Source organism: Perissodus microlepis, chromosome 15 (genome assembly GCF_051167445.1).
Source record: "Perissodus microlepis isolate ML-2025 ecotype Zambia chromosome 15, ASM5116744v1, whole genome shotgun sequence".
Lineage (NCBI taxonomy): Eukaryota > Metazoa > Chordata > Actinopteri > Cichliformes > Cichlidae > Perissodus > Perissodus microlepis.
In genome coordinates this window covers 31,369,304-31,439,553 of record NC_140475.1, presented here as the reverse complement: position 1 = coordinate 31,439,553, position 70,250 = coordinate 31,369,304, and the positions used below count along the sequence as shown (strand labels likewise).

Here is a 70,250-nt window from a genome sequence, read left to right as displayed (position 1 = left end):
CTTCAAGGTGTGGGTTCTGTTAATAATTGTGCATTTAAGACCAGAGAGATGTTATCAAATTATACATGAAGCTGCTACTGTTTATCAGAAGCAGCAACTGTTACTGTGTACTATAATGTGATTTATTACAACAGGCAAAGAATGTCATTCATTCAAAGTACTTTTTTTATATGCATCCAGTATCATATCGCTTCAAAAAATAAACAATATAAAAAATAAACATATTTTCGACTTGCTATAAGAAGATCGAAGGCTTTATATATGTTGCTCAGAATGATTTACAATCCTGTAACTTTTTTCCCATAATAAAAGCCTTCCCCTCAGTGTGACTGGGTAAACTAATCGAGGTTCCTGTAACACATTTAATATCTAATTGCAGACAGATGCTAATAATGGTGTTTTGTATCTCAGTGCCTATGAGGTGATCAGGCTGAAGGGATACACCAACTGGGCCATCGGCCTGAGCGTTGCTGACCTCACCGAGAGCATTGTCAAGAATCTGAGCCGTGTCCATCCCGTCTCCACCATGGTCAAGGTCAGACACACACGCAGACACTCTGTCTCGTACAATTGGGGTATAATGTCTTACTTTGGCATGCACCGTGCATCAAACCACCAACCTTCTGACCTGCTCTGCCTCTTGAGCCACAGTCACCCCATGAAAACCATTTTTCACGTGGCGGCTGTTACACAGAACAGCACTTTGGCTCTTTAGGCCAAAGCTACATTTGCTGTAAATCACGAGTTAATTCTGTAGTTAATTCTCAACATTAGTCATATGATTTATGAATCCCCTTTGGGGTTTTGAATCAGAAAGGGCAGGTGGTGTGTCTCTTCATTTTGTGTTTGTCTTTTCCAGAACATGTACGGTATCGCTGAGGAGGTCTTCCTGTCCCTGCCCTGCATTCTGAACAGCAACGGTGTGAACAGTGTGGTCAACATGACCCTCACTGATGACGAGGTTGCCCAGCTGAAGAAGAGCGCTGACACGCTGTGGGGGATCCAGAAAGACCTCAAGGACCTGTGAACACACCACGTACCACTCCCATGATGCAGTGAGGCCTGTCCTCGCACACGCAGTCCTTTCATAATCTTGCCCATTCTTCTAGCTTTGTGTTGCCTTATTTTGAAGAACAGTACCAGTGTTTTTAAGACTGTCAGGGAACTTTTCAGTTTTACATCATGTTTCTGCTCACTCCATGCCAATCATCAGATTATTTGTAGGTCTAAAAAAACACTGGTATGCTTTTTTTTTTTTTTTTTTAAAAAAGGGCACATTTGCTTTCCGTCGTGCGTTAGGCCTAAGTTACTGTCGCGGTGATTGTGTTAGCACATCTATGCTCACCTTTGTTCCTGTACTGTCTTTGGATCCAGAGTGTCAGCCAACATATGCTCTTAGAAGTCCACACAAAACCCCCAAGAAAAACACACAAAGTGTCACTGACTGCATTTTCACGTGTTGTTTTAATTTAGAGCAGGGAGTCACTGAGCAAAATAATCAACAAAGCCAAAGGACAGCCTTCCTCTGAAGTTGCTTCTTTGAAGCAGACAAATCATCACATACTTGGGTCTAGATGGGAAATCTTTCTTTCTCTGGGCTGTCAAAGTGAGGTGCAGTAGCAGTGGAAGCATGTGGGTATCCAGCTAGGACTGATTTACGGATACGAGTTGTGATTTTTCTGGCCTTGTGTTGTAAACAGCAGTGTGTGACTTAATAAAACTAAACCTCCTGAATGTGTGTCTTTGATGTTTGTAAAATGTATAAATTTTCATTCATGTTAATGTTACAGCCTGTAGCAAAATAATGAATCTGTTCTATCATCTGGTGGAAAAGTACAAATAACTTTTGATTGTGTTTGATCTAAAAGACAAAATGCAATATTTTAGAAGTCATTTGAAGGCTTTTTTGGCAAATTTTGATGGAAACAACATGTCAAAGTTAAAAGTGAAATAATTTTCATTTTCTGAAATATTCATCCTAAATCTTGTGTCAGAAGCACATTTCAAAAAAGTTGGCAGGGGAGCAGTTTTGTATTACCTGTTCATTTAGCTCCAAGGAGACACAAAATGTTTACTATGAACAAAGTTCAACACAGCCAGCTTTCTTTGTCTTAGCTGGCTCGGGGGGAAAAAATCCCTAAATCTCCTTTTGAAGATGACGGACATCATAACCACTTTCTGTTAACCATGGCTCTCTGCTTTAGACTGTGTGTGCGCTGACTTAAAAAGAGGGGTTTCATAGGTCGTGATTTTTCTGCACTGCAGAGATATTATCAGACGATCTGCAAAGAAAATACAGCAAAGCACAATACTGTGACAAGTATGAGACAAATGCTGCAGAAACGGGTTCATCTGATGATTTGTCAAACGGGGAAAAGAAACCTCTTAATTCAAGCTAATTTTTTGTAATTACTGGGTGTCCTCTCAGTGTTGCTGTTTAGTTAATGCGATTGCTTGTACATCTATTTTTGGTGTGTGTTCTGTTTTATTAGCTGCAGTTCCAGCAGAGTAAGATATTTGATATGCATTCCTTCTTCAAAATAGTTTATCATTTGGAATGATAACCTAAAAATAATACTGCAATATCTCAAATCGAGCTGATCAACATGTAGATAGATCTATAAAATCTTAGGCATTCCAATGACTTGTTTATCTGTACTGATAAAACTTTACTTTAAAGACTTGGAAAGGTAGCCTAAATTTGTTGAGTTAAATCTGAAATATTTAGTATGACTGAAAGTTTCAGTGTGTCTAAAATTGTACTACCACACATACACAGTACATTTGCACAATAACTGAAACTAGCACCACTGAATGAAGAACTACACATGGGTGTGCCATGGGTTCTCCAGTTTCACCCACTGTGGCCGACTTGTACATGGAAGAAATGAAAAAGAGGGCCATGTTATCCTACCCTGGAACACAACCACACCATCTGTGAATTGTGGTACATCCTGAGATTTGATTTTCACCCAGGTGTCATCCACATACCTGAACCAATGACTTTATGGGGATGTGTTTTTATAGTTATTAAGTAGGTTTTAAGCACATGTAGAGAATCCCTTTAACAATGTGTTTTATTTACATTGTTAAATAGTGTAAGGATAACTCTTGTGAAGCAAAAAAAGAAAATAAGCTGTAATAATAATAACCAGTATTCTGCCAAAAAATGGTCTCATGTTCTGTAGTGCTATAGTGGACAATTACAACATTGCAAAATTTTATTATTACTATTATTGTTATTAGTAAGAGGAAATAATAAAAACAAACTACCACTGAAGCCTAGAGAAACTAAACTAAAACTGTCAATTATTGACTTGAAATGCAGAAAAGAAAAAACAAGTACAACAAGTATATAACCATGGAACAAATGACAAGAGGGTTACCTCAATGTTTTTAATAGCTTTTTTTTTTTAAGGTATTATTTAATATTGGTACCTTTCCATGTTTGTTATTGTTTTTAGCGTCTTGGAGTGACTGTGACCACCTAATTTGCTCTGGTGTAAATAAAATATTCTGATTCTGATTCCCAATAGACACTAAATGGATGTTCCGGTAATAAGAATATATTGAATAGAGTCACAGAAGCGCTTTGATTTGGCTTGATTCAGCTTTTTTTTTTTTTTACAATTCTACTAAACACATTTGACTATTTTCCCTGTTATTATTTAGTTTGCAGTGCCCTCTTGTGACTGCAGTCAATTACAAGACGGCACTACTACACTACTACTAAGGATCTCCTCGTATAACTCATCAGATTATTAAGACGAGACACAGGACAAGACATGCTCTCTAAAAGTATTTTATTTACATAGTTCTCCTCTCCATTGTAGCATCTGAAAATAATTTTACATTAAAGATAGGTGCAAAAGTTTTAATCAGGGAAACCTTTTTTTCTGGAAATAAAGAGTTTTAAGAACACTGCTGTCACCGTTTGACTTTCCACCACAAATAACATAATTCCCCAGATCATGTCCTCTGTTTCAGGTGGGCACCTCCAGTTCTCGCAAGAACAGAGAAAAGGGTGAAACCTTTTTCGTTCTGGCTCTTTTAACAGCTCTTCTGTAAATGTAGCCGTTGTAGCGTTTTCCAAAGCGAAGGCTGAGAGGGTTGTAGTTGAAATTACTTCTGCGATCATTGCAAAGGAGCTGCCTCTGGTCCTCGTTCTCTCTCAGGGAAAAGCAGAGGCTCGGATCCTCTGCCAGGAAGTCGCCTGCTGTTCTCCTGAATGCAGAGGACACTGCTCCTGAAGGCAAACCCCAGACACATCAGTCCACAACTGGAAATACACAAACACAGCAGAGTACGTGCAGCTGCAACCTGCTACACAATCTATTGAATCAGTCATCACCACTCTGCATTTTAGGAGAAACACACACACACAGTGTTTGATGAGGTAACTCATGTATTTTTTTTCTTTTTTAGATTATTTTAGTTTGACATGTACTTATGTTTTTAAAAAGAGGATTTTATGACCATGAAATATCTATGTGTCAATTATGTTTATACCAAATTATGGGTTTATTGTTTTGTTTTTTTAGCTTCATATCAAAATTAAGACAGTCAATTACAACATCATAATTTTCATTTAAAACATTAAAGCAGCCACAGGAGTTAACAAAGCCTTCATGGTTGATGCAAATATTTCATATGGATACCCTGTCTATTACTGATTATGTCCAAATCCTCTGCTAATCCATGAATCATAAGGAAAATACAGTCCTAATGATAGTAAGACTGTATATTGCTTTCAGAATGATGAGAGAACAGGAGGCTCAGCGCTTCATCCTACAGCTACAGTTACTCAAACTTTTCTGCCCCACTTCAAAAGATAGAAACAGTTCAGATCTCACAATTTTTAATATCAGCATTTTGAACAAGCCTCAACATGTTCCTTTAAGTCTATTTTGTCTGCAAAAGTCAGATTCATTTGATTTAGTTTTACTCCACATTGTTCTGGTCATCGGTGCAGTGGGGCCTGCAACACTGTTTGAGAAGAACTGTATTACAACAAGATAGTGTGCCAAAGTATTACGAGAAGGAAACAGGCACAAACTGCAGACATAAACCCCATCAAGCTGCTTTGGCATGAAGTAGACAGAAGACTGAATGCAAGACAACCTAAAAGTGCAGCAGATTAGTAGGAACAAAAAGTATATACATTAGAATTAGTATACCTATAGCAGGCTCAGCTTCTGAATGATTCAAACATTTTAATTCAATTTAGGGCTGAGAATTTCATGATTTTTGCACCCCTCTAGCCTGTGTTCTGAGACGTGAAACTACATTTTTTTCAAACCCTTTATTTTTAGTGTAAATTCCAAATTCACAAAGCCCATAAAAACCTAACTGGCTGCAACTCTTGAGGCGACACGTTTCCTGTCTGTACTGATAGTGCTAAATGAATAGCATAATGCTGTAATAAATAACAAATAAAAAAATATTAGACTTCAGTAGCCACCTGTTGCATGTGTTCTCTGTGCAGGGTCGACTCCTGGCAGAGCTGCTCCCACACTCCGTCCATCCTGGATAGCAATGAGAGCGCAAACCACAGCCAAAGCCAGTAATCTCATCTTTCAGCACCAGATCCAAAAATTGTTTGTCTACTCAGCCTCCCCTCCATTCAAACCTATTTTATGTCTCCACCAGGTGACCGCCTGCGCCGCTTGGCTGCCAGCCAATCACAGTGCGCGCATCTCTGTCCTGTAAATTGTAGAGCTGATTGATGCTGCTTAAGTCATTTATCAGCGCTTCTACGAAATGCTGAGAACATCATTCAATACAAAACACTATGCTGCATAAAAAAACCAAACACTTAAATGAAAAAAGCGATGAAGCTGTGGAGTAATGTTGCAGTGCAGTTTTTAATTCCATCTGCAGTCAATCAAAAAGCTGGAGCGGGAATGTGGAATGGAATGAAAAAAATATTCTAGTTTTTTCATTCTTCTACAGTGCAAAAGTCTTTAGACACCCATCATTTCTTTATATTTTGCTTCAAGTGAATCTTTTGTAATTTTTTCAAAGTGATCTTGATCACTAGCAGCTTCGTGAAGGTGCTAGTGAAAAGTGCTTCGTAAAAAGTGTGTATTTGCTACTTTGCTACTCATTTTTTTGTCCAGCTCTTGTATGTCATCCTTCTTTCTTTCGTTAAACACTTAACGGGGACCCGAGTGATTTAAACATAAAAAACCACACATAACTGTATGGATGACTGTAGAAAATAGGGACGACCTAACAGCTCCCCCAAAATGAAGCCAAAACATCTCTATCGCCCCCTGGTGTCTGGCTGCAGGATAGGTCAACCCCCCCCCCAAGTCGGAGGGTCTGGGTTTGAGGTAAAACCCTCCATGCATACTCCAAAAAGTACTGACTTTATCATCACCCACCTACTTTCTTTTAAATAAATAAATAAATAATTTTTTTTCATTATTTACAATACCAGAAAAGAGAGGGGGAGCCCCCCAATAAATATGAATAATAATAATAATAATAATAATAATAATTCAACAATAAATAAAATAAAATGTATAAGGGACATTTGCAACACTCAGAAACAGCGCACGTAACATCTTCAAGGACCACACACACCCACAGCACACACTGTTCACACTCCTGTCATCTGCTACAGGTGTGTGAAAGCAAGGACAATCCACAGGCTATCAGGCTACTGAATCACTGACTTACGCTTGAACTGTGATTATCTTTGACCTGTTAAATTGCAATTTTTTTTATATCTATATCCAACATAACACAACTTCATACAGTCTAAACATTTTAATATAGCACATTCTGTATATATTACCACTGTGACAGTGTTGCAACTACTGGCACTTTAGATTCTGACTACACCCACACATAAGCTACATAAGCACTTGTTTTACTTTATTTATTATTTTCTATGCTCAGACTTAAACTTATTCTTTATTTTAGTTATTTGTTATTTAGTTGTGTGAAGGGAACCTGCAAAGTAAGAATTTCATTGCTCTGCATAACCACTTGTGTTTTGTGGTGTATATGACAATAATCTTCTTGAATCTTGACAGTAAATAACATCTGAACTAGATCATTTTGAACAAAACATCTGAAAATGAGCTGTGAACTATGAAGTAGAAACATGAACTATGAGCTGTGAAAACCAAAGGGGCTGTAAATCGTCATAGCAGGAGCTAGAGAGACAACTCAGGGAGAGGATTGTGGCTCAGGTGAGGGTCAGTGGCACTGGAACACACAGAGATAACTGTAAGTGATGGCAGCGATTGGTCAGGTAAGAAGAGTAAGTAACCTAGAAGTGTCTCACAGATTTTGTAGGTGGAGGCTGGCGTGAGGGGAAGGCAGTCGAAGTGATCCAGGTGTCCAGAATCCGAGGGTCCAGAGGGAGTGTTTATCGTGAATCCTTTGAGAATGGAGCAGGGAGGAAGGCAGGCGGGTAAATGGATATCTAACAGAGCTTGGGCTGTGACCATGATTACTGAGCAGACAAGCGTTCAGAAGTGGTGAGTAATGTTGAGAGTGAAAAGATGTACCAGACGATTCCTGAAAACCACAGAAAAACACCAGGTAAGCATACACCAAATACGATGATGCACAGGAATAACTTGTTGGTCTGGCGAAGACTTATTGAGAATCAGAATCAGAATACTTAATTGATCCCTAGGGGAAATTATGTTGGTTACAGTGCTCCAGTCCAAACAGTAACAAAAACAGACAATACAAGAAGTAAGAAATAGCACAATATATACAATATATACATACATATAACTCACTTACTAATAAATATCTGAATAAGAATGAAGAACATGTGTTAAAAGGGTGTTGCTATAGCAGGATGTGTTTGAGTGTGTGTTGAGAGTGCTGGTCTTATATGCAGGCAGCCCCAAATTGCCAACAGGCGCAGATCACTATTGGAATGAGGAAGCTCCGCCCAGAGGTGGGAACTCCAGCTCTGCGGAAAAACACACAGCCACTCACACGGACCATGACAGTAACATGTTTAATACCTAATTATCACATCAAAAATTGTATATACACTCCACACCAGTTGGTAGCGGTAGTGCACCATTTATCTGTTTGCCAACCGCTAAAAAACAATATAAGGAGGAAGAAGAACATTGTATATTTAGATGGAGTTTTATTGACACATGCATTCTTCTTATAACCAGGACAGAGGAAAGAAGAGGAAAAGTGAGGAGAGGAGATGGGAATGTGGCAGAAAGGTGAAGAAGAGGTGAGAGCAGACAGAGGGCATGCAGTTTAAAAGGACCCACTATGACACAAGAAGAGCAGATTTTATAAGACCTGTTTAAACACTGTCAGTATACTCTCTCTCTCTCTCTCTCTCTCTCTCTCTCTCACACACACACACACACACACACACACACACACACACAAATGTCATCAACATTTTTACTTTTTTCTTTTTGAAGCTTTTATTAAAAGCTGATTAAAAAAAATCACTGATTGTTTATTTCAGTCATTTGTGACATCAGCCTTTAGGTAGCACACACTTTTATATTAATGTTCCTATAAAATAAAGTCAATGAAAATCTACAAGATTTCAAGGCTGGGCTAAGACCCCAATGTTTCAAGATCCTAGCAACGTTTGTACTTGCTTCAAACTTTAGACACAACTTACTGGGAAAACCAGCGTCATTTGCCACACTCCTTGAAAGAGCTGTCCATTCTTTAGGCTTCAGGTTTATATTTTTACTGAAATGAGACCAGGTAAAAGTTTCCGCAACATTTACTTAGTCAATATAAAGTCATGAGTTGTCACTGAACCTCAGTTCTATGCAATCAACTACAGTGTGTGCAACAGAATTCAATTTTCAATTCAGTTTTGCTTATATAGTGCTAAATCACAACAACAGTTCCCTCAAGGTGCTCTATATTGTAGGGTAAAGACCTACAATAATATTGAGAAAAACAATCAGATGAACCCCTATGAACAAGCACTTTGGCGACAGTGGGAAGGAAAAACTCAATTTTAACAGGAAGAAACCTCCAGCAGAACAAGGCTCGGGGAGGGACAGCCAGAAGAGAGCCAGAGATGAATAATAATTAATGATTAAATGCAGAGGTGAGTGAAAAGGAAACAGTAACTGCATCATGGGAAGCCCCTAGCAGCCTAGGCCTATTACAGCTTAACTAACAGAGTATTCAGGGTTACCTGATCCAGTCCCAACTGTGTGCTTTGTCACAGTTTTTTTTTTTCCATAGAGGCGCCTAAAAGCCGAAGGCTCTGCCTATCTTTGTACATGGAAGAGGAAAGAAGTTGTACAGAGGTGTGTAAGACTGCAGCTCTGCTTCATGGTCCCAACTCTGGATAGTTATATATTGGGTGGAAATGAAAGCACTCCATTCAAAGTGGGATGGATGCTGTCTCACCTAACAACACCAGACTTTTCCCAGAAAGTTTCCCAGTTATCTGTAAAGCACATAGCTTTTTGCAGTGCAGTGATTAGCAGTTTCCCTCATAAGAAGAATATTCCACGCTCTAATCAAAACCTAGGGGTCCTAGCAGTCCTAGCCTGTTTGGTGCTAGGACCGCTTGTTGTAGGGCTGCCAACTTTAACGCGTTAATGCCGTCATCAAGATTAAAATTTTAACCCAATCAAACCATCTGGAGCGCAGAATGGACAAACTTTGGACAAAGTGCCCGAAATGCATTGACAGAGACATTTCAGGGATTTTGAGTCATTCTGCGCTCCAAATGGATTAATTGCGTTAAAATTTTTTAATCGCATTAAACGTGATGATGGCGTTTACATTGAAAGCCCTAGTTTGTTGGTTTGTTTTTATTTTGTTTTATTTTGCAAGCTGGTCATTAGATGCCGCTCCAGCCAGCCAGAGAATCCCCCGCCGGCCCGCCCCTCTCCTCCTGTAAGCAGCAGGCGCACCTTGCAAACAGAGGGCGCCTTTACTCCCCGAAAATGGGCAACAGGAAACAGATCGGTGCCCATGCAATCCCCAAAATGCGATGGCATGATGTCGGGGCAGCATGGGTGCGAGCAACTTTTTTTTTTTTTTGCAGATGCCATGATGCTGCCCGGGGCAACCGCCCATGTTGCCCATATCAAAAACTGCTGCTGCCTAGGGGTATGTTCTCACCAGGAAATCCGCATAGATGTATGGTTAAATGTGGCTGGTAGACTAAAGCACTTTGACTGGTCACAAAGATGAAAAAAAGAGCTACATAAATCAGTCAGCCAGTGTAAGAGCTCATTGAGGTCTGCAAAGAGTCTCAGTTAGATACAAATTATTTTGCAAATTTTGATTTTTGCTTTTATTGGTTTTAGAAATTCAGATTACAAAATTATTCCTTAGTACAAACTATTACAAAAATAGTCTTAATTAGATAAAAGTAGTTGGGGTGAGTTTTTTTGGTAAGGTTTAAGGAGAGAAGTGTCAGATTGGCACAAGCTGCTGCACCTTTGCTAATCAACTCTGCCGTGTTAAGCAGCAGCAGGGTGGTTCCTCACGGAGCACATGTGCATGCTAGCTAATATAGTTGACCCAGGAGTGAACAGCTTCCGCTGATATAATCTCTGACTTTTCTGGAGTTTGACACTACTAAGGGGCGAAAACAGGCCTTATGCTGTTTTTTGTTTTTTGCGTGAGCAAGGAAATTTCTCTGTAGATGACCAGAAGTTTGTAGAATCCTTATTTGGTTGTGTTGAGTGGAATGTAAAGGTGGTTTTTAGTATCTGCTCTAAAAACAACACTTTTAAGCTAACATGCAGTCAGCCTAAAGCGGATTGATCACTTTAGGCCTTCACTCCTCAGAGAGATAAATAAATAAATAGTAAGACTGAGCACACAGCTGCAGTTTGTTTTTATCACACACAACCCCAAAACCAAACCTTTCACCCTGACATGATTATGGAAGGTAGGCGGGGTGGAAGTGCTTTGCCCTCGTGACTTTTTTTTTTTTTTTTTTTAATAAGTCTCATCTTTGCCTTCGGAGAGGAAAGTTCTTTCTGGCCTCTAGCCACAACAGGTTCGAAGGTCCTACATTCAGATTAAGCGGAGCTTCTTCCCAACAGTGACGTTTGTTGGATCCCCAGAAACTGTAAGATGCCTCTGTCCCGTTCGCTTTCCATGACATCCCTGACCGGGGTGCTGCCGGCCTGGGAGGAGGACGAGCTGCCTGTGGAGGACCTGCTGCTCTTCGAAGTATCCTGGGAGGTCACCAACAAAGGTCAGTTTCATCAGAACTGTATTACTTATATTTCCAGTTCATACAGTGAAACACTGCATGTGTCTTTGTAGTATTTATTTCATTTGAATCAGTTAGCTCATATTAATGTGTTTGAGTCAATATATTTCAGTGTGCGTGTGTGTGTGTATATATATATATATATATTTTTTATTTTTTTTTAATGACTCTTGTGGCTAGAAAAACAATATACAGAATGTATAAATATCTATGAATCAAAGGAATTAAAAAAAAAAACCTTATGAAACCATAATGAACAGTAACAAATGTGTATCTTTAAAGTATCAGTATTTCAGTTTAAACATCACTTTAATTTGTATCTCTAATACCATGCCATTTGACAATTTCCTGTTTAAAAAAACCCCCGTCTGTCTGTTAATATTAGTAATATTTTATGAAAGAGTCACTCTTTGCCCCTTGAAGAGCAAATATTGAAATGCACGGAGTGTGCTCCCTCTGAAGAGTTAAACATTAAGCTGATGCTCATGTAGTGTCCTAAACACGAAAAAGATAAAATGACTGAATAGTGAATTGGTTTGCATGTGGACAGCAGGTGTCGTGTTACAGTACTAATTGTGGCTTTAGCCTCGAATCACTGAGAACATTTTATGCATAGTGAAGATTTCTGCTGCCTGTTTATTCACTCTTACTGGCAGTTTGGATTGAAGTTGGATATGGAAACTGCAACTTTTTTTTTTTTTTTTTTTTTTAAGATGTGACAATAGCACATTGTTTTATGTTGTGTTTAATTACCTTTAATTTCAAATTAATGAATCTAAAAAATGTAAATATTAATTTGAACAGTAAGGTTCAGAGGTTATCAGGCACTCTGCTGTTTTCTCTGGCTTTACTGTTTATATGATCCCTGCTCTCTGATGCAGCTCAGACGTCATTCTCCACTGAATGTTTTGGTGATAATATCAGTATTTGTCTTTATGCTGCCTAGTGAGACTGAAAAACATTACCACATGTGCTTTGACCCCTACAAACCAGAAATTTTGTGTCTGCTACAAATGGCACCAGTGCAATATCAGCTCCTGGTCAAAATGGGTTTGTATAAAAGATCTGTTAAAGCATTTGATGGCCCCTGACTATTTTCAGTGATTTAGTGTTTGACTAAATGACTGAACAGCTGATGATAATGTATGTAGGTATGTTTTGTCTCTTTCTTTCCATTTTTGTGGATTTTTAAATGACAATCTGGATTATGTCTCAGCACATAATAAAACGTAATTTAACAAAAGTAAACCAAAAGGCAGAAACACTGTATAGAAAAACTAGGAACATCTTTCCTACTTCCATAGGAATTAGGAGACTAAAAAGCAGCCAGTTGCTGCTACTAAATGCATTTCATTAACTGATCAGGAAATGTGAACAGCTATAGAAGTAGCAGTAGTTTAGTTATGATTCAGATGTCTGTTCACCTAATGCCAATGAAGATGGAAATCAAAATTATGAGGAAGCAATTTTTGTTGCCCTTCAGTCTGGAACCAGTTATAAGGCTGCTTCTTGAGCAATTTGAAATCAGTCATTCTGCAGAGAGAGCATTCACAAGTCAGAAAGCATTCAAAACAGTTTTCAGTGTTAACCAGGAGTTGGTACTCCAACAAATTCACCCCAATGATACTCAAAAACTTAACCCTCTGGGGTTTAATTGGCCGTTTTTCAGTACTTTTGATTTTACCTTGTATATTTCACATTTTAAAACTGTTTACCTTGCCTCGTTTAAAATAATTCTTGTCAGCACTCCTGTCTAATTTGGGATTTTTTCTTTTTTAATTTTGACGTACTGTATTACCACAAAAATCTAAAATAACATACAAATAATATAATCAGGTTAGGAAAAGCTTTGTCTTTTTTTTGTTTTGTTTTGTTTTAACTGCAAAAACTGCGAACATGTTCAACAAATCATTTTAACTTGAAATGCAAAATAAATTGTAAATTTTAAAAAAATTATGCACAAGTTTTGCAAATAAAGTTATTTGGAACTACTTTCCTAAAAATGTAGCCAAGGCCTCGGGCGTTTTTATATAACCATTTAAAACTATTTACAGAATAATCAGGTGTTCTGCATCAAATAGTTAAAAATAAATAACTGGATTAAGAATTAACGTAAAAATGGCGTTGACCCCGACAGATCGCTTTTTACGTCACGTAGCTGCGCAATGAACGCAGTTTTTGTGGGTGCCAGAAAAAGCGGCGTTCAAACACCGGGAAAACTGAGTTTTTTCCGCCACTCAGAAGGGCCGTTCAAGGCCCCCCCCCCCCATTTTCTGACTAATTAAACGGCGATTTTTAATGCCATTTCTTAACCAGACGGGTTAGGAAAAGTGGCAAATTGCAGCACTATTGGCTTGCAACAGTTAAAAGTTTTTACCCTTTTCTTTCGGGACTAAACGTGCCGATAGTATTCAGAAAACGTATTATAACTCTGGTTTTACGTGGCCTATCACACAATTTAAAAACTGGTATATAGATTGAAGTCCGCACTTTCAAAAGAAGTTGAAGGAGACTCTTGGCTGCATCTTCTTGCTATAGGTATAGTCTTAAATCGGTCATGTGATTTGGACCCCAGAGAGTTAACCCTCCACCAGGCCTCAGCATGTTAAATGTTAAAATTCATGACAGTCCAATTATAGAAAAAGTCATCAGGTATGGCTTGTTTGGAAGGGCTGCATGATCAAACTGTTGCTACTGTTACCACTACTATTGTTGTTTCCTTGTGGACATCTAGTTTTCCAAAACACCATAATACTCAGACTACTGAGAATACTGTGAGTATTCTCTTGTGAGTAATCAAAAGACTCAGGCTTTAATAACGTCAAGCTGTAACAGAAGTCATTCTTTACATGCATTTTTTTTTTTTTTTATTCAATTGTAATTCGAATGTGGAGGCCATGATGCCACCAAACACTGACAGTCTTTTTTTTTTTTTTTTTTTTTTTCCCTCCACAGATTACTGTAGTAGTGTGTTAGGAGTCTGTGAACATACAGACTGATTCCTATTGGACCTTTTACAAGAATTTTAAAAGAAAAGTCAAGTCAAAAGTTTTAAACCTTTTGCAGTGACTTCAGGTCTTTTCACTTGCCCTGTGTGTCACTATAGTTGGGGGAATCTACACAGTCATCCAGACCAAGGCTAAGATCACTGTGGATGAATGGGGAGACAACTACTACATGATGGGGCCGTACTTCGAGCACAACTTCAAGACTCAGGTGGAGAGCTGTGAGCCACCAAATCCTGCCATCAGGAAGGCCATGGATGCCCTCATCCACAACGGCTGCCAGGTGAGGGATGGGAGAGGAAAAGATTATCTGTGTACCAGTTGACACACCAAAACCTACTGAGTTGACAGGCATACAATTTGCTTAACCATAAAGGGGACTAGTGGGTCTGGGGGTTCTCACCCATGAAATTAGTTTTTCATCATTGTGAAATGATGAATATCACTGTCATACAGTTTGGGCTGCCCTGGATGTACGCTGTGTATGATGGGAATGATGTGATTGCATTGTGATTGCTGGATGAGGATGGTCACTGACTGGTATTTACGCAGGTGGCTCAGATGCCAAATGCGTGTTTGACCACTAGAGGGTGCACATATGCTGATGAGGCAGTTGCAGATCATACTGTCAGAATACATTTCTTAAGGAAATAACAATTAGCATGACTTTAGTAAAAAGCTGCACTAAAGCTGCAAGGCTCCTTGGAGATGTTTAAAATGATCCCTAAGTTATATTGTCTAACTTTAAGAGCAGATAGAAAATGTGTTTGTAAGAACACAGCCTGGCTGTATATTGCTGTCATGCAAAAAACAACACAATATAGTGATTACTTTATACTTCAAATGCATGCATCCAAAATTTCTCTTAGCAAAGTGGATATAACCAGAATCTTCATACTGCCTATGCCCTGGTTAGGGTTAGGCTAACCTCAGGCTAAAACTGTTGCCACGAAACTGAATGCATATCCTGGGATAGAAGCACAGAGGCACTTAAATCTGAAAGTGTCCCTAATAAAACTGAACTTGTTCTTAATGCAGGTTCATTTTGGTCGCTGGCTGATTGAGGGCAGCCCCTACGTAATCCTGTTTGACATAGGCTCAGCAGCCTGGAACCTGGACCGCTGGAAAGGGGACCTTTGGGACACCTGCAACATTGGTCTGCCCTACCATGACCGAGAAGCCAATGACTCGCTCATTTTGGGCTCCCTTATTGCATGGTTCTTCAAAGAGGTGCATTATAAGTGAACGTAATTGTCTTGTTAGCTCCTATGCTGAGTTTTGGATTTATAAAAATAAATAAATCTCAATATGCATCACTGAGATGGTTAGCATAAGTAAACATGGCAGCTTTCTTTTGTGTTTTTAGTTGACAGACCACCTTGGAGACAAACCTAATGTCATCAGTCACTTCCATGAATGGCAGGCAGGTCCCGGACTTATTCTCTCTCGCTCACGCAAAATTCCCATGGCGACAGTATTCACAACACATGCCACCCTGCTGGGAAGATACCTTTGTGCTGGGAACACTGACTTTTACAACAACCTGGACAAGGTGAGAGAACAAGGGAACTGCCTTACAGCAAACAGACACATAGTAACACTGTTTGTAGTTGGCCTATAACTGTCATGGACACCAAGCCATTCCCTTCTTATGACTCTAGTTAATAATATAGGCAGGGAAATTTGTCAATGTTTTATTGTGAATCAGAGCTTGATCTTTACAGCTGATATGTTGCCTACAATGTGCATAATAGATTGATTATAAATCTATCTCAGATAGTTGAATTGGGTAGTACTTAAATCCTTTTGACCCTAATAGAAGGGGAAAAAACATCAGTGTTTGTAAACATAGGGGCACTACAGTAGGCATGTTAATTATATTATCAAATCACAATAGCAATCACTTTTATATTTCATATTGCAGGGCCTTTACACTACAATATGAAATGCAAAAAGTGAGTGAAGAAGAGAAGCCCACAGCATGCTGAGGCCTATTGCAGTGTACCTATGAAAAAAGAACAAAAAGCAAAGTTCTTAAGAGAGTCTGTCTCCTGACACCCCATGTCCATCACAAAATACGCGTGCAACTCACACTCGCGCCTCTCTGCCTACAATGACCAGCCATAAGATTTATGCTCATATTTAAAGGTTTAGCTCTTTTAGGACTACTTAGAGCATCATTAGTAATGTTGAGCTACATTTGGAGATGTCAATGCAATGTTTGTAATTGGCCACACAAGCTAAAGGTCAATGTGGAGCTAAAGGTTACTCCTTGACCGAATGGATAATTGACAGATGATTCTTAGGACCATCACTTATTCTGTCGATGGAATCTTGTTAACTGAGAGTCAGAAAATGCAGCCAATATGGTAAAACAAAGCAGGATCATTTCTGTAAATGAACTTTAAAAGAGATTTTTTTTTTATTCATTTAATTGAATAAATGAAATGCAATATTTTATTATGCTCTTGTTTATGCTCACAACTATGCCTGAAATTGATAATTATAAATGCTGTTATAACCAAAACTTTTTGTGGTCCCAAGAGGGTAGTCGAGATCTTGCTTTGTAGAATTAATGAGGATGCGGTGAACTAAACTGGTGCAGTCTCATCCTCATTTTTCCAGTATGTTTCATGACAAACGCTCATACTCGGACACTCGTGTCCTCTCTTGCTCATTTAAACATGTATGCACGCTCGCATCCACACACAGCATAACTCTGTGTTTGTTTATGTACCTCCCTCTGTTTTGTCTTTTAGGTGTTGTATCGTTAGTGTACTTTGTTACAGAGGAAGCATGTCTGTTTGCCTCTATCTCACCCTCATTCTTTTCTCCCTCTTTTTTGTCTCTTCTATTCTTCCACTTCTCCTTTCTTTTGCCTAGTCTTCACCCTCTGTCCACCCCAGCATTATATCCACAAACGATAATATGAATAATATTTTCTTTTTTTAAATAATTGCAACAAAAACATTCCCATGAGGAAAGTAGACCCTCTGTAGGCTCCTCTTGTTAAAGCAAATATATTTGGTAAAAAAAGGCATTCAGAAAAATATATTCTGCTGCTCTGGGCAGGTTTAAAAAAATGCTTGATAATTAAACATGTTTCGTCCCCTAAAGTAAAATGAATGTTTTTGGTTTTTTCTGTTTTTAAAAATTGTGTGTGGTAGTTTAACATTGACAAGGAGGCTGGTGAGAGGCAGATCTACCACCGATACTGCCTAGAGAGAGCAGCAGTTCACTGTGCTCACGTCTTCACGACAGTCTCTCAGATCACTGCTGTGGAGGCCAACCACATGCTGCACAGGAAACCAGGTGGAAATTTTTCACTATACTATCTCCACAAGAACATAGTTTTACGTTGTCTATTGGTTTTCTGACGATCCATGCAACACAGTCATGCAAGAAATGTTTTTACAAATCACACTACAGTCCTGTAGATAAATACATATCATGATTGACTCATTTGTAGCGATAACTAGCAACAGTAACTTGAAGTAATCAGTTCACACAGTCACACAATTTGCTCAAAGTGAAAAATTGGGTAATCCATCACATCTGTCTCTAAAATACCTGGAGATACAACTGCAAGGTTCCTAGGACTTGACTATAAAACAAGCCCTTCATCACCATACTGGTATAAGATGGGAGGAGGGGGGGGGGGCTCTGAACTTGGAACACAACTGTATTCCAGGGATTGATGGCAAAAATACCTTCCAGTTTGAAATAAAAGTTTGAAGCTAAACACAAAGTAATTTCTATACCGCTGTCAACAGAAAATGAATAAAACCATCTTTTCCTTTGGTGGTACAGATGTGGTCACCCCAAATGGGCTGAATGTGAAGAAGTTCTCAGCCATGCACGAGTTTCAAAACCTGCACTCCACCAACAAGGCCCAAATCCAGGAGTTTATCAGGGGACACTTCTATGGGTTTGTTGCTTTATTAAAAAGTAGTTCTGGCAGCTCTCGAAGTTTGTTGTACTTCATAAAATGAATGGACAATTTCATTTTATTAATCTTTATTATCTTGGTAGTCACCTGGACTTCAACTTGGATAAAACCCTCATCTTCTTCATTGCTGGGCGCTATGAGTTCTCAAACAAGGGAGCAGATATTTTCCTTGAATCACTGTCCAGACTGAACTACCTGCTGCGGGTGAGGCCATGTTTGTTTTGTGCCTTTTTGGTAGTGTTGTGTTGTACACATCAAATGGAAACCCATCCTAACCGTCTCTGCAGGTCCACCGAAACGATGTGACGGTCGTAGTTTTCTTCATCATGCCAGCGAAAACTAACAACTTCAATGTGGAGTCACTGAAGGGGCAGGCAGTACGTAAACAGCTTTGGTACGTCCTGCTTTACTGATTACTTGTAGCAATTAAATAATTCTGTACAGTACATCCATTTTTTTTCATTATATACTCTAAATGTGATGAACAATACCCTGGGGGGGGGGGGGGGGGGGAGAGAGAGAGAGAGAAATCTGGAAATCTGTTGGGATTTTTCTCCCTCACTGATCACTTGGGGAGCTGCAGTTTTTGGCAAAATTGTAAATCCCAGAGGTTGTAGTGCATCTGCCTCCCAATTTAGAAGAGGGCTATAAAGAACGGCACATGGATGGAATCTGAAATGGAGCCTGGGAATTGCAAGGCCTTCTAAGTTGTCTCTGCCATGTTGTTGTTGCCACGCAAGAGCAGAGGCTGTATGCCAACAGGTAATAAGGAAGAAAGTGCACTAATGAATGAGACAAAGGAGTGTTGTTAGGAGAATTTATTTTTAGGCGCTACTGATGCTCAAGTTCCCTGAACTTTTCGTGTAGCTGTTCGCCACCTGTTTGTGGCGATCACCTGCACAACATTTATTGCTTCAAGCTTGGGCTTATCGACCTTTCTGGGCAGCCACGACACATCAGACAAATCCAATCTTCACTTGTAAATAGCAGACAGTTTGAGACAGCCTGGTATTGATCTGATTTGAAACACAAACCTGATTTAACTGCAGCCCGAACAAAGTGTTTACCTCCAGTAGGAAGCTGTACTGAAAGACTCGTCATTATCCAACATTGATTTAAAAAAAAATGTGTACTTCCTCATGAGTGGTTGCCAAGGTGGGCATGGTTCAGCAAAAATGCAACTTAGGAACTTTGCTCCTTCCCTGCTTTAACTCTTAAACTCTAAATAATAATGATTTTCTGTTACTGTTGGTGCTTCAAACTAACAACTGCAGTGGTGATAGATTTCCTTTGCTTTTAACAGGGATACAGCTCATGCTGTTAAGGAGAAATTTGGTAAAAAGCTGTATGATGCTCTGTTAAAGTAAGTATTTCTACTTGCTGAGGTATTTGATGTTGATATCAAAGTGTTGTGCAAATTTGCAGATCCATGATGATGTATGTATGTCTTCTTTCATTAGAGGACAGATCCCTGATCTCAACAACATTTTGGACCGAGATGACTTCACCATTATGAAGAGAGCCATCTACGCCACACAGGTGTGTGTGTGTGTGTGTGTGTGTGTGTGTGTGTGTGTGTGTGTGTTAAACCTAATCTTTAATTCTACTTCCCCTCTTTCAAGTAACTGACTACCATTAGTCCTTATTGATGATAATGACCTAGAAAGATTAATATCAGTAAATTGTACCAGTGTATTGTTTCCCAAGACAAACTGTTCAGCTGAAATCTTTACACCTAAGGTGACACTCTTGATAAGAAAATGTTAATATCTTTAAAATGATGTGGAAATTGGGATCTTTTCAACCAGCCAGAAACTACCTTTTTACTACATAAAGGGCCATGTTTATGGTTGCGCCACTATTACATTTAGGCACATACAAATTTCAGGATAACTTATTTCAACAACATTAAAGATATAACTTTCATTTTGACTCAAATGTTAAAGCTATGCTGGAATATTTTATTTTGAATTTCATATAACTTCTTCTTGCTCTGTTCATTTAATTTGTGGGTCCTTTTGTAGTCTGCTGTTAACAGTATGGATAACATCGCAGTATTAGCAGAGTGCGGCACATGCAGTTATTCAATCTTCAATTGAAGTTCATGCAGCACCAAATCACAACAACAGTCGCTTTAAGGTAGACCCTACAATAATACATGCAGAGTAAAACCCAACAATCATATGACCCCCTATGAGCGAGCACTCTGGCGACAGTGGGAAGGAAAAACTTCCTTTTAACAGGAAGAAACCTTTGGCAGAACCAGGCTCAGAGAGGGGCGGGGCCATCTGCTGCAACTGGTTGGGGAGAGAGAAGGAAGACATGTTATCACGATAACATATGTCCACTCCCACAGTAGATAATACGGCCTCATTCTACTAGCTCACCAGCTCAATGTCCTTACTGCAGAGTGTCTTTTTGATAGTTAGATGGTGTAACTCTGGACACTTATCATTCACAAACACAGCCAGACACCCCCCCCCCCCCCCCCTTATCTTATTTCTGCTCTTCTTGGTTCTGTCAGCCTGGATCAGATGCAGATAAACATGGACTGTCTTACTTTTTGGTGTTAGTGTGGTTAATTGGACGGATAAGATGCCCACTGATGCCAGGGCCACCAATTCATCCACGTTACTGTGAAGAAATCTCACATTCCACATGATGATGGGTCTGTATCTTCTCCTCTGGTTTCGATGCCTGATACCAGATTCCTCCTAAGATCTTAGGGCAGCTCTGGACTAGAACAGAGTCCAGCTCCTGCCAAGGATGGTTCCAGATCCTGACTATATCTAGTTGATATCTCTCAACCTCTCACAAGCTCAGGCTTCAATTCCACCAGAGATGTGATGTTCCATTTCCTAATAGCCAGCCCTGGTATCTGGAGACTGGACCACCGCCCTCCTGTAGGGCCTTTGAACATCGCCTGTCACACAATGTACCCAATGCCTATAGCGCCTTCTAACCCTAACCTGCAGGTGGTGGATCTACTGGAGGGAAGCCAGTGTAGCTTCTTTGGGCTGCATCTGACTGGACCCCATTGCCTAAGGGCCTGGTCACCAGGCACTTTTTAAAATCACTCAGGGGTCAATTGAATTCCTCACTTTTATGTTTATCTGTCCTAATCACATACTTTAACCTCTTGGCTTGCAGAGGCACAGCCTCCCTCCAGTAACCACTCACAACATGCTGGACGACTCAGCAGATCCCATCCTGGCCAACATCAGACGTGTTGGCCTCTTCAACTCCAGGAACGACCGTGTCAAGGTAAACAAAACATTATGTCAGCCATGTCAGGTGTGATAAGATCTCTCTATTGATGGAGATAGATATATATTTTAAAAATTAATAAAATGTGGAAAGATCTACTGTGACTACACAGTTGGTCTTTAATCTATTGACTTGTAGTTATTAAAAACAAACAAACAAAAACTGGCTTAACTCTGATGTTTTAATTTGTGCTATGCTGCCAAATAAGGACATGGGCAACTCTTATCTGTGTGTCACCCTCTCAGGTTGTTTTCCACCCAGAGTTCTTGTCCTCGACTAGTCCTCTGCTGCCAATGGACTACGAGGATTTTGTCCGTGGTTGTAACCTTGGAGTGTTCCCTTCCTACTATGAACCATGGGGCTACACACCTGGTAGACTGACCATCCTCATGTTGTAGCCAGGCATACATGTTTCTACACAAATGCTTTATACTTCCCCTGTGCATATTGTTTAGGGCTTCTGTCTTCTGTTCTCCAGGTGAGTGTACTGTAATGGGCATTCCTAGTGTGACCACCAATTTGTCAGGTTTTGGTTGCTTCATGGAGGAGCATGTGTCGGACCCTGCTGCATATGGTGCGTGAGTGCATTCACACTCATGGGCGCACAAACACTGAATTATGTGTGTTCATCCTTATGGATTATGTTTTCTCTCCCACCTCCTCCTCTCTGTCAGGTATCTATATAGTGGACCGACGCTTCCGTTCTGCTGAGGAGTCCTGCAACCAGCTAACTCAGTTCATGTTCAGTTTCTGCCAGCAGTCTCGACGGCAGCGTATCATCCAGCGCAACCGAACTGAGAGGCTGTCTGACCTTCTGGACTGGAGATACCTGGGACGGGTCGGTTTCTGGTTCTGAAGCCCTGAATAGTTATTTGGTTAAAGTCAGAACAGGACACGATCAGAGAAAACAGGAGTCTACTACTGAACTATATTCTGGTTCAGCCAACAAATAATCTGATTTTATTACTGCTTTTGCTGTTTACCAGATACAGGCATACAACAGTGAACCGCAAGCCGCCAACTTTGGTTGTGCTAGGCTATTCCACTTACACAAGTCAAATATAGGGCTACCATGCTGTGGTTCCTGTGAAATGTGGTACAATGATTTTCCATTCTCCTTTTATACTGTGCCATGTATTGATCTCCTATATAGTTCACCCTCTCCTTTAACAGGATAACTTGCTGACCTCCAAGATGATTGCAAAACAAGCATACAAGATTTCATAATTGGTCCATATGTAGAACAAAGCATGCACCAACTTTAAGACTACTTTCGTCGTTACTGAAGGATGTATTCTTATGGTCAAGATTAATTAGAGGTGGTAGTTCAGACGCCCACATTGCAAATCTTTCATTGAAATGTTTGTTCAGTTCTTAATGTATTTCTGACTTGTTTGACAGTTCTACATACATGCACGTCACCTGGCCCTTAGCAGAGCTTTCCCAGACAAGTTCAAGATGGATCCCATGGCCCCTCTGAAGGTAAGGAATCCTTTACAAGGGATTTTGATCATAGTTGTGCACAAAACTTTATGTAGAGTAAGTGTTGAGGAGAAAGTAGAGCTTTGTGAAGTGATTTAAAGAGTTTACTGTTTGTGGGGATTATGCCTTTTGATTTAATATTGGCCTTACAACTTAAGTTACCCTAAAAACCTTGGTCAAGACCCTCTCTGTCCTCCTGAGACCCAGCCTAATCATTTGTCCTCTGTAATGGACTTTTTTTTCCTATATCTTTTGACTTATTTGAGCTACCCTAATAAGTCCTGATGTGCTCAGAGGACATCCTGGCCTTTCTCGTGTGTTTGGCTGGCCTCTTTTTGCCCAAAGAGGCAGGAAATTACAAAAAAATGTTAAACAGAAAGAAACTTTTTTTTTTTTTTTTTTCCTTCCCCCTCAGTTGTCATGACGCTAGGACCTTTGCTAGCTAGCTGTGATCCTGGGTTACATTTACAACCTAATTGAAAGCATGAGAAATGTACTGGCGTTACTAAATTCTGTGTGGTTCTTGTACCAAACAAGTTGATGCCATCGGATCCTAATGATCAGCTGCCCTCACATCACATGTGAGAGTCTGAGAGACTTGTTATGGTCCATGAAAACATCACTTGACCCTCTTCAGATTGTGGCAGGTAGATCGATTGCATTGTCGACTCTCATATTTGGTCTCTACATAAGCCTTGCTTCCATGTAGATCCCTGCTGAGGGTCATCTTGTTTTATTTATCAAGTTTAACACAATTCAGTCAGATTAAGAGAGACCTACAGGAAATGTTAGTAAACATCTCAGGATCTCATGTATCACAGTCTAACTGACAAACGGCAGTATGTGAGATAGTTTGTAAATGTTCAATACAGCAACTCCAAGGGGAACTTCGCTGCGTCCATTCTTGTTGTCCTTGTACACATCCCACTTAAAATCAGACGTAAAAATCTGGCTCATGACATCGACAGAAATACTGATTTTTGTAGTGACTGGATATGTTGGGAACAAGAGGAGTACACAGGACTGGTGGATCATTTTGTGGAGCAGAGAACTCCTCTGCTTCTGAATGTGGAAAAGACCAGAAAGGTGATGGATTTCTAAACGAAGATGGTGGCTACACGTCCCGTGTCTATCGTAGGACAAGATGCCGCTGTGGTGCAGGGGTTGACATCCAGATACTTCTACATTAAAAGGCTGAATTGGAAGACCAACACAGAGGCTGTATACAAGAAGGGGGTGAGCATCCTCTATTTCCTAAGGGAGCTGAGATACTTCAGTATGTGCAGCAAACTGCTGGAGAATTTCTGTCAGTTTCTTGTGGAGAGCAGAGTGGAGCTGGTGATGCCAACAGACTGAATAAACAGATTAGGAAGGTTAGTTCTGTGACTGGCTGCAAACTGGGAGTCTGAAATACTACAACTATATACATTTTGTTATTTGTTTTCTTTTCTTGATGAAGTCAACTGCTGTAACAAGAATTTCCTAAGTATTTAAGAGTGCTTTTTAAATCCAATGTTTCTAAGCGATTATCAGATAAAAATGAGCATTTCATGGTTCTAGGCCAGCCTGCCAGCTTCCTTTTTACTTTATTAGGCTCCTCTGCTCACCTGGTAAGAGTTCACACACTAATCATAATTAACTATCTACTTCAACTTTAGATTAGTTTAGCAAAATTCACAGATCTCTGTTTAGGAATCACTGACTTACAGTGACTGGGCTCATTTGTCTCCACAGACGGAGGGTTTCCGGTATCCCCGGCCCTACTCGGTTCCACCCTCTCCTTCTGCCTCTATCCATTCCACGCCCCACCACAGTGATGTTGAGGATGAAGATGAACCCTATGATGAAGATGAGGAGGCCGAGAGGGACCGGATGAATATCAAATCTCCATTTGTGCTCAATGCTGTGCCAGAGGGGAAGAAGCAGCAACCAGGAGAGTCAAGAAACTGAAATGCTCCAGAGTAGCTATGGCCTTTACAGTTGGATGGACTTGACAGACAAATGTGTGTGGGGGGGATCACTGCCTGGTTAGCCCCGCAGTCTACACCACAGTAATGACGACCCCCACATCATCACCTTTTGTTAACAATTGTTACACTTATTCTGCTGCCAGGCAATAAAGTCCACCCTGCATAACAAACTTTTTATAAAGTTTGAAAGGTTAAATCTAAGTTCATCATCTGTCTTCAAATGTTAGCTTGCCAAAATAACTTTAGTCAAGCAGAGTCTGAAAATGCTAACTGAACATTACAGTTATTTAAAATAAACTTGAGTAGAACAAAGTGTCTGTCACAGGCTTTCCATTCGTTTGTTTGTTTGCATGAACCGATAGTAGAGGGTTGCGCTTTAGGAGCAATTTAGAATAAGCAATGAATTTGACACTGTAGCCTTCATTTTAATTTTAGTAGACTATTTTTCAGATTAGGGAAAGCAAAACCAAAAACGATGACATGAGATGAGGGACTGTCAAAGTAAAACAGGAAGTATAACACAGAGATGTGGACTTTATACTGAACAAAGGGAACACTGAGCTAATCTGAAGGCCGAAAAGTTGAGGTTGGAAGGTCTGCAGCATTTGACTTTGCAAAAATTTGGTTACATCTGTAAACTATGCGTCTCAGTATCCACTGACTTTTTGTGATTGGACTTGTTGCACAAGTGACATTTGGAATCACTAGGATGATGCAACTACCACTTCACATTTAAAGAAGAAAGTGATGGGCAAAATCTAACGACTACTTATTGCCCATTTTTTTTTTTTAAAGTACACAATTTTTACAGTGCACTTTGGTGTTACCACACACCTCTACACAGTAGTTTAAATATGGCAATATAAGGGAACAAGCTACATGACGTGATTTGATTCAAAAGACTCTTTGCTTCACTCTGGACTGAAATGGTTTGTATATGTTTCGAGTTTTCCAAGGTAATCTTGTGGTCTAATATCGCAAAAATTCTGATGTACTCTATTTTATTATTTATCATCACGTTTACACTTATCTTTCCTTGAATTTCCAAGTAACCTAATTTCAGTTTTGTTTAAATTCTTGATTCATATTTTTGAAATCTGGAGCTTCTTGATTTTTTTTGTTTTACAGTGATTGATTATATACCTGAAAAATAACACTGACCATAAAAGTAGAAAATTTGCCCCAAACAGTTTCAATTAAACTCTTTTTATTAAAACATCACATTTCATATTTAGAGAATTTATATTTACAGCTTCCTTTCCCCCCACACAGAACAAATCAGAGGTTGTTGTCTGGCAATGATACAAACATTAGAAATATTCCCTCTTCCACACTGGTAGCTCCTGGATATACACCTCATCTGCGTTTTCATCAGCTAGAAGAGAGGAACGGTAAAAGAAAGTATGGAATTGAAATTGAGCAAAAAGAAGAGCAAAACACACATTCTGAACTAAATGCCACAAGATTTGAATTCCCTTTTTTTTTTTTTTTTTTTTTTCCCCTATTATTGCCTTTTCACTACAATCTGAAGTTGATTCGAACTGGAACAAATTAAAAAAAATTCAACCTCTTAAGGCATAAAGGCAAATTTGTGTCGCAAAAAACCCTTCATAAAACTGCAATGACACAGCCATGCTTCAACTTCCATAGTACCATAGTTCCCACAACTTGAACTCTAACACCTAAATCATCTGTTTTCTCACAGAGATATTAAAGGACAGTTAATCATTTTTTGTGTGTATATTTGGTCGGAGTTGCACTATGACAGTTTACAGTATATGAGTTACCCAGTCAGCTCTAGAAATGTCTACCTTCTCTCAAAAACACTAGAAGTGGCCATCATGGCATCTTGTGATGCTCAAAGCATGAAAACCATACATTTGGAAAACGTGTATATATATAACCCATAGGTCCAGATTCTGCTCTCACCTCCCTCTCTAGCCTGCTGTAGGAAATTAAGCAGAACAGTAGCAGCCTGGTCCACAGTCAGCTTCTCTGTGTTCTGACTACGAGTCTCTGACAATCAAGAAAACACAACACACAGTCCTAAAGGTGATTGCAGGTCAAGGTCCGCCATGAAAACCACTTACTGTGTATAAACATGGAAAGTTTTTTTGTCTTTCTTTTAAATAATGAAAGTTAACTCTGTGAGGTCTAAGTCACCATCAGTGTTTACCATAAACTCTGTGCAATCAAAATGTTTTTTCCTCCCCCACACATATCAAAAACCATTTTAATTTTTTTCAAGAGGCTATTTTGCTTTCAAATTAGAGTTATGGTTATCACCAATGATGACTAAAGGTTCTTTACATTTTTTTTTTTTTAATTATTCATTTGTTATTAAATTTTACAGGATACTTTATTGTACCTAGGTGAAGAGTGTCGTAGACATCTCCTTCTTTTCGGTCCTCTGAGATGAACCTTCTTCCCTCTGAAAAAATGTTTTTAAAAACAACTTTATGGTTTATTTACATACCTAAATAAATAAATAAATAGATAAATGGTGACAGTAAATGTTTATCGTCACCGTGTTCCTATTGTGTCAGTAGCTAGATACATACGGGTGCCCTTGAGGTACAGCATAGCCTGCGGGGTCCAGTTTCTTCGCTGGAATGAGCCCTTTATAGAAGAAATAGTATTTGAAGCTCAAAGCTGGAGATATTTTTCTGACTTTAGAATACTGTCAGAATATGAATAATTGTTTTGGTAATCTTGTGACAAAGTAGTTCAACAGGGATTAAAAATAAAATCAAACTAACCGTACCTTTGGCGTGCTCCATGACTGGGAGATAAATGTTGCCAGTAATAAAAGGGTGAGTACATACGCTATTGTGGCAGTCTTCAAACCCTGTCGGCAAAAAAAAAAAGATCAAATCATGATGTCATCAGCATCCTTCATCTTCCTCACAGACCGACTCACTCAGATATGTGCCTTTATATTCACTTGAAGAAATCTTTTAATAATTAACTCAGTAACTGTGAAGCCTCAGTAAAAAATGTGTATATGTAATATATCTGTGAATACAAAGAAAAAAGTTAACTTTTAGTGAGGACATCTCCAAAATTACTTTGATATTGCTGATTGATTCATCTTTTAGAAAGTGAGATATTAAAATGTTTAGTTAAGATAACATTTTCCTAAATGACATTTTCAAGAAAGAATGCATTTCACTTTTTTGATGCAAAAAGTCCAGATATTTAAAAAAAAATTTTTTCCAATGAAACCTGTTTTAAAATAAATAAAATAAAATAAATTCCTTCCACCAAAATACTGCAAACGTTTCATGCCTTCCACCTACCTTCATGGTATCACAGGTCCTGTAAGCCTGGCGCCTGCAGAGACGATGAGAGAGTAGAAGGTTCAGGGTAGCTGCTGGTGGTGTTTCCTCTGCCTCTACTTATATCCTCTGTGAACCTTCTGTGCTCTGTCAAGATGCTGCCAGCAATAGGTCATGCAAGTTTGATGGAAAGGGGGCGGTTAGGAGAGTGAATGAATTGTGCCACTAATCGATCCAGTTCCTTTCACAGACAGCTGAAGTCTATTGTAAAATACCTGTGAATTGAATCAAGCTTCTCTAAACACTTCCTGCTCCCCAGGGTGGTTTTTCAAAATTAGTCGGAGCTGCAGGCCATTAATATGAAATGTGGAGCACCCTGGATGTTCATAACAACAGCAATATTCTCCTCTGTGGTAATTTTTAATGTTTGCACCTTGCTTACTGGAGCAGTATACGGAGAGATGTGAGTTCATTTAATGAATCAAAAGGCAACATATCCACTAATGAAAGGAACAGTCCACAGCCTACAGGAGTGAATGAGTGATGTTCACTGTCAGCAATAGAAGAATATCACTAACTGACCTATTTCCCACATTGTAATGATAATAATAATGGATTGGATTTTCAAGGCACCCAAAGCGCTTTACAATGCCACTATTCATTCACTCTCACATTCACACACTGGTGGATGCAAGCTACAGTTGTAGCCACAGCTGCCCTGGGGCAGACTGACAGAAGCGAGGCTGCCATACCGTACCATCGGCCCCTCTGGCCAACACCAGTAGGGTAAAGTGTCTTGCCCAAGGACACAACGACCAGGACAGAGAGCCCAGGAATCGAACCGGCGACCTTCCGGTTACAGATGCGCTAATGCGCTATTTCCCACATTGTAGCTGGTTACTCAAAGATGCCACCAAGCATTTGTGTACATTTTTTAATATGGTTACACTCATAGCTCAGCAGGTCATCTGCTGATCAGAAGGATTGTGGTTAAATCCATGGCTCCCACAGTCAGCATGCCAAATATCCTTGGGAAAGATACTAACCCCAAGTTGCTCTCTGGTGCATCCATCCACGTATGAATGTGTGTGAATGTTAGTTAGAAAGCACTTAAATGCATAGAAAAAAGTGCCTGTGGATGAATGTGGCATGTTGTATAAAATGCTTTGAGTGCTCTGGGAGAGTAGAAAGGGCTATATAAGAATCACTTCATTTACCATTTACTCAAGGCATTGAGTAAACGGACCATTCTCTGTAATGTCAGTGCAGCCTGTGTTCAGCCACAAATTCTGCAGTTGCTATCTCGTGGCTCTCCTGAACATGACTATAAATGGCAAACACAAATGGACTGGTACTTGCATAGCACCGTTGCACTCAGTTAAGTACTTCTAAGACTTTCCAGTGCGATTCCCATTGACCCAATCTCTCTCTCACACACACAAACACACTTTATCTATAAGATAAGATAACTCTTTATTGTCATTGCACAGTCATACGTAGCACAATAGTACAATGAAATTGGAAACTGTCCCACGTTGGCACTACACACAACGAAACACAAGACAATACAGTAACTTAAAGTGGATTTTTTTTAAGGTGCAAGAAAAGGAATGACTTAATAAATGAATGTCTATTGCACATTATTATTATTGCATCCCATAGGATGCTGTGTGCCCTCTTGAGACAGCAAGTGCTGAACAGGTCCTTCAGGGAAGAAAGGCCATATTAATGACCCTCTAAAGTGCCTTTTTTGTGTGCCATGGTGCAGCTGGAGAACCATACCGTGCATTATGTCAGCACACCTTCGGTGGAGTGACGTTGGAAGACGATGAGCAGCTCCATCTTTACAACCGCCGAGGTGTTTGAGCTCCACTGGTGGTCTGTGTTTAACAACTTGAAACTGGACATCCTTTCCTTGCACTCCCTGTTGGGCTACAACACAGACTTCCTCTTTCTGAAGTCAAGTAGCAGCTATTTTGTCTTGGTGGTGTTGAGGTCCAAGTTGTTGTCTGGACACCAATTCGATAGCCAGGGATTTTAGTGCCGACCTTTGGCAGAGACGAGGCTGGGCTAAACAGCGCGGAGACCTCAGGCAGAGCAGAACCAGGACTAGATGGTGCAAAGACCTCTGGTGGGGCAGAAGTAGGACCAGACGGCACAGAGACCTTTGGTGTAGATGGAGTTAGCTGGGGCTGCGAAGGGCACACAGCCTGCTCAGGATGTTTCTCAGACTCGGGCAAACAGGAACCTTCCAGCTCGAGATCATGCTCAGGTGATGGAGGTCCCTCTGGCTCAGACAGTGGTGTGGAGTCCCTGGCTGGTAGGTCAGCTGACGCAGGAGGCTGGGTTGGTTTAATAGTCTCCGGGGTTCCAGAGTTGGCTGAGCCCAAAAGCTCAGTCTCTGGGTAGGCCCTGGGCAGAGTTTCAGTTTCTGGGGAAGTCCTGGATTCTGACCATGGTGAGGAGTGCTGGTGGCGCTGACACCGCTTCCTCTTGGAAAATGAGCCGGGGCTGCTGGGGCTACTGATTACGATGGCGACAGGGCGGCATCCACATTCCTGTCTGGAAAGTAGCAGGATAAGAATGGTTGGGCCGAGAACTGCAGGAGGTGAGATTTAGCTGTGGCGGTGATGTGAACGAGGAGGGACTCAAGGAGTTGGGTCACTGCTGCTGCTGCAATGTGGGAAGGCTTGTCCACTGCTACTGTGATGTGGAAAGGATTTCCTGCTGCTACTGCTGCGAGAACGTGGTGGTGATGAACAGGGCCAGCTCCAGGGCTTGGAGTGTCTCCTTAGCCTGGGTCAGAGAATGGGCAAACTCCAAAGCCACAGAGAGTTGGTGCAGGTGATGATTTTCCCAGAAAATGGGCCCTGGGTGACTCATCTTTCAGTGGGATATCAGCAGAGTCAAGGATGATACTGCAAAAACTCAATACTAACACACCTCAGTCTGTTAGGATCAACATCATCACATGTTTATCCATCCTTTATCTACAACACTGGCTCCCCTCAGGGCTGAGTCCTCAGCTCATTTCTCTAAACCCTGCTCACACATGACTGCAAAGCCAATTTCAGCAATAACCTCACAGTGAAGTTTGCAGATGACACAGCAGTGGTGTGGTCGGCTCCTCAAGTCAGTCAGACTCACAAACAGCTTCTTCCTCTGGTCCATTCAGATCGTCAACAACACTACCCCACCCACCTCACCAATCTGAGCCATGGTTTGAGTAGCCCCCATCACTCAGGCCAATCACACACAGGCCATTCTATTCAGTCTTCTCTTTGCACCACTTCCAAGCATTTTGCATCTTATTTTGTAATGTGGGCCTTTCTCTCTCTCATTTTTGGATACATTCTCTTGTTTTGTATGCTTTATATCCCACTTGATTGTATTTATTTCTCCTGTTTTATATTTCTTCCTGCTGTCTACTATTTCTATTTTGTTTCAGCACAGTTGGTGTGGACACCCAGAATTTCGTTGTACATGTACAATAACAATAAAGGGCTATTCTTTTCTTTTGTTCCTTGTTTGTCCTTGTTGTTTTTGGTTTTACTGGTGTTCATTTGACATTGCATTTACCTTGTGATGTACAGGAGTGTTGCTTTTATCTTGACATTAGTACTCATCATTTTGAATTCTTTCTTTTCTAAACTGCTCATATTTTAATATTACTATCAGTAGACATTTTAAAAATAAAATAAGCCATTTAATTAATTTGCCTATTTGTAGTTTTTTTTGTGCATGTGTTCATCTTCATCTACTTATGAGCAGTGTGCATGATTTGGTGTTTGTGTTTAGGAGATATATATAAAATCTTTAGTCTATCCCAGCTGTCTCAGGGCGAGAGGCAGGGTGCACCCATAGACAGGTTGCCAGTCTGCTGCAGGGCTAATACAGAGAGACAGACCACCATTCAAATTTACATTCAAACCTATGGGCAATTTAAAATCACCATTTAACCTAACCCCAGTCTTCTAAGTATTTATTTACTGCAATCTGAATCAAGAAATACAAGAACTTGACTGACGCAGAGTGGGAATAGACATCTAAACCTTGTTTAGCAAAGCTGCATTACAACAAGGACTTTTTAACCAAACTTTACACATGCAGGGATGGAACAATCAAGACCAGCTTTTTCATTTAGTTAAGAACATTTTTATTTATATAATTCTTTCCAAGATAAATATCACAAAGAGCTTCAGAACAAAAACAGTAAAAACCCAAAAGGGACAAAAGGTTTCCCCCAAAAGTTTTTGTTTTTTAGCTGCTTTGTAAAAGACAGCACAGACGAGTCCACAGGTCACAGGCTCAGTGGGAAAGAGTTCCAGAGTCACTGTGGTAAAAGCTTTAGTTCTCACTCTGATCACAGGGATCTGCTCGGGCTGCATCGGTGTCGAAGTTAAATTGATTGGGTTTTTTTTTTTTTAAATATAGCACTTTTTTTCTAGACTGGAGAAACATTTACCGATTTATCATCTCCAGCTTAGAAACATCTGGAGGCTTCATAATATCAGTGATAAAAAAAAAGTTCTTAAAGGTGCTCAAAATGTGCTGAAAAGGGAGAAGATTTAACAAATACAATAAAAGCCCCCAGGTGGAACGTTATGGCACATTATAGGCAAGAGAGGTGGAAGAGGACCTGTACTGGGAAACAACACAGGAAAGGACTGTTCAGACAGATATAAGGAGAACCAATCCAAAGCACCACGCATGTAGTAGTCAGCAGTTCGAAGGGCAGAGGTCAGGTCAAACAAAACAGAACATTCTTCTTCATCATTGGATCAAAGGAGGAAGACCTGTTCCAGTTAAATGAGCTTGATTAAAGACGGACTGAAAATGATCCAGAAAGCTGTATTTGTCCAAAACAGCTGTAAGCTTTTAGCCACACCCTTCTCTAACATCTTTGGATAAAAAATCATTTTAGATTGGCCTGTAAATGAGAGAAACTTGTTAAGCTTGTTTTTCTGTTTGCTTTTTAAAGTAAATGTATGAATGAGTTGAGCTCAACAAATGCTCCACTTTTTGGCAAGAACACTTTAAACTGCAAATCCTGTCATTTGTCTAAAGTAAAGATTTTGAAACAGGAGCTGACCTCACTGTAACACGATATATGTTATCTGAAATGGAAAGAAGATCGTAAAACCACTGTTGGTCATTGTGAAGGAATAAGACTGTTCAAAAGCAGAGAATTTCACAGCCGCACAGGAATGTAAGATGCGAGCGCTAACCACACAGTTAAAACAATATCATGATGATCACAAATAAAGATGTCCCCAGAACAAATACAGTCCTTATTAAATGTAAATAATAAAAGTAAAAACCAGGTCCAGTGTGTTTCCTTTGGTATATGTGAGGCCAGACAAATGTTGGGTGAAATAAAAATTGCAGGTTCCTACAAAACTGCAAAAAATATATATCTGATGGGGAATTTATCAGAGTACTTGATGGACCACACAAATATACCCTGAGAAAAAAGAAGCATATTAGCAGGTGCCCTTTCCAAGAGTTGAGGTGTTGTAACTAAAATAGTTACCATCATCAGGCGAGAATGCTGAATCAAAATATTTTGATTTTTGATTTATTAGTAGCAGAACAATCTTCCATTTAGTCTGAGTGCTGGATTTCTATTTTCCTCTCAGAGGCAAGAACTTTCCACATGTAGGGAACCTTGCTGGCTCTCTTTTGATCAACCTTTTTATGTAAAGAAACATTTTTCAGAGATAAAGTTTAACAAATCCATACACTGAGATACTGAAGACATTCAATCTGACTTTAATACACATTTTCAAGCCCAAAATAGCCTAGATTTTTCTCACTCATTTTGTTCACAATTGTTTTGGAAATATTGATCAAATAATGATTAAATGTTGGCATTTTTACTCGTGAAATCTAAATTAAACAATTAGAAATTTATAATGAAATAAAATAAATATTGAGCAGGCTTGAGTTTAGTTATTGGTGTGGCCCTCTTATGTCTTGTGAGTTATACCTTTATAAAATGAATTACTTACCCCCGTCTATGGTGTATAATGGTGACAAAGACATTGAACATACGCTACATTTTAGTGTAGGTTAAGCTTTAGAGCTGTTAGTTAGTTATCTAAAGTGTTACCTTAGATAAATCAGTATACTGACTGCGGGCATGGGCTGTTGAATGATTCTTATGTGCACATCTCATAAACATGAGAATAACTTTTTGTGCACACCTATTTCAGCTAAGAATATTTGTTCTCACATATTAGTGAATTAGGCCCAAAAACCTTAGAATAGATTCAAGTGTTGCTTTTTTTGATCATTGTCATGTCAACACTGAAAACAATGTGAGCAGTGGATTCAAAACACTGAAAAAGCCTCACAGGCGAAAGAATTTTACAAACCTACTCGCTTATCCAACTCAGTGTTTTGGGGGCTTGAGCCTATTCCACATGCTGTCCCCTTCGGTGGAAGCAAACAGGAAAAGGTTATAAAAAGTAATACGGATGGCAAAAATACTATTCAATATTTACTGCAAAATATTTGAGTACTCTTTGAAGACACTCCACAACACTGTCAAAAAAAATGCACATAGTTGTGCCACACCTGTGGTGCCTTAGCTTTATCTGGCCCAGCTGGGGAAAGTTGTTTCCTTTTTTATTTTGTAATAGTATTTTTTCAGTTCCACACAGAAGTTTTTATTGATAATAATCATGTTTGACTTTGTAGCTTTCTGTTATTTATTTAGCAACATCTAATATCACAGGTCTGCTGCCTATAATTAGTAGCATGTTATCTTCTGTTTAAATGTCTAATAGCAGTCACCAAACAACATTTCCTACTACCGGTTATTAAAAAAAAAAACCAAAAAAAAAAACCAAGTAAATCATAAATGTAGTGCTCAAAAAAAGGCAGAAAATAATTTAAACTTTTGTTGTATTTTTAAATCCTAGCTCTGAAAGAGTATATGATTTTGGTATAAAACTATTTTGTGCGTCAGTAAGGATTTACAATTTGAATATTAATTCATCAAGATCCAATGTGTCCTTAACTTTTGTGTTGCATGAACATTGTCTTTGAACACTTAACTCGAGAACTGTGCCTATCCCAAGAAACGAGTAGACAGACTGCCACTCATGACAGATAAAGTCAAGCGATCATATTTAAAAAATAATTTATACAGAAACACTTCTAGCCAACACTGAACACAATCACAAAGAAATGGACAAAGTAAATATTACAACAGCTGAAACGGGGGTGTAACTGTAAACAAAATCCTGGATTTAAAAGCTTTTGTGCAAATTAAGTTAAAGCACAGGCACAAACGTGGCAAACATGGCAGGATGCACTTCCACTTCTTGTCCTTGCACTGGGTAGTTTTATCTGACAGTTCCACAGATTAAGAACATCATGTAGACAAAGTTGGGCCTTGAGGGAGTCTTCTATCCTCCTTTTAAACGCAAGATGCAGTCAATGGCGAAGGGATCGATGGCATTTGAAACATTTATTGTAGAGACTTTAGTGTTGACAGTAAGAAACTGATGGTGCGATACAATGATGAATCTGTGATTGGTAGTGCTGACCACTGAAGTTACAGACAAAAACAGTCCTTGTCTGCTTGAATGTGGAAATCTAAATCTGATCTGTATATTTAGGTGCTTTTACTCAGCACCATGGGAGATTGTGATGCTTTATAAAACCTATAATCAAACAATTTTCTCTGGTTACAAAAAGTCACTGTTATACCATAGTGTTGCTCTCGCCCACTTTGTCCGCATACTGAAAGAAAAGAAAGAAACCGTGTTAAGTGACAGCTTGTTGGCATTCAGGACTCATGTGGAGAATGGTTGGCACAGATAAATGTAGGAGCGGCTGAACTGCAGTGTTTGCTATTATCCTGAAACACTTTAAAGTGAAGCATGCATGACCTAAAGGGACACACCACAGCTGACAAGGCACAGTCTTAAAATTTCAGGTCATTTTTATAACCTGTTTGCAACGAGGTTGTGTGCACTACTTTCTGTTTAAAACAAACAAAAAAGACGAGTCTAACAAGTCTGAATACTATTCTTTCAGTACATAATCGCACACAACAGCACACAACCTGATGGTGCAGGGAAACCCTTTCGTCCACCAGGGTAAAACAGGCAGCCTAGTATATACCAAACCCACCTCCCACTAGGGGAAACTCCAAAGTGGAACAGAGTCTAGCCCCTCTCCAGGAAACACTTTTCAGAACCTGAGCTATGTGCTGATGAGTATATCTAACCTGTATCTCTAACCAAAAGCACTTAGTCAGACGCCTTTCCCACCAAAGAGGTGACACTCCATGTCCCTAGAGTAGGGGTCTCAAACTCCAGTCTTTGAGGGCCGGTGTCCTGAAACGTTTCCATGAGTCCCTGTTGCAACACACCTGAATAAAATTAGTAGGTCATTAGCAAGAGTATAGAACAGGGGTCCCCAATCCCAGTCCACGAGGGCCGGTGTCCCTGCAGGTTTTAGATCTCACCCTGGGTCAACACACCTGAATCACATGATTAGTTCATTACCAGGCCTCTGGAGAACTGAAGACATGTTGAGAAGGTAATTTATCCATTTAAATCAGCTGTGATGGATCAAGGACACATCTAAAACCTGCAGGGACACCGGCCCTCGTGGACTGGGATTGGGGACCCCTGGTATAGAACTTGACTGCATGCTGAAATGGCAACCCCTAACCCACAGGTGTCAAACTCCAGGCCTCGAGGGCCGGTGTCCTGCAAGTTTTAGATGTGTCCTTGATCCAATACAGCTGATTTAAATGGCTAAATTACCTTCTCAACATGTCTTGAAGTTCTCCAGAGGCCTGGTAATGAAATACCGTACAGCAATGAACTAATCATTGTCATCTTAAGATATATCAGTCTTCAGATGACATGCCTGTGGTGTGTTAAGTCTTAAGAACTTATGTTGAGGAGAAGATACGTTGAGGAGGTAATTGAGCCATTTGAATCAGCTGTGCTGGATCAAGGACACATCTAAAATGAGGACACCGGCCCTCGAGGTCTGGAACTGCCCACCCCTGTTCTATACAGTCTTGCTAGTGACCTATTAATTGTATACAGGCATGTTGCAACAGGGACACATGTTGTTCCTAGAGTATTTAAAAGTAGAATGGGAGGCAGAGCCTTCAGTTTTCAGGCCCCTCTTCTGTGGAACCAGCTTCCAGTTTGGATTCGGGAGACAGAAACTATCTCTACTTTTAAGATTAGGCTTAAAACTTTCCTTTTTGCTAAAGCATATAGTTAGGGCTGGACCAGGTGACCCTGAATCCTCCCTTAGTTATGCTGCAATAGACGTAGGCTGCCGGGGGATTCCCATGATGCATTGAGTTTTTCCTTTCCAGTCACCTTTCTCACTCACTATGTATTAATAGACCTCTCTGCATTGAATCATATCTGTTATTAACCTCTGTCTCTCTTCCACAGCATGTCTTTTATCCTGTCTTCCTTCTCTCACCCCAACCGGTCGCAGCAGATGGCCGCCCCTCCCTGAGCCTGGTTCTGCCGGAGGTTTCTTCCTGTTAAAAGGGAGTTTTTCCTTCCCACTGTCGCCAAAGTGCTTGCTCATAGGGGGTCATATGATTGTTGGGTTTTTCTCTGTATCTATGAAGCGCCTTGAGGCGACTTTTGTTGTGATTTGGCGCTATATAAATAAAATTGAATTGAATTGAAAAGATTTAGGACACCAGCCCTCAAGGACTGGAGTTCCCTAGAGCCAACTGCGTATGAGACCAATGGGACCTCTGCCTTTGACTGCTTCCCAGTCCTTATTGCACTGAACCCCTACAGCACCTGCTGTAGGTGGACTATAAAATACCAATGGAGAGAGAGCAGGTTAATGTCATTTAAGGAACTGACTTCCTTTTTAGATCTGAAGGCTATATCCACTTCTTTTATACATGATACTGTTAAAAAAGAAGAAAATGTATGCACATATGCCCATAACTACAAGATTTTGTCAGGTTAGCCAACATGCTAGTGGGAAATTGTGACAGCTAATCTTCCATAGAAGCTGGCTGTTTAGCTTGTTAAAATATTCTGGCTCATTGCAGACCAACTTTTTAAATCCTTTTGTCTGCAGTTTGTACAATTCATATTTCACTGCATTTTGCATGGTGCAGCCTTACTGTTAAAATCCACTGGGGCCATTCTGCGTGGGATTTGCAGGTTCTCTCCAAGTACTCAAGCTTCCTATCACAGTCCAAAGACAAGCAGGTAAACTTCACTGGTGATTCTCAATTGGCTACAAGTGTGACTGTCAATGTCTCTCAGTGCTATCCCTGCAATAGGCTGGTGGCCTGTCCAGGGTCACCAGCCTAGACAGGTCACCGACTCTTGCCACTGCAACCCTGAACTGGAGAAGTAAAAGACGATGGACGGATGGCTTGGCTGACTGGATGTACAACATGTCATCTTAAGACATATCAGTCTTCAGATGACATGCCTGTGGTGTGTGCCTTAAAGGTTAAAAAACAAAAAACAAAAGACAATTACCTGCTCCAAAAAGATGAGACTCAAAGCGTGTTAGATAAGTTAACATGCAAAGGAAAATCGGCAGTGACTGACCACGACTGCTGATTGTCCTCAGAGCCTTACGAAGGCTTAAGAAAAAAAAAAAAAAAAGACGGATGCTCACCTCAAAACAAAGCTTCCAACACAACAGCATGGTAGGAGTATGTTTATTAGCCACAAAGCAATGTGTGAGACAAGCTAAACACACAAAAGTACATTTAATTTTCCAAACTGCTTCCATCCTAGCTGTGTATACTGAGATCGTGTGTCTACTAAATTGATTTTCAGTTAAATAACCATGGCATTTATTTGGGCAGTCTGGTTAATCTGTTGTGCTTGAGGTGTTTGAATAGGATGATTAATGAAGAAACCATGCTGTGTTTAAACAAAAGCTGCACAGCAGGTGTAGAGCTGGGTAATACTCACTGCACTGATAAAGGGCAGGTTTAGGATGGAGCCAAGGACTGGTATTCTCCTGATAAAGCCTACAACCACTGGAAAGAAGCCCCTGGATGTGATTAAAGAGAGGAGAGTAAGACAGAGGGGAGAAGCCAAAGACAATTCATGAAAAAAAAAAAAAAAAGTGTTTTTTGATTATTACATTATTTGAACACGTCCATGTCTTTTTTTTTTTTTTCTTCTTTTCCAGAATTCTGACTTTTTCCATCAGAATTTTTTCTCAGAATTCTGGAAAGAAGAAGAAGAAGAAGAAAAAAAAAAGACGTGCTCACTTTTTTCCCCAGTAGCCTAATCCTCTTCCATATGAACCAGACTAGATGACCAACTTTTATGCATAAATGTTTTTATAATGATCCCACAGGTTGATTATTAACACCAAGTTGTTGCTAGCTTTCAAGGCTCCTCAGAACTGGGCTTGGTCTTCGTCTTTAAGCATTATCTGCATCTCTTGGTTCCATCTTAATTATCCTGTGATAATTTTGGAATTGGCAGACTTTCCCTTGTCAAGTCTATTTTGAAAACATTTTCTAAACAACACTGGCTAAAATGATATCTACCACATATTAGCATCCTAAAAACTCCTGAACTGAAGAGCTTCAGTTCAACCAAAATGCTACAGTGAAAATACTGACAGGGACTAGAAATAGAGAGCAAATTTCTCCTGTATTGGCTTCTTATTACTGGTTCCCTGATAAATCCAGAATCGAATTTAAAATCCTTCTCACCACATACAAGGTCTTGAATATTCAGTCCCCATCTTATCTTAATGATCTCAAAGTACCACATCAACCCAACAGAGCTCTTCACTCTCAGACTGCTCACCTATGTGTGGCTCCTAGGATATTTAATTCAATTTCATGTATATAGTGCCAAATTGCAACAACAGTTGGGTGCGTCTGTTAATGCTCCCTCGCGTCTCCTCGTTCTCTCAATATTTCCAAAGTGTCTCCAGGTATTCCCAGTGTTCCAGGTTTTCAGTTTGTTAGGAATTTAGCTTTTACAGTTTTTTTTGTTGTTTTTTTTTTAATGTTCATGCTTTGTTCTCAACCATAATAAATCGCTCGCCTGATCGTGACAGTAAGTCTATAGACCACAATTAACCAACCCAACCCGGTGACGTCATGTTCTGTGCAGACTCAGGATGGTGCTAAACTTGTATTAAAGACTTTAAGCATTTATTTCTTAAATCCAGCTTCACAGACAGTGTGAAATCCAAGGCAGTTTTTTAAAGCATAGTAGTCCATATAGTGTTTCATGTCCACTTTAAGTCTTTAAACACACTGCAACTTTGATGAAAACAGTGCTTTCCAAAGTGCTATATTATATTTAATGTAGGGCTTTTCAGGACTGAGCCCAAGTTTCAATCAGATCTCTCAAGTCATCCTGCTTCTTTCATGTAAAGAATAAGTTTACTGTATCTCAGGTTTCAGTGTTTCGTGGGCTCTTTAAACAAGATAACTGTCAGTCTACTGAATCTGTTGTGTGCCTTTTGTATTCATCTTACCTGAACAAAAGAAAAAAACCATAGATCTCGAGCAAAACTCCAATAATGGGCCAGCCAATCAACACCACAAACACTCCTCCCAGGAAGAAACTGGTGGCCTTCATCTTGTGCTTCTGGAAAAAGAAGCGGAAGGTCCTCTCAAGGCCGATGACAAAGGAGAGTCCAGCAACAAAGAGAATCTGCAGAGACAAAAAAAAAGAGTGGAAACATATTAGAGAAGAGTTCAAAACTGCAAGCACACACAATCAAGTATCCAGTGTTGTCATCGGCATCATATAAATACCATCCAAACAGACTGAAAGAAAGCAATTATTTGCACTAGTATGAATGAAAGAAAAAACACTGGAGTTTAATTTTATTGGTTTTAAATGATAATTGCGTAGCCAGTAGAGTTGCCACAAACCAAATGCATTCAAGCGGTTAAGAAACTTGTCCTCTGATTCAGTTTTGGGTCTGCCAGACCTCTTCCTGTTAGAGTTTGTTTCTGAGTGTCTTTTGATGTCTTTTTGAAACTATACTCACTGACACCTTGACTTTCTTTGCAATTTCTCTGTAGGAAAGACCTACATTTTAAGCATTATGATGGTCTGTCTCTCTTCCATTGTTAATTGCCTTTTTCTCACCATTTTTGTAGCAACACACTCCAACACTGCTTTTATGCAGACAGAGGGTGCTGTAAGTGATCTAGAAAAGTTGGAACACCTGTAGGAATTAGTAGCACCAGCTTTCAAGGCTTGATCAGAACAGCTTTAAATTGTTAACCCATTTTGTGTTTCCTGAAAAATGGCTTTATGATGTACAATTCTGAAATGTGCATTACTTTTTCAGTTTTGGGTAACCTTAGCTTTTTTTTTTAACCTGGCAGTTCATCACTTACCTTTGTACCTCGAACGACTTGAATTCCAATAAATAACTGGAATATTGTTGTTCTAAAAGTTTTGACTGGTAGGGTATATTTTCTGTGCTTACAGAGAATATTAGAAGGAACATTTTTAACACTGTGCAGCATTACAGAAAAATCCAAAATGCGATCCTTTTTACAAGCAGCCATATTGCTAACGACAAAAATGATGAATGTCATGATTTTGAACGCGTCAAGTCCATCTATCCAGTGTTAGAGTAAAAGGCTTCAAGCAATACTCCAGGCATGATGTATAAAAGATTCCAAGCAGGTCCTGTTTATTCTGAATTTGTTTCATGTTAGCAGGAAGAAAAGGTCTAAGAGACCTGCAGCAATAAACCATCTTAAAAGATGGTTTATTGCTGCAGCCCATGTGGCAGGACCTTCTGTCACAAAGACTGCTCAGCTGGACAGTGTATCAGCACAGTGCCTAACTGCCATTTACATTCAGATCTATGGGAAATATGTCATTAAATAGTTTAGAAAGTATGAATTGCAGTCTGGCACATAACTGATTTAGTTTGGTAGCAAAGGCAAAGAGCAGCTCTTCCAATAAAAGTCCATCATTAGTTCTATGAAGACAGATATTGAACTATGGATATTCAGAGCACTATAAAGATGTAAGCAAATAGAGGCCGTCAGCGTCGCAAAAAGTGAGACACGCAGAAGTGAATACATTTACAACAGCTAAAAAAAACCAAGAGATCATGCTTGAACCTTTGACCTTTATGGTGAGGTGATTGGGTGTTTCTCTTATGTTTAGCAGTAATAGTCATTGCAAATCAAAACAATCCTATGACATGAAACATTATTGTCCAAATGGGAATGGTCTTTTTCATGATGACAGTACCCCCTTTCATGGGACGATTGGGCTCACTGAAAGGTTTATATGTGTTAAAATCACGTGAATCATAATTGCAGTCAGCTAAATATCTATGAGGGATTTTGGTTTCAATTCAATTTAATTTTATGTATATATATAGTGCCATATCACACAAGAGTTACTTCAGGGTGCTCTATATCATAAGGTTAAGACCCTACAATGATACAGACAAGCCCCAACAATCAGATGATCCCCTATGAGCAAGCACTTTGGTGACAGTGGGAAGGAAAATTTCCCTAGGAACAGGAAGAAACCCCCAGCAGGGAGGGGCGGCCATCTGCTGCGACTGTTTGGGGATGAGAGGAGGAAGACATGCTGTGGAAGACAGTCAGATTTTAATAACTAATAATTAAATGGGCCTAACAAAAGGCGAGTGAAGAAGAAGCACTCAGTGCATCATGGGGAGCCTCAAAGATTTATGGTCACCTAATCCAGCCCTAACTATGCTGTTTATCAGAGACTAAAGTTTTCAGCCTAATCTACATAGAGAGGTTGTCTGTCTCCCAAATCCAAACTAGGAGCTGGTTCCACAGAAGAGTGGCCTGCAGGTTCATAACTGAGACATTTTATGTTAGTTTTATTTCCTGTGTAACTGAAATAATGCAAATGTGACACTGCTGAGAAAGTGAGGCACTTTGATGCTATTAATGATGCTGTTGCTATGGTTATGTGAAACAGCTGGATCACACTAACAGATTATAATTAATAATAATTGTCACGTGTCACACAGTAATGCATCTGCGTAATCAGAAGTTGCACTTTTAGACATCCTTTGGAACAACAACAGGTTACTCACATTTCCAATAGCCAGAAGTGCTTTGTCAAAGAACAGGATCATCCCGAAGAAGAGGAAAAACACGCCGAAGCCTGTTAATCCCATTCCAATCTCTGAAGGACACACACAAACCATCAGAGTCTGACATTTAAATCTTAAGATAACATGAAGAGATAATATTTTGTTACACGTTTTTCTACCTCGAAAGCAAACCAATTTGTTTATATCTCGTTACGGACACATTGACAGAAGCTATGCTCTGCATGTCAGAATGTAATCCTGCACATAGTCATAATTCTAACAGACTTATTTGAAATTAAAGCACACGGAAGTACTCCAATAACACATATACAAACAAGGATGGCAGAAATATCCACAATAAGAATCACAACAGGGCTTCCAAAGGAGCTCCGCTGCTCACTCTGAATGCTAAATTTGTTAGAGCGCTTAAAAATGTACTAGCACGTAACTCTGGTCGTTCTAGTGGCTACAGCGGATATTATCGGGGGGAAAGCTGCTGGCTATTTGTGCCACTGAATGTCATGAGAGAAAAATGAAAGGTAACTTTCTTGTACTGACAGTGCTAGTTAGCACTTTGAGCACTGCAGCTCAAACTAGGGTTAACTCAGACAGCAGGAACCTACGGATACACTCAAAAACACAGCTCTTACTTTGGGAGTCCGTTAGAGAAATCATCTTGATAATGTAGCTGGATGAGACAGAAGCAGAACAAAAAAGCTCTTCTCAGAATAATTTTGGATGACAGCTGCCACTGCAGCAACAGCCACGTCTTCCGGAAACACACCTTCTCTCGTTGACATCTTCCGGAACAGCGTCCATGACGTATTCATCTTGGCAACTTTCGTTCATTAAGATTATAGTTAATAACATAACCTTCACTAGGACACATATACCACAACATCTGGACTGCACATAGCAGAATATGTAGCAAAATAGTGGAACGCAACAACACATTAGCTCATCTTGAATGTACCACATTGCGCGTACTTGTTTTAACGCCTGCGTTTGGTCTGTCAGGCAAACAATGTAGAAATGTGTAACTGCCTGATTGCTTTGATTTCACCCAGACTTTCCAGTTTACCTATTAAACGCCGACTTTATGTATTTACAATGTGTAATACATTAAAATTGGTTATAGTTGATAAAGGATGTAAATCGTCCAGCAGGAGAAGGTATTTGCAGACAGCCTAGTGGATTAAGCTCGGGGCGAAAATGTCCCGAGTCTTCTCTGACGCATATGCTTCCGAGTTTCTTTTTGTCCGTCTGTCTGTTGTAGCAACTGAGTAGCTGCTCCAACTGGAAGACGTGGTCGTGGATACAGTGTTTTTTCAATGGTTAGTCGATTGAAATTTGTGCGTTTCGAAGTTTTGTCGCAGAGGCTAAATTCACCAAGAAAGTGAAAGTGAATGAATGACGGTGGTTTCTTTGAGCTAGAGGAGACTGAGTTACTGAACAGCACTCTCCAGGCTCCTGATGCTCATTACCGTAACAAACTAGCAGCTAGCTACTCTGCGATCAAACAGGTGCACCGCTTTAGAGTCTAGCATGTTACCTTTATTAGTATTCATTATATGCACTTTATGTGCATATAAAAAAAAATCTGTGACATAGTGTCTTTTACTGCATGTAGTAACCATGAGTCTTTTGGCGTTTTCACTATTTTTCTCATTTATTATTTTTACCTATTTAATGTAATTTAATTTAATTTTACGTCCAGACCTTTGTGCTGCTGTAACAGGTTTGTGGGATTAATATTAGTTTATGCCTATTAAGCCTGGACAGCGTAATGAATTTCACGTGGCTGGCTAAGTCTCAGTAATATGGAGTAACTTTTGCTATAGTTCTGATTCTGAATTTTAAATTAAATTTAGAAGTAAATCGTCTGCTTTAGAAATTACAACATGAACGTTTCCCCGAATTTTAACACGTGTAATAAATTTTAAAAAAGAAAAACGAAATGACTCCCAAGTACTCATTCACAGAATTTTAATAGAAACAAAATGGTCTGAACACCACTGATAAAAATGCAGTCAGCGTTACATTCAGATATCTCACTGGCAAATAAAAATGAAACTTATAAATGTATAAAGACGACCTTTTCTGTCGACTTTATACCGTTGTTTCCGGTCATACATATGCTCATAGAAAATCATGAACTTGACTGCTTTTTAAAGTATATTTTTTATAATGGTTTATGTCTGTGGCAGCCTGAAAGCTGATTTCCTGCTGAGCACATCAGACTAGGAAATATGAATGCAGGTAAGTATTTCTGTTTATACTTTTTAATATTTTTCCCAATTAATTGTTTGCTGAGTTTTTTGTAGAGCAGTGAACAATGAACAGTACTGATATGCATACATGTGATAAAATAGCTGTGATAGCTTTTGTATTGGAGACAATGTTGTTAGCATGGCGACTGGAGACAATAACACTGCCACAACTCCAGAGGGAGGTGAAAGAATAAGATCATTAACTGCGGGGGTGTGATTCTCAGGGCACTTGTTACTGTGTAGGTGTGAGACCTGGCTGTCTACTCTGCCCACTCTAACAACACCAGTCCACTGAGAGAACATGCTGCACATTTCTGTCTCTATGAAAGGAGCTGATGGTACATGACAAGGACTGATGCCAATTTGAAAACTCGAGTGGAAACTGTTTTAATATGTATTCATTTTATAACATTTTATGAATGTAAACAGGAGGTGGCCACTTTTGGCCATGAATAAGCTGAGTGGGAGTTTTATCTTCTTTTGCTTTATGTGCACAAAAATAATAATATATGTTGTTGTTAATCGAGGACATGTCTTAAACATGTCTATTAACAATATAAGAAATCCAGTAGCACTGCAAATATAAGAAATGGTCATTTTTGAGGTTGTCTTCCAACAAGGGCATTGTACAAACAAACTGGTGTTTTACGGGTTTATATTTATGAAAAGAGCTGATGTTAGTTAAAAAGTTTATGCAGTAAGAATAGCAAAAGAAAACCATGCAAATAAAAAAAAAAATTACAGACTTAATTTGTTGGTGGCCACTTCTGGACATGAGCAAGCTGAATGGATGAGTGATTTTGAAAAAACCAGAACTGATTGCCCAAGTTATTATCCGGGCATTGCTGAACTGTTTGGGGTCCAAAGACACAACAAATAAGTGCTTGGAGCCTGCTACCAATGTTCCTGGTGTTGCTGTTTAGATATGCAGGTCGAGCTGGAGTTGGTCGAGGCCGAGCTGGACACGGTGGAACTGCAGCTCGCAGAGATCCTGCAGAAAAAGGCTGAGCTCACTTCTCGGAAGAATGCCCTGCTGCAGCAGCTGGAGGAGGCCTGTGACACTGCACAGCCTTTGTCTTCTTCTGCCTCAAAGGCATCAGAAGCCAAGCCAGCGATGAGCAAGCAGGAAATGCAACGATATGATGGCACAGGTACTCGACAGACAGACTAGACAACTAGTTGTAGAAATATGCCACGTCTGTGCACTGTGTTGACCTGCAGTAACATCATGCTTTATAGATTTTCCATGGTCCAGCAACGTGGAGCAGCACCTGAAGGCCACATTCCATCTCTCTAACTTCAGACCTTTGCAGCTGAAAGCCATCAACCTGACCATGTCAGGCAAGGACCTGTTCCTGGTCATGCCCACAGGAAGAGGGAAGAGTCTCTGCTATCAGCTTCCTGCAATCTGTTCTAATGGTACAGTGAGACACACATGCAGAGTTTTGGAACAAAACATCTGTCCTTCCAGTTTTATGCTCTTCTTCTTAGGACTTATTTCTTTTACTTTTATCATTTATCAGGTTTTACACTGGTCATCACTCCACTTGTATCCCTGATGGAGGACCAGTTGATGTACCTGAAGACTATTGACGTGTCAGCAGTCATGCTCAATGCATCCAGTAGCAGGGTAAGAATTTCCTGCCATGTAGAAAAAGATTATTTGAGGATTATGTGTGTGTGCGGAAAGAAAAGAATTGCCTTTTGTAATCCACATTTTGGATACAAGTTGTAACTATGTGTTTGTTTTACTGAAAGGGTGCAGATTTTTGGAAAGGAAAAAAAATCTGCTAGCCAACTGTGTTATGTGTTGTGATTCCAAAGATATAGAGTGGAAAAAAACTAGAGGTCGTACCCACTCTCCCTCCAGGTAGCCTTCTTTTGTGACAGCCTGTGCCATAGCTTTTGACAGATGTACACATCTGTCAAAAATTCACACATACACATGTGTTGATAGTTTAATAGTATGTCTCATGAAAGTGAACTTGCAAATGTGTGTGTGAATGCACAGACTAGCACAACAGAGTTTTAGGGAGAAAATAAAACTACACGTACAGGTACTATCTTCTATTCAATTCAGTAACATTTGATTTGTACAGCCACAATCACAACAATAGTTGCCTCAAGGTGCTGTAATCTTGTTTTCACTGGTTTACAAAACTAATGTGAGAGATCATCCAAAATCATTAATTCTGCATATTCCATGACTTCTGTTCATATCTGATGAGTAAACTGACTTTCTTGACAAATCCTTTTAATTTTTTAACCATGTCTTCATTTTGCTTTAAGCAACAATGAAATAACCATGGGAACTGCACTCACTGTTCACCAGTCTGTCCAAGAATCGTTTAGTAACATTACACACACTTCTGCTGTGGACAAGAAATGAAAACTGAGATGGCTTTAGGGCATCTAAACAACATGGATGGATCATCTATAATGATCCACAACAACTGCAGAGCTTTATGTTTCTGGCACTAAAAATCAGGTTGTTTTTTGTTCCCATCATTCGCAGGAGCATGCTAAGACGGTCATGGCTGGAATGACAGATCCAAAGGCCCCCTTCAAGCTGGTGTACGTGACTCCAGAGAAAATTGCTAAGAGCAAGCTCCTAATGTCTCGTCTGGAGAAAGCCTACAAAGCAAACCTCCTGAGTCGTATTGCTGTTGATGAGGTGCACTGTTGCAGCCAATGGGGTCATGACTTCAGACCAGGTGAGTATTCTGACCTCAGATCATATGACACCCCCCCCCCCGTCGCTATGATGTGCTACATACTGGTTCATCTGTGTGCTTGTCGTTCAGATTATAAGCTGCTAGGCATCCTGAAGAGGCAGTTCCCCAAAGTGCCCCTCCTTGGCCTCACAGCCACAGCAACCAGTAGTGTCCTGAAAGACTGCGAGAAGATCCTGTGTGTGCCACAGGCAATCACGCTCACTGCTTCTTTCAATCGAACTAATCTCTACTATGAAGTAAGCACTGTCACTGCACTCAAAAATCCACTTAGCCAGTCAAATGTTTTAATATAAAAAGATGTGTTTAGAAATATACATTTTTACCCTAGCAACAGGCAGTACTGTTGTCTGATTGGCTGGTAAGTTGCTAAGCTGCAACAGCTATGAACTCTGTGAAGAAATCGTTCATTTCTGTATATTAGATTGAAATTAGAATCCCCCACCTTTATACCTTAATACGTCTTTAACTCAGTGTATATCAGTATGTTCCAAACATTCAGTGTAGTCCATCATAAGATAATCAGAAACTGTTTTTCTTACCTGTTGGCTAATGCCGACGGCATCCCTTGAAGGAGTGGTGGCCATCTTCAACCAAAATGCTCATATTTAACTTGTAGCAAACGTGACACACCAGCTGTCAATCAATAGTATACATCCCGCCCATCCCTTCTTGATCAGTGCCCATAACATAGAATCAGGGTCAAAAGTCTGAAAGTTTAAAAAAATGACCTGGGGAAAAAAAAAAATTTAAAACCAAAACCAACTGATTTTTTTTTTTATTTTTAAATTAAAATAATCATTAGAAATTACATTGACTTTATTTAAATGGGTGACAAAGGAAACTGAAGACATTTCTGTCTATTATGCTGTCAAAGACATGTCAAGACAAACCAATGGGTGACAGCCAATATAGTATTTCTGAGTTATTCACTTTCTGCTATAATGAAACATTTCTACCCTGAAATGTTTATTTATGATTTTTTCCTAAAAATCTACATAAAAAATATTCTGGAAATAAAATCCAGTTTTGTTGTCACTTTACAGAACAGGATTTGTGAGATGTCCAAAAAGCAATTTGATCTCATACAGACTGACATGCCAAGAGGTTTATGATATATCAAATGAATAGTTATTACAAACATGAAAATACATCAGTTTAAAATAAACAATTGATTAATAACAGTCAATACACTGTCATTGTCACACGCTTGACAGGACAGACACCAGCATCACCGGGCAGGGATGTCACAGTAGACTTACATGAATCTCGATATCCAGTTTGAAACCAACACAAAATGATTATCCCTCATACTCAAACATAAACTGATTTATGGTGGTAGCAGGACATATGCTAAACCGTTGGGAAAATATGCTGAATAGACCACTATTGTTACTCCAAGGTATAACGTCAGTATGTACATTACATTAGCCACTGAAAAACACTTTAGTCCAAAGGTGTCAAACTCCAGACCTCGAGGGCCGGTGTCCTGCAGGTTTTAGTTGTGTCCTTGATCCAACACAGCTGATTTAAATGGCTAAATTACCTCCTCAACATGTCTTGAAGTTCTGGCACTGGAGTTCAACACCCCTGCTTTAGTCTGTGGACCATTGCTGATTTTAAAAGGCCAGTAAAATAAATAAAAAAAATGCAGGATAATATAAGAAAAACAATACTTTAGATGTGGTTGGATGTTGAAAGTCTCTGAACCAATCTGTCAGTCTCTTTCTTCCCTGTGAATTTGGGACAAAATAGTGTGCTGCTTATTCACAGTCAGATCACACAGTTACTGTGTGGTGTGCTTGACATCATCTGTCTTTGAACCTACCTTAATAGAATAAAACTAAATAAGTTTTGTATCAGGTGGAAGGCAAACTCTCTGAATAATGATAGAAAGATAAAAATAAATGTGCTTATGAAGTCAGCTCTTTATCTTTTCTCAGAGTTAATAACTGTCACCTCCACTGTATAATCATTAAATAGAGCAGAGGTTCTTAACCTTTTTTTTACTGCGGGTCCCATTTCAGATATTAACACTGTATTGAATAATTTGATGTTACTTTTGGTTTGATTTAATAACTAAATCAAATCGACTTCATTTTAACGGTTAAAACCTTGTCAAATAAACATGATGATGACATGATACAATGTAATAATCACAAATACATTTATTTATTATGTGTATTTGAACCTGCACATAAAAGAAAATGCCAAACAGCAAGGAAGGATTTCTGCTCTGAGCATTCAAAGAGCCTTATACAACTTGCTTTCTCACACATCAAATGTGTGAGCTGAGTATAGTTACATTAGTTATGTCTGCTAAATTGGGCTAACACTAATGTGACCAACTCTGTCAGATAACTCCAACGCTTAACACAATTTCAGTCAAAATGTAGAGCTAGTATTTTTTAACATGGGACTCTATTGGTATTTTACTGGCTTTTAAAACCAGCCTGAAGTGCCTGTAGTTTTTGGCTCCGTTTTTCAGCCCCTTGACTATGACTTTGGACTGTAGAAGTGCCCTTTATAGAAGTTAAGTTATACGAATTCTCAACAAGAAATGGTTTGGATCATGCATTAATCTAACAACTCTTACAGACAGAAGATACTCTATGAATACACAAAGTTCGAAAAGGCTGTAGAGGAATTCTCTAGAAAAGGGGTGGTGAACTCCAGGCCTCGAGGGCCGGTGTCCTGCAGGTTTTAGATATCGCCCTATTTCAACACACCTCAATCAAATGATTAGTTCATTACCAGGCCTCTGGAGAACTTCAAGACATGTTGAGGAGGTAATTTAGCCATTTAATTCAGATCAGCTGTGTTAGATCAAGGACACATCTAAAACCTGCAGGAAACTGACCCTCGAGGCCTGGATTTCGACACCTGTGCTCTAGAAGTTAAGAGTTAGGGTTCATAAACTTCTTTTTACTATGCTCCCCATCTTCATACACACTTAACACGTGTTTCATTTCCTTCTCAGGTTCGTATAAAGGATTCTGTCAGTGAAGCATCAGTAAATGACATAGCAGCTCTGATCAAGAGTAAATACAAGGACCAATCAGGTACTATGACAAACAAGACTGCTGCATATATAAAACATTACTAATGCCATTTTTCCACTAGTGCCGACTCAATTTGATTCTCTTCTGTTTTGGTGATTTTCCATTAAAATTGAGTACATGCATGGGTTGTTATAGCAACGCGGTTGTCATTTGTATACTACACAAACAAAACAGTGAAGGACGCTGAGGCGATGGTATACCTTCTGCTCAGCCTACGGCTTACTGTTAAACTTGCGGACCATGGTATTGGTTTTTGTGTAGCCATTTCCCTCAATGCTGGGTTTCAAAAATAGTGGTTTTGATTTTTGAGAAGGAGTGACACCACTGACTGGCCAATTGGCGTCATCCAGTTTGTTCCATTTTCTGATTGTCTCAGATTGCTTGGAAGCCTGACCGAATAGGTACTAAAAAAGTACCTGGTTACCACTTATTACCACCTAATGGAAAACCCTTAAAATTGAGTTGATTTGAGCCAATCCGAGCTGAGTGGGCACTAGTGGAAAATGGCTAAAAACGGTTAATATCCTCAATTCTGCAAAGTATTTTTAGTCATGCTAGAATAGACAATTATAATGTGAATATTTCTATACGTAATAATCATATATGAATATTTTCTGCTTTGTTCATACATGCCACAGGAATTGTGTATGTATTCTCTCAGAAGGATGCAGAGTTGGTGTCAGCAGAACTCCAGAAAAGAGACATCGTGGCATATCCTTACCATGCAAACATGGACTCTGAGGACAAGTCCCGGGTTCACCGCAAATGGACCTCCAACAAAATTCAGGTCAGTAAAGAAACATATGCACAGCTGCATTTCTGCTGAGATTTTCTATAAGAATTGGGTCAAGATTTTCTCCTCATGGTTAATATTGCCTGGAGTGATTCCACAAAAAATTATTTTTTAATATATTTTTTTATTTAATTGCAATAAATGGTTCAGCACATAGTTTTAATAATATCTAAAAGCTAATTTTTGGATTTAAAATATTCTTCTAAAATCGGTTTTAGTGGATTTCTGGACTTCTGTAGTGTTGTAGATGGCAGCAGCTTAAACTACAGTCAGTGCTCCCCAAAATAAATAATTAAGTCATAGCTTAAAATGTAGATTTAAATAGCATAAAAGGGGATAATAGGAAGGTAAAGGGAGAAATCAACATGGCAAAGTCAGAAAATGAACTATAAATTACAAAGGAGCTCAAGGGGGATGTGAGCATAGCTTATTTCCTGGAATATGAAACTAAGGAGGTGGTTTGCATGGAAAAAATGGAGATCAAGTAGAGTGGAAGGAGTGTTCTTTAAACAGCACTTTGGGATTTAGATTGCACTTAAAAGAAACGCATATAATGCAATCAGAATGACACTCAAGGAAAAATGAGTTCATCATCAGACACTATCCAGGAAAACTCAGGGTGTTTTATGACTCCAGCTCCGTGATCTACAGCAGCGCATCCGAAGCCACAAACAACCTGGAAAAATGGGGATTACAAAGTCCAGAGCCAGTTCCCTCTTAGCAGTCACTTTTAAATGGAGATCCTATCATTGTAGGTGGTAAACAGCTGGAAGTAATCCATGCGATGATCTGCTTGAAACACGTTGAAACTGAGAGGAGTTCATCATAATAACCAATGTACAGAAGAGGATTAGGGCCACTGGGGGAAAAAAAAAGCGGGCACGTCTTTTTTTTCTCATATATATATATATATATATATATATATATATATATATAATTGACACCAATTTCCTAAACAATTAATGAGTTTAATAGCCTGATATCAGCCTTTATCCAGGTCAAGATAACATGTAGGCTTAGGTCACAAACTCTAGAGCTAATGAAAGAGGAGGGAGGCATAACTCTGGCTTGCTTAGAAAATTATTAAAAGATAGCTCATTACTCTTCTGAATACAGTAGGACTAAAATCTTTATAAGAAATATTTATTTACACTCTATAAGTAGATGTCAGTACCTCTAAAGGTCTGGGACATGCCAGAGAACGAGCAGTAATAAATCTGCAGGTCTCTTCCAAATCTTCTGGGATTGTCCAAAGCTGTCCTACTGTACAGAGGTGGTAGCAAACTTAATTTAACAATTTGTCCACAATTGGCCTTTGATTTCACTTTAACTTATCTACTTAACCTTCCATCTGGACTTAATTAAAAAAGATTGTAAATATTATATAAATAATGTGATCTGAACTAAAAATCATATCAATTTTGTTCAAAATCAGCACTGAAGTTCCCCCATACATAGAGAGGGGCAATGCCTCTGATTGAAAAAGATATTCCATTCCATGCTTGTAAACAGCTCACTGAATAATGCATCTGTAAAACACATGAGTTGTGATTTTTTTTTTCGTTTTTGTGTGTTTAGGTTGTGGTAGCCACTGTGGCATTTGGCATGGGCATTGACAAGCCTGACGTCAGGTTTGTCATCCACCACACCATCAGCAAGTCCATTGAGAACTACTACCAAGAGAGTGGACGGGCAGGTAAACGGCCTATAATTTCTATTGGTAGCATAAGCAATACCGTTCTAGCATTACTCATGGTTATTATTCCGATGTTAAGTGTTTCCGTTGTGTCTCCAGGTCGAGATGACTCTCCGGCTGACTGCATTGTCTATTTCGGCTTCGCTGATATCTTCAGGATCAGCACCATGGTGGTGATGGAGAATGTTGGTCAGCAGAAATTGCTACAGATGGTAGATTACTGCCAGAATGTTAACAGGTAGCACAGGATGTCAGTGCGGGCTGCTCAATTTGCACAGTCTTAAATGTAATATATATTCTTAAATGTAATATCTGCTTTGTGAAGGTGTCGGCGCTCTCTCATGGCAGTTCACTTTGATGAAGTGTGGGATGATGAAGGATGCAACCAGATGTGTGACACTTGCAGTCAAGCAAAAGGTGTGGGTGGTGATGAAATTTATTGCTTTATGTGTCAGCCATATAGATCATATGCCCTAAATCCATCACCTCACTTTTAACACCCCCCTCCAGATTACCCCACTGTGGACATTACCCAACATGCCAGGCAAGTGGTGCAGATTGTGGAGCTTGCAGCCTCCATGGATGAGAAACTGACCCCACTGAAACTGGTGGATGCATGGATGGGGAAAGGCCCTGCAAAGCACAGGAAGATGATTCAGACCACCACGCTGTCTCGGCGACAGGCTGAAGTTGTGATTGTTCACCTGCTCCTGCAGGGATACCTCAGGTGATTCATGCTTCGTTTCTTTCTGTGGATTTAGCTTAATTCGATTTTATTTATTAAGTATCAATTCACTACAGTTTTTTCAAGATGACTTTGTTTATTGTTCTGTTTTTGTTCATTAATTGACCAGTGTGTGCATGTCTGTGTGTCAGCCTGTCTGTAGAGACGATAGCTGGAAAAGTTTTGAATGAATTCTGATAAAACCTTGGATGGGGTTTAGAGAAGGCTTGGGTTAACGATCCATTAAAATTTGGCTTCCTCTGATTGTATTGGCAACATTACACAGGAAATGATACTGGTATATAAGGATTCTAAATATCGCATTACAGTTAGATCCAAACATGTCACATTTGATCTCTGACATCACTTTTACATTTCACATGTGCACTTCTTTAAAGTTAACCCCCAAATGCATTATTGTTACTGCACTGCAAACTTCTTAAAATACATTTAAAAAGAACAAAGACAACAAAATGAAAATATAATGTACCCCTAAAAGTAAATACTGAGGAGAAGAGAGTGAGCTGCCTGGGCAGAGGTTGATGCTCTTGGAGTGCTTCTTGGTCTAAAAGAGATCATCTTTGTGTGACACATCTCTCTTTTCTGACACGTCAGAAAAAGATGTTGATTTCATGCAAAGAAATGCAAAGAAAACCCACTGGTGTCAATGAAGTGCCTCCAAACTGCTAACCAAGTTTGGATACCATTTTCTTCCTCTACACTAGGTTAGCCTTCAAGCTAGCAACCGGTGCACTGTTGCCACCGTGGGGCCTAGGAAATGCAGCATAAATTAAATTGAACTCAAAACATCAGGCCCTTTTCAGAATATCCATTCTAGCTTTTCTAATTAGGATCAAACCTGTCATAATGTAAAGAACAAAAATGCATTGAGAAGTTCCCCTCAAATCACACAGCCTCTGCAAATACATTGTGTTGGAAATCAGACCATATTTAGTAGAGAGGAGTAGCTGAAGTTAAAGGCCAGACATGCTTTTCACTTTTACTTTCTTTGAATAAAGCTTTAAACTCACCTTAGCTTGACCTGACTGACTGTGGCAAACCATCAGGCTGTGTAAGTCTCCAGTTCATGGGATTAAAGATAAAGCTCTGATCCTGTGACCATTAAGTCTGTCTGACACAGAGTTATTCCCAATGTGTTGACCTCAGAGAGGATTTCAGCTTCACACCTTACACCACCTACTTCTACATGAAGCTGGGCCGCAAAGCTTCTCTGCTGAAGAACCCGACACACACACTGAGCGTGAAGATGAGAGATGCAGGGGCCGGAGCTGCTTTGGTAAGTTTGAAGAAAAAAACATATATTCTTCTGTTACCATCATTTAGGAGAGTTTTTTAGTATAACACCTAACCCTAACTACAAAGTAAGTTACAAATCACATCTGTTTTCATGTCACAGTTGGGTGTAGTTAGGCCTGAATTTTAAAACACTCACTTTAGTTAGTACATCACACTGTCTTTGTTTGCAACAGGTTTGAACAAACATTTTCAATTTGTAAGATATTACAGCTACAATCAGACTGAGTGCCAGCACAAACAGATCAGAGTGAGCAGACTGCACTGTACTGTTTGGAATATTTTTTTATCAGTAACTAATCCAAAAGAGCCTAATAAACCATTTATGTTCTATTTAAAAGTTCTAAGTGAATAAAAATGTCATAAGGACACTCTAGTCAAAATAAACAGTTTTAGATCCCTGTCTTCCCTCTCTCACCCTAACCTATTGCAGCAGATGCCCCCGCCCCTCCCTGAGCCTGGTTCTGCTGGATGTTTCTTCCTTTTAAAAGGGAGTTTTTCCTTCCCACTGTCACCAAAGTGCTCGCTCATAGGGGGTCATATGATTGTTGGGTTTTTCTCTGTATGTATTATTGGCACGATCTGATATCGTCGTGTTGGTGTTGTTCCCACATCATCATAATAAATGTTGTTCCAGGTTCAACATTGCAAGTGACCAATCACATTGTTGTGACCTCATACTTTTGCGACTTCAGAAAAAAACGCCGTTAAAAAAAAAAAGTACTTAACTTGCGGAAAAACGCCTCTGTCTGCCGATCCAGCAATTTGAATTCTTTGCATTTCAGGATACTGCTCTTTAATAATCGATAAGCATTATACATATTGTCCTTGCAACATTGGAATAAATGATTGAATCGCTTGGCTGCAAAGGTATGATGTCACAACAATGTGATTGGTCACTTGCAATGTTGAACCCGGAACAACATTTATTGTGATGATGTGTGAACAACACCGACACGACGATATCAGATCATCCGTATTATTGTAGGGTCTACCTTACAATATAAAGTGCGCTGTTGTTGTGATTTGGCGCTGTATAAATAAAACTGAATTGAATTGGAAATAAAGCTATTTAATATAAATGGGTTATAAAAGGATTACACAGGTAAATGGTATGGGTACAGGGTACACAGAAAAATGCACGACTTTCATTACTTCTGTTTGGGACTTGTAAACCTCTGCATGTCTTATTTATGCCACATATAAATAGTCCTAGAAATTGGTTGCAGTAAAAATGTTCAGCTGCTTCTCTTCCTGGAGTTTCCAAGCACTATCGAAAAAATAAATAAATTAGCAAAAAACTTTATAATTGCTTCAGAAAAGATAATTTCAGTTTTTTATGAATAAACTAAGTAAAACTACTTGTCAATGTACTCTTCAATTCAACAGCTACACTCACAGAACTAGCCAACTAAAATATGCTCTCCTCTGCACAGTCCTCTTTGCTTTACAGTGCTTTACACACCCGAACATTAAAGCTAACAAGTGGATTTTCCCGTTTAACGGGAGGAGGGATCTGTGTTTATATAAACAATGACTGGTGGACAAATCACACTGATATAGCAAGCTACAACTCCTCAGACTTGAAATACTTAATACTTGAATGCAGAGGATCTTTTCTAACCTTTTTGGAAATGGGGTTGTAAATTAGATCTTTACAGCAGTACCGTTCTGAGATCTCACGGTTTCCTGTTTTGGCACTGAATGAGATTCTGTCCTGGATTGTTGCATGTCCTCCCCTTCTAGTGTTGACTCATACATTCCACATCGGTGTGAGCCTATTCGGATAAAGCACTTTTGTTAATGACCTGCAGGTAAAAGTCTCCAGTGGCAAGGGCAAATCCAAAGAGGGAAAGAGATCAGTTCAGAGCTGTGGAGATGCCACTGTGTCCAAGAAAATCAAGACACATCTCCCATAGCCCTCTCTCACCTGCCCAGAAGACAAGTTTACAAAGTACAGTTCATCATTCCCTACTCTGTTCACAGTTGCTTGTGTATGCATGGTGCTATGAACACTGTTACTTGTTACCGCATTTTTAAAATCCTGATTTTCAGCCTGTTGCTTTGACTTCCATGGTGATGAAAACTTTTGAGAAGCTTGTAAAACATGAGCTTTTGCATGCTACTCAGGATAAATTACACCCCCTCACCCCCTATAGAACAGGTAATAGGTAGGGTAGAGGATGCTGTGTGCACCTTGCTCTATATGGTTTTGAAGCACATGGATGGTGTAGCAAACTTTTATTGCCTGCTTTTTGTATTCAGCCCCATATTTTAGCAAGACATCTCACCCGTACATTTAATGTTGATTCTGGACTGATTTCTTGGCTTATTGACTTTTTAACAGATAGACCTCAGAAAGTGAGAGTCAACAATATTTTATCAGATGTGCTTTTATCTTCCACTGTTTCCCCCCAAGCGTGTGTCCTTTCTCCACTTTGGTTCTTTATACAAATGAGTGTCAGAGCCTCTACCAGGACGGACATATAATCAAGTTTGCAAACGACTCCGTTATCGTCTCTCTGCTCCACGATACAGATTGTGACCGTGGCCCAGTTGTAGATGACTTTGTAAGCGTGGTGTGGACAGTCTTTTCTTGACATTAATGTGTTTAAAATAAAGGAAATGGTTGTTGATTTTTGTAAACAAAAAATGTCATCCCTGCCCCCTGTTTGTATTCATGGGCAAGAAATTGAGGGGGTAGAGAAATATAAATATCTGGGCACCATACTTAATTAAAAGTTTAAATTTGATGTGAATACAGGCACCATATGTGCAAAGACTCACCAGCGTATGTATTTGTATCGGAAACTAAGTGGTTTTAATGTGGATAATATTTTTTATGAAAATGTTCTTGTTTTATTGAGTCTGTTTTCGTTTTCTTTAATCTGCTGGTTTGGGTCTCTTAGCCTGAAAAATAAGAAAAGGCTGGAGCTCATTTTTAAATTGTGTAGCAAAGTGGAAGCTAAATGATCTTGCCCTCATGCATAAAGGGAGGGCGACCCTGAAGTCACAAAGGATTCAGGGTGCTATGACACCCTCTGTTTTTTTTAGAGTATCAGCTGTTGCCTTCAGGGAGGAGGTATTCCTTGCCTCGTTGCAGAACAAACAGATTTAAATTCTCATTCGTCCCTACCACTATTCATTTTTGAAATTCTGTTATGTAATTTTGGGTGGATGTGTTATTTATGCAGCTGGCTACAAAGCAAATTGCCCCTTGGGCATAACAAAGGTTATCTTGATTATATTTTCTCGCCCACGCCTGTTGGGCTTAGCGTAAAATCTTAAATATTCAGATTTTACACTAAGAAGCATGTTTCACCAAGCTCTCACTAACATTTCATCAAACTAACACATCCCATTTAACCTGGTTACTTGTAGGTTAAATATTCTGTTGCTGTATACACTTTATAAACATGATACTTTAAAAGTTTCTCTATTTTGACACATTTGCCTCTTTGTGTGTACATCCAGTGGCTTATTCCAGAATGAAGATTTCACTAACATTGAATTTCATGTTTACAGGACACCTCAGCTGTTAAAGTGAATGAAGAGGATGTCAATATGACCTTAGACTCCACTGTTGTGGAGGACAGCTGTCCCCCACAACCTAAACAGATAATATTTAAAGAAAAGAGGAACGTATCGAGAAGACAAGACCTGAAGCCAGTCAGCCAGACAAACAAGCAGATGGCGAGACCAGACAGATATGGAAAGGCAGAGGAAAAGAAGAATACACCTATCATATTTCAACATATAATTGAGGTGGATGTTGAAATGAACAGAGTACATCATGTAGGAATCAGTGATTGTCAGAAAACACCGTCACATTCAGATAAACCTTGTTCCAGTTGCAAATCCAGCACCCCTCAGAGAATGCGAAGGAAAGCTTGTGCTCACACAGCAGCAGCCACAGGGCATGTTCCCTGTCCATCCACCCATATCACTGTGCCTAGCTCTCCTTCCCAGACCTCCATCATCTCTGACACAGCAGCTGAGGAGCTCTGCGACCTCAGGAATTATTATGGCGAACAGCTGAGGAGAATAAACTACATTTCCCACGAGTACTTGGGGCAGCCCACACATCCAGGAGTGCTGGCCTGTATCAGGGAGCCTTTGAAGAGCCTCCGCCTGCCCCGTGGACTGATCATTGCCCAGACAGCTCGAACCCTTTGGACACGCATCAGTGGCAGGAGAAAGCTGGTCCGCTGCTGACTTTTGTTACTGTTTAAATATAAAAATAAAATGAACTTTGTTTGGATGTCTTGTATATTTTTATATTTATTTTTATATAGATAGAAGAGAGAGAAATTACCTACTTCGTGTCAAACCAATGTTTTATGGCCCCCGTGTCGAATGATTTATGCCTCAGGAAATTGTAACAGAAGTAATAAAAGTTAATTTTCTATTTTCATAAATATCATGAAATTATGATATTACATAACTCGGTAATAATCAATCATATGCCCAAAAATTATGATTATGAAAATGTAGACGAGGATGATGAGTAGGATGTTTGAGATCGTTGGAGTTTGCCACTTTATGCCAAAAAGTTTAAGACAAAGACAAAATTAAGACAAAAAATGCCACCTTTTTAGACAACTGATTTGTGTGTGTTACTCTATGGACAGATGAAAGCAAGATTATTCTTATTGGGTTTAAAGGTAGCAGAGAGTTTGTGAGGCGACCCCCAAACACTGAACACAAGCCACAGTACACTGTGACGACTGTGAAAGATGGAGGTGCAAGCATAATAGATTGGGGATGTTTCTCATACTTTGGAGTGGGGCCCATTTATTGCATAACAGGCACCATGGACCAGTTTCAGTACCTAAAAATACTGGAAGAGGTCATGTTGCCTTATGTTTAGAGATGGCACGATACCACTTTTTACCGATACCGATATCATAAATTTGGATATCTGCCGATACCGATATAAATCCGATATAGCATATTTTATAATTAATAAATGTTTTTTTTAAATATCTTGCTGCATTTTGTATAAGTTCATACTCAAGTTTAAAAAACAAAACAAAACTAAAGCTATTCTGTTATACCTATATGCAAAAAATACACCGCACCCAAAATATTTCATAGATCAGCAATACTGATCAATCTAATAAACTTAAACCTACACCATCCTCCCTATTCTGGTATTTTAAAGAGTACTTAGTGGAAATATAAAGCAACCTAACTAATAGGGTTGCCAACTCAGAGCAAAAAAATAAATAAAAATAGGGAACTACCCCCCACCCTCTGCCTCATAATGCTTAATTGACATAATCAACTTTAATTTAATGCACATGTAAAAGAAAATGCACAGAAATCAATAATTTTTCTACAATAATTAAATAGATTCAACATCTTTCTTCAATAGAATTGCAGACTGCACAGACGGTATCTTCCCAAAGGAAAAAGTACTGTAGCTTAGTAAGTTATAAATTTGACTTAATAGTTCATATATACAATAATGGATTTCTATACATTTTACATCAGATGAAAACTTTGGCTGTAAGATTCAGATAATTATTTATTTAAAGCTAGACATGACAATAAGAAAGAAAAGTATGTCTTTGTGCCCCCCTTTCCCTGTTAATGCCCTACCTGGCCCCCTGGCAAAACTTTGCTAGACCCGCCCCTGCACAGTTACCAGCTGTCAGCTACGTAGAAAAGGATCCTGGTGTAGAAAGTAATATTAAATAAATTCTAACAACAGCTTATCAAGCTTAAACGTGCTGCTGTTGTTTATCCACTGATTTCCTCTTTCTGGCGCAAAGTGGGCGATAAACTAACAAGAGAGACGGACTCGCGACGGAAAAGCCGATCAGCTGATCATTGATCGGTTTCATGATTGAAGTAGCAGCAGGAGAGGGAGAGAATGAGAGGCAGTCGCTCCCAGCATTTGCTGGGAATGCTTTACAAACATTCAGAGATGAACTTACACACTTGCTTTACTTCTCTGGGATAACTTTCTCGTAGATTAAATGCCGGTTTGGAAGCACGTAGCGAGGCTCCAAATGCTCAACCAGACCACCAACAGGTCTTGCACGCCACAGACGCTCTATCACGAGATGCATACTCCTCCGACGTGCTAAGGTTATGAACTGGGTTGCTATATCGCAAGTTTTGTGAGGTGCTTTTGTGATATTGAATTGATCGATTACATTTTTTTATTTCTCTCTGATATCCGATCCAGTAATTTAGGTCAGTATCAGACCAATACCGATAAGTAATATCGGATCGGTCCATCTCTACTTATGTTGAGGAAGAAATGCCCTTAAAATGGGTGTTTCAGCAGGACAATGACCCCAAACACACCAGCAAGCGGGCAACATCCTGGCTGCAGACCAAAAAGACTGATGTTGCTACGTGGCCAGCCCCTTCTCCGGACCTCAATCTAATTGAGAATTTGTGGAATGACCTCTAAAATTCTGTTTTGCATTTCTGTTTGCAGGTGTTAAATGTTAGTTGACTACATGCCACACAGATGCAAAGCAGTGACCAGAAATAATGGTTATACAACTAAATATTCAGTGCTTAAAGGAAAAGCAAAATCCTCATTTTATTTTCAGTTTATACTGTAAATATTCCAGTTTGTAAATGAAAATGCAGACACTGCTATTTTTTTTAACAACCCATTGTTTTTCTTCATTTTCAGTTAAAAAAAGAAGAAGAGAAGAACAGACAAAATTGTTCATGTTTTCATTTGGGATTGAATGTGCACGGCTCCCAGTTCCTTTGTATATATGGAAATAAATGCTGTTGGAATGCTATGGAATGCTAAATGCTATGGAAATAACGTGGAACTTTTCCTCTGTTGTTTTAAATACATTGCTATTATTTTGCACATAACTATACATGCTATATGGTCCAGTGGTTCTGGACATACAACATGCCACTCACACAAGTAGGGTCTTGAATGGGAGGTCATGGACTGCGTAGGTTACAGTGTGTAAGGCTATTCATGTGGCTTTTCTTGTTCCTCATGACCCTCCTCCCTCCTTAATAACTGGTAATAGTGACAGAGGGAATAGTGACAGATGTGCCAAGTATAGTATGAAGGAGGGGGTTGATGGATGTGTTGCAGGTTGATATGGAACTTGAAAGGCTTAGGGTTGAAGTGGGATTGCAGAGGGAGGAAGTAAAAGTGGAAGAGTTAAAGCTGGGATTGATAAAGGAGGGAAAGGCAGATGAGCCATTAATTACTGAGAAGAGAACTCAGTGTAATTGTTATTACACAGGGGTGCCACCTGGGATTTGGGGTCCTGTCTGGGGAAAAAAAATCACTTTGGGCCCCACCACCTTGACACCATGCACACCCTAAAAAGATAACACTGTGCAGAGATGGATCAATATTTTGCTTAGATAAATTTATCTATTTTTTTGTACAAGATTGATGAAATATGTATAATATGTATATTATGTATACTATATTTAGTAATATTTTTAATGATAACCTTATTTAATTTTCCACTCTTGGTACCTGACACCAAATAAATATATGTTAACTTTTTTTGAATGGAACTGAATTTCATATTCTCATCTATAAAATATTTACCGCTTAAACACATATAATTGCTAATACTTTATATTCTAAATAAAACTTAAACCCTTTTAATCCTTTTGAATATACATTTTCAGTGTATAGCCAACTAAAATATGTCTCTGTCCTGAGACCTAGTAGAACTCAAACAGGTTTTAATCTAGTTTAGCCCACTGAAAGCTCTCACCACCTGAAAGCCCCCCTGAAAGCTTGTGTTGATCTTGAGCTCGTGGTGGTATCAGGTCGTGCAGATACTTTTAGTGACATGACACATCACTAGAGTCCGAGACAGCAATCATGTAATTCATAACCATTTTGTTTCCCAGTTTCCAGATAAGGGTATCAAATAAAGATTGTTAGTCATTTCTACTGTGCAATGTTTTTATTTAAAAACAAAACAAAGCAAACAAAAACATCTACGTTATGCTTAGTTAAAATCACATCATTTCATACTCAAATCTGAACAAACCACCCAAACCCAGTGCCTTTGTGCATACAGGAATTTATAAAACTATATCATGTTTGGTTTTTTTCGTTTCCTTTTTTTCTAAATATTTGCAAATGTACCCTACGTACAGCACAGATGTCCTCTTAGGACAATAAGTCCTTAAGGCTGGTGGGTATAAACTATGGCCAGACATTGTGGAGCGTGAGTCAGTATTAACCCCAAGCAGCAGCTACATTAATAAACAACACAGACGAGCGTGTGCAATCAGTTGTCACCTTGAGGCAACTGCATTTGTGCTTTGGTTCTGTATGAATAAAACTGAACTGAACAGAAGTTGCCCTACTACGGGAATGTGATTTAAGTAGTGGTAGCAAGGGTAAATCTGATGTGATTTGTTTATTGGAGGATTAGGTGAGCACACAGTACTCTCTGAAACCTGGATTAAATTTCAAAGTGGGTCACACAGGAAGATTGCATCTTATACAGTATTCTTGGGAGCTATGCTTATGTTTTCTTTTTTTTTCTTTTTTTTTTAAATAAACCTGCTTTTTAGGCTTCTCAGGTAACGATGAATTAACAAATCCTGAGACTGAATGTTATGGTTAGACTGATTATCCATAGCTATAAATTAGGCATCAGTATAATGTGTGAAAGAAAGACTTTAAAGTTTATCTTTCACACAATTTGAAAAAAAAAAAATGCTGCAAAAGCATTACATTCTAAATAATTTTCCAAAGATCAAGGAATAAGCGGCATCAGTTTGGAAACTGACTGTAAGGGTGCTTGCCTTTTTCATTAAAAACATTTTTGTGTGTTATTGCAAAAAAAAAAAAAAAAAAGGAAAAGAAAAAGAAAAATAAGAAAGAAAGAAAAGAAAAGTTGATAAGTATTGATAAAAAAAAAAAAAAAATACAGAAATGATAATTAAAAAAATAAATCCGTTTTGACCCCCCCCCCCCCCCCCCCCAAAAAAAACAAAACAAAAAAAAACAAAAACAAAAACAAAAACAAAAAACAGTCATGCAATTGAGCTCAAACAAAGCAGTGTTAGAGTCTGGAAAGAATATAAATGTTAATGTCTATGTTTTGATATGATCAGCCTTGCAATGGGATCAGTGATGCATTGTGTATCAGTAATTTATTCAAGCTCTGTATTCAAGTACAGTTCTCAGATACTTGTACTTTTTTCTCCCTGCTACTTCATTCTTTCATGTCACATTTTATTAAAAATATTGATTCCAACATTGTTTTCATTACAATCACCTGAAAATTGATATCACCTATTCAATTCAATTCAATTCAATTCAATTTTATTTATATAGCGCCAAATCACAACAAAAGTCGCCTCAAGGCGCTTCATAGATACAGAGAAAAACCCAACAATCATATGACCCCCTATGAGCAAGCACTTTGGCGACAGTGGGAAGGAAAAACTCCCTTTTAACAGGAAGAAACCTCCGGCAGAACCAGGCTCAGGGAGGGGCGGCCATCTGCTGTGACCGGTTGGGGTGAGAGAAGGAAGACAGGATAAAGACATGCTGTGGAAGAGAGACAGAGGTTAATAACAGATATGATTCAATGCAGAGAGGTCTATTAATACATAGTGAGTGAGAAAGGTGACTGGAAAGGAAAAACTCCTATGTACTGCTACTTCACAGAACTTCTTCCAAGACAAGATGAAAACACTGAGAAGTTAACAGTGTATTAGAAAGAATTGCCACTCTCTACAGACTGGTAAAGCAAAACTAAGTAAATCCATTCACAAACAGACAACGCTCATTATCATAATGATAAGTTGAACAAAAGAAGACAAAATGAACAAACTACAGCAAAATGTAGTAGATGTATCTCCCTATCCTAGATAGGTTCAAATTAAGTATGACCAATTTTTCAAGTTCTGAGGTAACAGTATATAAGATAAGATAACCTAATTTGTTAAAAAAAAAAAAATTGAGGGGAGAGCGCGAACGCAGTCCTCCACTACCACAAATTATGCAGTTGAGATTCCCGCATTTGGGGAATTCACAGGGGTCAGCACAACCGCAGTGCAATGGCTGAGCCTCGCCCTGGGTGAACCACCTTCGTGATCATGGTATCTCCCCTGCCAGGTAAGTATAAATATATATAAATAAATATATATAAAAGTATATGTTTACCTTACTATTTCTGGCTCACATTTTCAGGTTTCAAGGAACAGAAACTGAAATGTGTTATAAACAGTGTACATACAATTCTCCGACATAATATACAGTGGTGGAAATAATGATTTCATTACCTGCTGTATTTATAGGTTCACTCGCTTACAAACAAATAAACAGTCTCTAATTTTTATGGAAGTTTTATTTTAATGGAGAGAGAATATCAACCAAAATTCCACAAATTACAACAAATCGATCAATTAAAGATATTCCTGATGTCAACTATGTATGAAGTACACCTGTCTACAAAATCAGGTTCCTTCAATTTCCATTCTAACCGCTCCACCAAAGAGCTGTCAAAGGGCACCATGAACAGGACTATAGACTTGCAAAATGCTAGAACAGGCTACAAGACCATCAACAAGACGTTTGGTGAGAAGGTGACAACTGTTGATGCCATTATTGAGGAATAGAAAAATATAAAATGACTGTCAGCTGCACTCAGTCTTGCTCTCTATGCAAAGTCTTGGCTCGTGGGTTGAGGGTGATCATGAGAAAGTGTTTGTAGGAGCCATTTTTTGTGTTGGTACATTATGTATGCCATTAGGGGTTACCTTTTTTGTTTTATGATATGGTGTGTTGATGGGAATGTATTTAGGGTAGACACACGTAATTAGCGGCAGGTGTGTTGTTGTTCAGAATGAGCAAACAGTTTATGATAAATGGTGTTGGATAAAGAGAACTGTTGACAACAAACGCAACTGATGGAAGTGGAATACAGATCTAAACAAACAAGATAAGTACGGCTGGAGTTACTGGACTGTGATAAGTTTCATTCATAACAGTGGCATCGCGTCACCCCAGCCAACGAACACCTCAGTGGCTTCAAGCGTGGGCTCATCCTCTACAGTGGTGGATCAGCCCCAAACTACACAGGAGAAGCTTGTTGAATATCTGAAGGCAGTTGGAACCACAGTTACCAAGAACACAACTGGTAACACACTGTGCTATAATGGTTTGAAATTTTGCTGTGCTCACAAGGTGCCCCTGCTCAAACATGCAGACGTGTAGGCCCATTTTAAGTTTGTAAGACACCATTTAAAGGATTTAGAGAAGGCTTGGGAGAATGTGCTGTGGTCAGAATAAAACCAAAATCGAATTTTTTTTGGCTTCAACTCAACCCACCATCTTTGAAGAAGAAAATTGAATTACGCAAACTACCATGATCCCTCCCACTCTTAACCGCATTGGATGACTCTGGGTTCAGTATCTTACCCAAGGGTACTTTGGCATATAGACTGGAGTAACAAGGGATCGAACCACATTGCTTGCAACTAGTACCTCTTGTGCCACAGCCACCCTTGTTTAGAGAGTTTCTGTAAAGGGGAGTGGCCAAAATCCTGAGATATGTGCAAACCTAGTCACCAACTACAAGCAACATCTTAACACTGTGCTTGCCAACAAGGGTTTTTCCACCAATTAATGAGTCATGTTTTGCTTGAAAATCAAATACTTATTTTACTCAATGACGTGCACATCAGCTGATAAAATTGAACTACCATACATTTTAGAGCCTGTTGTAAATGAGCAAACTTACAATTTTTTCTATAAATGAAGATTTTCCTTAATGTGTGAATCATGCAAAAGTACCCTAGTGGAGTACCAGAATAAAAATGTACAAACACCAACTTGAACTAGGTTTGCTATTTTACATACCTTTGCTTTATGCTAAGCTAATCTGTCAAACTGTATATCTGTCAGAAATGTATACAGCACGTAAAATAACTATTGAACAAGTCATGAGTTTACTAAGTAAATATATTTCTGAAAGTGCTATTGACATACAATTTTCACCAGATGCTGGTAATAACACATTTCAATCCACACAAGGTAGACAATAATAAGATAGACCCTATTATTGTAGGGTCTACCTTACAATATAAAGCGCCTTGAGGCGACTGTTGTTGTGATTTGGCGCTATATAAATAAAATTGAATTGAATTGAGCTAAAGAAATCAAACCACAGATGTCATAAATTATGTGTAAAATGAAAAATGACACAGGGAAAAAGTATTGAACATGGTTACTGAAATGTATTTATAAAAGCTGTTGGTGGTGATGACAGCTTCAAGGCGCCTCCTGTATGGAGAAACAGGAGGTGAAAAGTTGCATGTATTGCTCAGGTGAGTTTCTTTCATACAAACAGTCTTCAAATCGTGAAGGTTCTGTGGGCCCTTTCTGTGAACTCTGAGCTTTAGTTCTCGCCATAGGATTTCAGTTGGATTCAGGTCAGGTTATTGACTGGACCATTCTAGCAGCTTTGATCCCAAACACACAGTCAAGGAAACTCAGCTGGTTTCAGAAAAAGAAAATATTGTCTTCCTGAGATATCCAGCTTCCATTCATTCTTCCTTCAGTTATGTGAAGCGTGCCAATGCCGTATGATAAAAAACATCCCCACGCCGTGATGTTCCCACGTCCAAACTGGGGGGTATATGCATTGCCTGTTGATCTCAAAACATGATGTGTATTATGGCATCCAAAAAGTTCAATTTTGGTCTCATTTGTCCAGACTATATTTCCCCAGTATTTCACAGACTTGTCTAAATCTTGTTCAGCAAATTCTAAACACACTTCAACATGCTTTTTCTTCAGCAAAAGAGTGCGTGGATAAAGACTGTGGCGGTGAAGTCCGTTGCTTATCATTTCTTTGAAACAATTCTACATCTTTCTGCTGCTCTCCACAAACGGTCCTTGAATCTTTGACAACTCGTCTGATAATTTCTTTCACTCCTCTGTCTGAAATCTTGAAGGGAACACCTGGTAGTGGCTGCTTTATGGTGAAATTATATTCTTTCCATTTTGGGATTATGGCCCCAACAGTGCTCCTGGGAACCTTCAGTAGTTTAGAAATTCTTTTGTAACCAATGCAACAATAAGGTTGCAAAGATCTCAAGATCGTTTTAGCCGTCATGAGATGTTTATTGCGCGACTCCTTGGTAATAAGACACCTTTTTATAAGGCCTTCAGTTGGGACTGAACCCGCTGATATTAATTTGCAATAGGTGGCAGGATTGCTTTCTAATAACTGATAGATTTCAGCTGGTGTCATCACTTTGCATGGTTTTCTTGCACCTCCCATTGTTCATGTGTTCAATACTTTTCCCATGTGTCATTTCTCATGATTATACATAATTTATGGACACATATTATTGGATTTCTTTGCATGTAAGGATTGGATGGGTTGTTACAGGCATCTGGTGAGAATTTCATGTCAGTAGCACCTTAGAGACATATTTACTTAAAAAATTGGTGAAGTGTTCAATAATTTACTCACTGTATCTTTGTAGGAACTATCTGCTTAAAATACAGTAGTGTTGTGACGGATGAATTCACACACATCATAGCACAATCAGTCTACTGTTAACTTCTAGTTACCTACATGATTAATGTCAATCATTGCTCTGAAATTAATTAAAAACAAAAAATCTATCTTGTCACAATATGCAAAAAACAATGTTCACTTAAGGCGGTTCAAGTTGATTACATCACCGGTAAAGCTTTCTATGTTTTAAAGTTCTTTCTAAGAAAAATACATATAGGAAGATATTATATTCCATGTCTTGCAGCATTCACCAACCAGTTTCTGTGTAAGCCCTGTTTCCTGCATCTTGCCTGCAATGCCACATGGATCCAATACTGGTGCAAATAAATAATAAAACATTAAACAAATAAAACGTGGTGAATTTAAAAATCCTATAAATAGATAGTCCTATTGTAAAGTGTCCTTGGGTGACTTGGAAGGCGCTCATAAATAACATTTATTATTATTATTATTATTATTAATCAAAATACTTTGTTCAGCAACGGTAATGAATTGTACTTTAAATAGTACTTTAAAAGTTCACTTAGTGCTTCAGTATCCAACTGCTTTGGACAAATTCAGATACATGACTCAGTCAAATCCAATGACTACAGAGGCAATAGCAGCCAAATTATATTCTCTTAATCTTTTTAGTCATGACAGTTGAGAGGTTCAGGTTGAAGTGTGTTATTCCAGGAAGCCTGGACAGGGGCTGGTTGCAGAGAGACAGGCTAGATTTAACTGTCCAAAAGTACTTTTGTTGTGCAAAATCTGCAGGTTAAACTTCCATCTAAATGAAGAGCAACTCCAACAAATCACAAGAAAATGAATGCCTGTTTCTTTCCACAAATTATATTTAAATATTGGGACCTAGCTGCTCACTGATTCACTGGTCAGTAATACTAAACCATTGCAGAAAATGTGCTTATAT

At 39.2% G+C, this 70,250-nt stretch overlaps 6 protein-coding genes and 1 non-coding gene across 13 annotated transcripts in view; 3 read left to right on the top strand and 4 right to left on the bottom strand.

Annotated features, from left to right (window-relative positions):
* ldhba (lactate dehydrogenase Ba) overlaps positions 1-1,734 on the top strand; it is a 12,862-nt gene extending 11,128 nt beyond the window's left edge. The window contains exons 7-8 of the mRNA XM_084952827.1: positions 412-535; positions 860-1,734. Of these exons, the coding sequence (XP_084808953.1) occupies positions 412-535; positions 860-1,027 (292 nt within the window). The 3' untranslated portion in view covers positions 1,028-1,734. The remainder of the gene's footprint in view (positions 1-411; positions 536-859) is intronic.
* A 2,058-nt stretch (positions 1,735-3,792) lies between these two features.
* Positions 3,793-5,601, bottom strand: kiss2 (kisspeptin 2). 2 transcript variants are annotated; one of them, XM_084952828.1, is made up of 2 exons: positions 5,462-5,601; positions 3,793-4,246 (listed from the first exon to the last, which is right to left on the bottom strand). In XM_084952828.1, exons 1-2 carry the CDS (start codon positions 5,571-5,573, stop codon positions 3,984-3,986), a joined length of 375 nt encoding a protein of 124 aa, XP_084808954.1. In that variant the 5' UTR covers positions 5,574-5,601; the 3' UTR covers positions 3,793-3,983. The 2 variants fall into 2 exon arrangements, with proteins under 2 accessions (XP_084808954.1, XP_084808955.1); XM_084952829.1 differs by having other exon boundaries at positions 3,793-4,243.
* A 4,847-nt stretch (positions 5,602-10,448) lies between these two features.
* gys2 (glycogen synthase 2) lies at positions 10,449-26,022 on the top strand. 2 transcript variants are annotated; one of them, XR_014802767.1, is made up of 17 exons: positions 10,449-11,197; positions 14,322-14,503; positions 15,259-15,450; positions 15,587-15,772; positions 17,388-17,532; positions 18,031-18,148; positions 18,253-18,373; positions 18,457-18,563; positions 19,473-19,532; positions 19,630-19,708; positions 21,320-21,433; positions 21,682-21,808; positions 21,915-22,010; positions 22,111-22,274; positions 22,838-22,918; positions 24,057-24,154; positions 24,653-24,767. XR_014802767.1 is itself a non-coding variant. In XM_084953736.1 (16 exons), the coding sequence occupies exons 1-16, from the start codon at positions 11,074-11,076 to the stop codon at positions 24,866-24,868; spliced, it is 2,112 nt and encodes a 703-aa protein (XP_084809862.1). In that variant the 5' UTR covers positions 10,450-11,073; the 3' UTR covers positions 24,869-26,022. The 2 variants fall into 2 exon arrangements, 1 of the variants encoding a protein (XP_084809862.1); XM_084953736.1 differs by lacking the exon at positions 24,057-24,154 and having other exon boundaries at positions 10,450-11,197; positions 24,653-26,022.
* A 59-nt stretch (positions 26,023-26,081) lies between these two features.
* On the bottom strand, positions 26,082-28,294 carry spx (spexin hormone). The gene is made up of 6 exons (XM_084953738.1): positions 28,188-28,294; positions 27,653-27,736; positions 27,450-27,507; positions 27,257-27,319; positions 26,818-26,904; positions 26,082-26,263 (listed from the first exon to the last, which is right to left on the bottom strand). The coding sequence occupies exons 1-6, from the start codon at positions 28,191-28,193 to the stop codon at positions 26,199-26,201; spliced, it is 363 nt and encodes a 120-aa protein (XP_084809864.1). The 5' UTR covers positions 28,194-28,294; the 3' UTR covers positions 26,082-26,198.
* Positions 28,295-33,922: 5,628 nt separating this feature from the next.
* golt1ba (golgi transport 1Ba) lies at positions 33,923-44,044 on the bottom strand. 3 transcript variants are annotated; one of them, XR_014802765.1, is made up of 6 exons: positions 43,886-44,044; positions 43,236-43,327; positions 40,656-40,834; positions 39,119-39,200; positions 38,675-38,781; positions 33,923-35,918 (listed from the first exon to the last, which is right to left on the bottom strand). XR_014802765.1 is itself a non-coding variant. In XM_084953695.1 (6 exons), the coding sequence occupies exons 1-5, from the start codon at positions 43,908-43,910 to the stop codon at positions 38,773-38,775; spliced, it is 387 nt and encodes a 128-aa protein (XP_084809821.1). In that variant the 5' UTR covers positions 43,911-44,044; the 3' UTR covers positions 33,923-35,918; positions 38,747-38,772. The 3 variants fall into 3 exon arrangements, 2 of the variants coding, with proteins under 2 accessions (XP_084809821.1, XP_084809820.1); XM_084953695.1 differs by having other exon boundaries at positions 38,747-38,781; XM_084953694.1 differs by lacking the exon at positions 38,675-38,781.
* Positions 44,045-44,467: 423 nt separating this feature from the next.
* Positions 44,468-60,087, top strand: recql (RecQ helicase-like). Of its 3 annotated transcripts, XM_084953642.1 has the most exons (16): positions 44,468-44,569; positions 45,443-45,494; positions 46,429-46,656; positions 46,745-46,924; positions 47,029-47,135; positions 48,021-48,219; positions 48,310-48,476; positions 51,218-51,299; positions 51,938-52,086; positions 53,671-53,788; positions 53,888-54,026; positions 54,114-54,205; positions 54,299-54,515; positions 55,680-55,809; positions 57,641-57,780; positions 59,352-59,466. In XM_084953642.1, exons 2-15 carry the CDS (start codon positions 45,485-45,487, stop codon positions 57,743-57,745), a joined length of 1,923 nt encoding a protein of 640 aa, XP_084809768.1. In that variant the 5' UTR covers positions 44,468-44,569; positions 45,443-45,484; the 3' UTR covers positions 57,746-57,780; positions 59,352-59,466. The 3 variants fall into 3 exon arrangements, with proteins under 3 accessions (XP_084809768.1, XP_084809766.1, XP_084809767.1); XM_084953640.1 differs by lacking the exon at positions 57,641-57,780 and having other exon boundaries at positions 59,352-60,087; XM_084953641.1 differs by lacking the exons at positions 45,443-45,494; positions 57,641-57,780 and having other exon boundaries at positions 44,471-44,569; positions 59,352-60,087.
* Positions 60,088-65,769: 5,682 nt separating this feature from the next.
* LOC146372428 (U1 spliceosomal RNA) lies at positions 65,770-65,933 on the bottom strand. The gene has a single exon (XR_014802853.1). It is a non-coding gene; the product is annotated as a U1 spliceosomal RNA (small nuclear RNA).
* Between the last annotated feature and the right edge of the window lie 4,317 nt (positions 65,934-70,250).

Excerpts from the sequence above, each read along its gene's own strand:
- kiss2 (XM_084952828.1), bottom strand. The coding sequence starts at position 5,573 with ATGAGATTACTGGCTTTGGCTGTGGTTTGCGCTCTCATTGCTATCCAG. Across the intron at positions 4,247-5,461 it reads ACAGAGAACACATGCAACAG|GAGCAGTGTCCTCTGCATTC; the intron begins GTGGCTACTGAA and ends GTTTGCCTTCAG.
- gys2 (XM_084953736.1), top strand. The coding sequence starts at position 11,074 with ATGCCTCTGTCCCGTTCGCTTTCCATGACATCCCTGACCGGGGTGCTG. Across the intron at positions 15,451-15,586 it reads TTGCATGGTTCTTCAAAGAG|TTGACAGACCACCTTGGAGA; the intron begins GTGCATTATAAG and ends TTGTGTTTTTAG. Across the intron at positions 21,809-21,914 it reads ACCATGGGGCTACACACCTG|GTGAGTGTACTGTAATGGGC; the intron begins GTAGACTGACCA and ends TCTGTTCTCCAG.
- spx (XM_084953738.1), bottom strand. Across the intron at positions 26,905-27,256 it reads CTACGACACTCTTCACCTAG|AGACTCGTAGTCAGAACACA; the intron begins GTACAATAAAGT and ends CTTGATTGTCAG. Across the intron at positions 26,264-26,817 it reads ACAGCAGGCTAGAGAGGGAG|CTGATGAAAACGCAGATGAG; the intron begins GTGAGAGCAGAA and ends CCTCTCTTCTAG.
- golt1ba (XM_084953694.1), bottom strand. The coding sequence starts at position 43,910 with ATGATTTCTCTAACGGACTCCCAAA. Across the intron at positions 43,328-43,885 it reads TTCTCTAACGGACTCCCAAA|AGATTGGAATGGGATTAACA; the intron begins GTAAGAGCTGTG and ends TGTGTCCTTCAG. Across the intron at positions 39,201-40,655 it reads GGTTTTTTTCTTTTGTTCAG|GGGCTTCTTTCCAGTGGTTG; the intron begins GTAAGATGAATA and ends AATCACATCCAG.
- recql (XM_084953640.1), top strand. Across the intron at positions 51,300-51,937 it reads TAAATACAAGGACCAATCAG|GAATTGTGTATGTATTCTCT; the intron begins GTACTATGACAA and ends TACATGCCACAG. Across the intron at positions 53,789-53,887 it reads CCAAGAGAGTGGACGGGCAG|GTCGAGATGACTCTCCGGCT; the intron begins GTAAACGGCCTA and ends TTGTGTCTCCAG.